Source organism: Benincasa hispida, chromosome 11 (genome assembly GCF_027475165.1).
Source record: "Benincasa hispida cultivar pf3 chromosome 11, pf3_genome.v1.1, whole genome shotgun sequence".
In the NCBI taxonomy this organism is placed as follows: Eukaryota; Viridiplantae; Streptophyta; class Magnoliopsida; order Cucurbitales; family Cucurbitaceae; genus Benincasa; species Benincasa hispida.
The window spans coordinates 18,341,591-18,403,334 of record NC_143488.1 but is presented as its reverse complement, the minus strand read 5'-3'; the positions used below and the strand labels follow the sequence as shown (position 1 = coordinate 18,403,334).

General features: G+C 34.1%; 1 protein-coding gene and 2 long non-coding RNA genes across 4 annotated transcripts; 1 reads left to right on the top strand and 2 right to left on the bottom strand.

The window, feature by feature from the left end:
• Positions 1-23,650: 23,650 nt before the first annotated feature.
• On the bottom strand, positions 23,651-28,391 carry LOC120090488 (RNA-directed DNA polymerase (reverse transcriptase)). Its single transcript, XM_039048194.2, has 4 exons — positions 28,028-28,391; positions 24,783-27,908; positions 24,489-24,589; positions 23,651-24,037 (listed from the first exon to the last, which is right to left on the bottom strand). The coding sequence occupies exons 1-2, from the start codon at positions 28,241-28,243 to the stop codon at positions 25,605-25,607; spliced, it is 2,520 nt and encodes an 839-aa protein (XP_038904122.2). The 5' UTR covers positions 28,244-28,391; the 3' UTR covers positions 23,651-24,037; positions 24,489-24,589; positions 24,783-25,604.
• Positions 28,392-29,782: 1,391 nt separating this feature from the next.
• On the bottom strand, positions 29,783-33,014 carry LOC150032456 (uncharacterized). Of its 2 annotated transcripts, XR_016524411.1 has the most exons (5): positions 32,551-33,014; positions 32,261-32,418; positions 32,010-32,113; positions 30,079-30,170; positions 29,783-29,962 (listed from the first exon to the last, which is right to left on the bottom strand). It is a non-coding gene; the product is annotated as an uncharacterized LOC150032456 (long non-coding RNA). The 2 variants fall into 2 exon arrangements; XR_016524410.1 differs by having other exon boundaries at positions 32,010-32,418.
• Positions 33,015-42,294: 9,280 nt separating this feature from the next.
• LOC150032455 (uncharacterized) lies at positions 42,295-50,098 on the top strand. Its single transcript, XR_016524215.1, has 3 exons — positions 42,295-42,514; positions 47,570-47,710; positions 49,900-50,098. It is a non-coding gene; the product is annotated as an uncharacterized LOC150032455 (long non-coding RNA).
• The last annotated feature ends 11,646 nt before the right edge of the window (positions 50,099-61,744 follow it).

The window sequence follows — 61,744 nt, the reverse complement described above, 5'->3', positions numbered from 1 at the left end:
ATGGATCTCTCTAGTTGATTCATATAGATGGTATCTTCAAGATTACCATTCAAAAAGGTAGTCATGATGTCTATTTGCCACATCTCATAGTCATAATATGTGGCTATGGACGAGAGAATTTATATAGACTTTAACATGACAACATGTGAGAAAGTTTCTTCATAGTCCACTCCTTCAACCTGGGTATAACCCTTTACTACTAGTTTAGCTTTAAATGTGTGTACCTTTCCATTTACACCTCTTTTTCTCTTGTAGATCCATTTACAACCTATAGGTTATACCTCATTAAGTTGATCTACTAGCTCCCAGATAGAATTGAAGTACATAGACTCTATTTATTGATTCATGGCTTTAATCCATTCATTCTTGTCAACATCTTCCATTTATTGCTTATATAACAATGGATCCTAAACTCCATCATCAAATATGATATATTGGGCTTCTGTTAAACCCATGTAGCAAACAGATGGGTTCATAAACCCTTGCACTACTTCGAGACAATCTTAACTCTTTAGAAGGATATGCTTGACTAGACGACATCAACAACTCTTGTTGATGTATTAGCCTCTTTTTGAAGTCCCAGTAGTTTCATGAGAAATTTCGCTTAATATTATTTTGCTTCATGGTTTGTGGTCCTTCATGTGATATTTTCTAAAAAGGTAGCATTTTTCGATACAAACACTTTATTCTTATTAGGATCAAAGAAGTACCCACCCCCCTTTTCCTTGGGGTAGCCTACAAATAGGCATACTCTCGAGTGAGGTTACAACTTCTTGGGATTTATCATTAGCACATGTGTCGGACACCTTTTAAGCTTTGAAGAGGTCATAAAAGTAGTTTAAGCCATTTCAGGATTTTACGACCTCTCCAAAGCTTAAAAGGTGTTTAACAAACACTTTTATCATAGACTGAACCATGTTCAACAGGTATCTATTTCTCCTTTCCGACACACCATTCTGCTGAGGTGTACTAGGGGTTGAGAAGTGGGACATTATTATGTGTTCTATCATATAGTTCTGGAATCTTAAGTCCATATACTCTCCATCAAGATCATATATAAGTGTTTTTATCTTTTTACCTAACAAGTTTTCAAACTCGGTCTTATACTCTTTAAACTTTTCAAGAGCTTCAGACTTATGTTGCGTTAGATGAAGATACTCATATCTTGAATACTCATCTATGAAAGAGATGAAATATTCATACCTCCTCTTGCTTTTACATTCATCGGACCACAAAAATCTAAATGTATAAGCTCTAAGGTCTATTTGGCTTTATAACCTTTTTCAGTAAAAGATCGTTTTGTCATTTTTCCTTCAAGGCATGATTCACATACAAGTAAAGAGTTTTCTTCTAAACCATTTAGAAGTCCACTTTTAACCAATTTCTCAATCCTATTGAGATTAATGTGACCTAACCTTAGATGCCAAAGGTGGGCATTTTCTTTAAGAGAAAATTTCTGTCTCTTAGTAGTTGTTGTCGTTCTAAATATTTTAGTATTTAGGAAATCCATAGTATCTAATGGTCTTAGTACATACAAGTTACTTTCCATTGAAGCAAAGCCTATCTCCATTCCATTCTTTAAAATAAACACTTTATTATCAAAGAAGAAAAGAGAATACTTTTGTTCAATCAAATAAGAAACAAAAATTAAATTCCTTTTAATGTTAGGAACAACATATACGTTATCTAATAACATATATTGTTTCTTATTCAAAATTAACTTGAGCCTACCTACTACAACAACTAAAATGACCTCTCCAGTACCAACTCAAAGAGTCATCTCTTCAGTTTCCAATTGTCTCCAAGAATTAAATCCCTGAAAGAAATAATAGACATGGTCAATGACCCTTGAATCAATTATCAAGGCAAAATCATCATTCTCCACAAGTCTGTTTCCAAGACAAGCAAGTCAAATTTACTGTTTATGGATTTCTTCATTTTCTGGAGAGTAGTGGGATCAGCTTCAAATCCCTTTCCATAAACTCCATGTTTTATCTTAGAGGTCGAACCTATTTGATAAACTTCACTACAATTGGCAACATTTGCTTCCCCTATTAGTCCATTGACATTCAATATGGGTTGGAGTTCATTTAGAGAGCTGACATTATTGGTTTCATCAAAATCAACTCGATCCTATTTGAATTGTGAGAAGTCTCTCTCAAACAATTCTTGCATTAATTGCATGATCTGAAGTGTAGTGATCATGCTCTCAAAACTTTTGGCCAAGATATCAGGTATGTTCACCAAAATGTAAACTCGGGCCTTATCATTGGTCTTCGTCCATCTTTCATATGCATAAAAAATATTTCGTTTTGCAACAGGGGTTAGGACTAGAGGCATTCCTCAGTCAAGCTGAATTTAAGGTCGTCAATCACGAAAATAGTTACAAGTAAATTGCATGTTGTATAATTAGTTTTGGTCAAATTTATAGAGGTTAACACTGAAATAATAGTAATTGACATATTGTTGAAATGAAACAAATTGATCTACATTAGATTTTCGCATAACTCTAGTAAATCCAATCAAATTTAACAAAATTTTAATAGACCTCACTTTACATCTAATTTTTCAATGATGCTTCAGTGATTTAGGACAAAAGCCATCGAAGGGTGGTCAATCACTCCTTCACTGAACTGAGACACTCTCAACTAATCATTACACCAAAATAACTCTTATTCCTATAATAATTAGTTACCATTAATTTGGTCAAGTAATCATTAACAAGCTTAACAATTTCTTTAGTTAATGATATAAGTGTTATATTATATAATGAAAATGGAAATGCATGAAGCATGACATTACTTTAGAAAATATAATTATTATATTTTAAGTGTGTTATTAGATGCATGTTTAAGTTTTAATTGTTTCATTAAGTTTTATAAGTGTTATAAGATTAATGAAATTAGAATTAAAATCTGTAATAAAGAATTGCATGCAGACATAGGTTAAAACTATTTTTAAATGTTTTAAAATTGATTTCACCTAGACCTATGTTAAAAATATTTCTAATGTGATTAAAAACAGGTTAATCTTTTATCTTATTTTTAATAGGATTAAATTGAATTAATAAAAGATTAAAATTATAAATAATTGTCTATAAGGGATCTTTGTCTAAGAAATGTTCTGTCTAAGGCTGGAGTATTTAAGCTGACGGAAATGGAACACCCCTACCTAGAATCGACCTGGAAAGTGAACTAGACAACTATGTTATAAGCATGCAATACATTTTTAGGTTTATTAAAGTGTTTAATGAACAAGAATTGTATATTGTTAAACTATCCAATATAAAATTTATATTGGACTAATTTAACAATTCACTTAGATAAATTTATTAACCGAATTTGCCTAAGTAATAAACCCTAAGTCTTAAAATACTTAGTGGGAGAAAAAAAATGTATATGATATGTCAATTTTCCACTCAAATTCTCCTTAAAGTTCACACTGTGAGACTCATGCTTGGCCTTGAGGCACCTTGGGAGCATTTCCCTTCGAATGGTGTTTACATGGGTCAATATCAAGGTGAATGGAGAGAGTATTTATAGTAAGTGAGAAAGGGATGCATGGCAACATGTCCTACGATCTCCTTTATTAGTTTGCATCGTAAGATTTTCATGCACAACCTCGAGACGCCCTGGAGCATCTCCATTTAGATGGTTTGTGCATTAGGTCAATATCAGAACGAACTCCAGAAATAGATAGGATCACTTTAGTTTTTTCCCTAATCGGTTTTTCCCTTCGGTTGGTTCATTGGGGTAGAACTCTAAGGTCTAACATGAAACTTATATCATATATCATACAATATAACTCTTATATTAAAATATGATGCATGGACATGTTACTATAAAATATGATGCATGAATATGCTTAATTAAATCATGCAACCATATAATATAACACTTATATTAAAAATGACGCATGATTTTATGTTTATCATAGGGTGGGATTTTAATTTATGTGGCATACAATATGCTATATAAATAATTAAATCATACATCACATGTATAAAATAATAAATAACAACAATGGACAAAAAATTCGCATAATAAACAATTAATTAAATTAATATAATAATTATATTAATTTAATTAATGAAAATATAATTAAATTAATAATATTATAAAAATTCAAAATAAATTCGAAAAAACATAAACTACTCTAAAATAACCGACTGTTGGCCTTAAATACGCGATCACGAACCGCCAGGCATGTAAACCAACCTTAGAGTGTAATGACGCTCTCTGACAGCACGCTGGCTTTTATGTTGCTGCAGTGTAACGTTACGCTGCCGGGAGCGTAGTTACATTGGGCAAAAACTTGCCATTACGTTGAAGCTTCTGTGTTCCAGCGTAAAGGGTAGCGTAATTACATTGCCCATTATGCTCTAACACATAAGCATTTTTCTGCTTCGATCATTCATCCATTTTGCTATGTTCTTGCTTCAAATTTCTCTAAATTGAAGTTGATTCTTCGTAAACACTTCACCACAAGCAACACGAACTTACAGAGTCAATTGCAAGAAAATAAATGCCCAAAAACACCGGGCCCTTACAAATCGAATTGAATTAAAGCAGTAAACTATGCTAATATTTGAAACATCCATATGCAAGTCAACATACATTCACAATGCAGTACTACAAATCCCACCAAAACTCTGATATTATGTTAAAAACGATATTCGAAGATATAACTCTCATACTAATTGAAGGGATTGAATTCCCATAGTGGAAGTGTTTGAATATCTTGTGTCTTAGGAATTCGTTTATGAAACTCAATTAAAATAGAGAGACGGAAACGATCGATAAATATATGCCCTTAGCATGCTTCTATTGTAATTTCAGAGAGGAAAGGGATAAGAATAATATACCCTTGAAGAAAAACTTTCTACATATTTCCTCTCCACAACAAGTGATCATGAACATGACTCCTCCTTGTTGATCCTGGACACCATGAATACAACAACGACACAGATTTGGCAAGGACGCCACCACAACGTTTTATTCTCAAGGTAAGAATCATAGAGAGTGCGTAGGCTTCTATGTTAATTTTGGTGTAAGGGAATGAATGTAATATTTTAGAGAAAAATACAGAGGAAGAAGGAGATTAAAGTTGAGAGATATCTGTGAAAAAAAATCACGTTTTTTGTGGGGAAAAAAAACACCCCCTCTGTCCAAAATCCCTTTTTTTTTAATAGAAAATATAAGTGAGGGAAATGACTCCACTTGGTTACAAAAATAACTCCATAAGGAGTTATTATTGTTAATTCAGAATTCAAAACCCAAATTTAATTTAATTATATTAACCAATTAATGTAACTAAATTATATATTGTATCTCATATAATATATAATATGTAGTTTATTATATCACATGTAATATAACATATAGTTTATTATTCTCTCATAAAACTATATAGATTTAATATGAATCATATCACATTAATTTAACTTATAGTTTTTATGTGAATCTCATTCATATAATAAATACTTGAATCATATTCAAATACTTATCTCTCATTAAACTTTATATTATAATGTATCAACATACATTATATTAATTGTATCTTATACAATTAAGTTTCTTTAGTTAATTTGAACAATTCAAATTAAACCCAAAATTAATTTGATTTTCATTAACCATATTGAGCTAACAAAGGGACCTTATAGACCTATAGATTGAAGCTCCAATGATACGAGATAATTAATTAAACTCTTTAATCAAATTAATCAACATTCATTAAATGTTGGACACTCCACTAAAGATTGACAACTGCACTCTTCATACTGTAGATATATTTCTATGTCTATTGGATATAGCCAATCAATAGTGCATCGACCCTTCATAAATTACTTGTAAGTACAGCTGGGTCGAAATTATCGTTTTACCCATGTAGTTACATTTAACTCCTTAAGCACCACTGATTCCTCTAATAAACAATTAACCCCTCTCTGGACAGTGAGAGGGTGAAGGCTCTCATTGTTCAAGATCCAAAATTAATCATTAAGGGAGCAATTCATCTACTTATCCTAATAAAGGGAAGGAGTGAACTTCATCTTGTGTAGTTGAGTTCCTAGCTCCCCACTTAGATGAATCCCTAAAATGGTAGGCATATTGAATCGACGAATCTGGCCACTCGCACCCATGCAAATCAAAAGACTGTCCTTATATGTAGGAGTTCACAACTCACTCAGGATTAAGGTCAAGTCATCTATGGTCATCCTAGTGAAATGTAAGTCTTTTCATGTAATGGCGTTATAAAGAGAGATTAATCATTTCATGGATTGGTCTTATACAAACTCTTTGTATAGGGTACCCCACTCATATGTCTCCACATGAATGATCAAGATCAGATCATTTGTAACACTTTACAATAATTGTAACATTTACAAAGTGGGTCGTATCCGTAGTGTCACCAAGATAAGGTACCAAATCTTATTAATATACTATAGACCATTTAGGTTATTAATTAAACATGATCCACTTGTATGTCTCCACAGGCATGTTTAAGCTACATAAAATAACCTAGGATCTTAGTTTATTGGATTGAGTTAATGCACATATAAAATAACGATGATTTTATTAATAACAATTTGTTTATACAAGTTTACAAACTACGGGAATATAACAAATTTAGACACCAATCCCAATAATTATTTATCCACATCCCATGCAACCGTGATCCAAAAGTGAAATTTTCAAACCCAAAATCTATAATTATCTCTCTTATCATGTAAACGATCTTGAAGTTCAGAAGCCTAGATAAGTAAATGAAGCTCTATAGTTAGCTGAAATGGCAATACTTAAATATAATAAAACTTGGAGTCTAGTTCCTCACACAACTAACACTAACCTTGTTGGATGCATATGGTTTTCAAAATCAAGAGGAATACATATGGGACAATTCATAAACACAAAGCAAGGCTAGTAGAGAAAGGTTTCCACCAAAATTCAGGTATTGATTTTAAAGAAACTTTTAGTTCAATTGTAAAGTCATGTACCACCCAAATTATGTTAACTTTGCCTACTAACTATGACTGGAAAGTGAGGCAATTAGATGCTAAAAATGGCTTACTGATGGAGAAATAAAAGAATTTGTGTACATGTCACAACCCAACGTTTTCTCAGTAAAGAAAAACCTCATTTTGTGTGTAAATTAAATCATGCCTTGTATGGTTTAGAATAAGCTCCTAGAGCTTGGTTTCAAAGATTGAAACAAGTATTGGTTAATTGGGGATTCAAGAACTCAAAGGCAAATATTTCATTATTTTACTTCATTAAAGGAGAAGTTCAAGTTATGTAATGTTGCGTTGAATTTGATCAACATATGTATTACAAGTTTTCCTAAATTAAGTCCAAATATAAAATTAATGAAGGTGTCTTGGTGAGAACCAAGGTTGAACACAGAGACTTTGTATTGAAAATAAATGTTAAGCTTAAAGACTAAAATAGACGCAGACACATGTTGATCAAATAAATGCATTGATAAGTGCTTGTACCACTAAATTGATGAATTAATTACAAGTGACGGTGAGAATGGATGAAGATGAACGGTGAAAGTAGTGGTAGATATATGATACGTTGAATGTGAGTGTGTTAGGGTGATGCATTGAGTAATGGAAATGGTGGTGATGGTGACAGAAATACAATACAAATGAAGTACTGCATATTAAAAGGGGTTGGAAATCAGTTGATGAAGTAGGGTTGAGAAGGTTTACTAACATTCTCCTAAGTGATGCATAAGTATCTGTTCATATCTTTAACTTATAAAATGACGAACTCACCTCTCAGTGTTTCAAGCCATATTTACCCTATATCTAGGATGCATGTTTTAGTTAGTTTTGACAAAAGAGAGTTAACTTTATCTCTAAAACTATTTCTTTTCTTGTTTAATGAGTTCCACAACCATTTGCTCTTTTAAGTAGTTAGCTATTTCTACTTAAATCAATTTTTCATATGGATTCAAACAATAGATTAAGCACACATCAAACAACATGACTTCAACTTATACAAAACTCATGAGAACGCTAGTTCATTCTTCCTATAACATGGATGGATGAGAAATGAAGGAAATCATGCTTATATTGAGAACAAAGAGTTTCTCAATCTCAAGATCTCAATATAGGTTCAAAATAAAAATGAAATAGAGTAGAATGTAGAAATGGAAGTATCAAGTTACTGGTTGCAACGTCTTGCTCCCTTTGGTTTTGATGGTGGTTGTTTCACTGTGGTGATCATGGAAGTTGTGGTGCTCTCTTCCTTATCAAAGAAGAAGACTGAGCTCTCACTCAGAATTTCTCAAAGAGAAGCTCGAGAGTTGAAGATATGGAGAAATAATTAGGCAGAGTGCCCTACTGCATCGACTTCATTGCGTCACTGATTCATTGATTCTTCCGCGACTGTCTCGAAGCATCTACCAACTTACACTTTGATTAGATGGCTACTGCCCCTATGTTTATCCCAAATCATGTACTAATTAATGTTGATGACATATTAGTCACAGAAAATGAGCCAAAGGTGATTGATAGATTTGCGATTAATCTAAATGTTGAGTTTTCTCTTAAAGAAATTGGTGAATCCCAGTGGAAGCGTGTGATCGCATTCTTTGATTTCTTGAAAGAATTAAAAATACAAATAACTAAAAGAAGGTTAAGCATCATACTGTTGTCGACACGTAATTATAGCAAAATCTTTTTTTTTTCCACGAGAACTTCCTTGCTATGACTCTAGTAAGGATCCGACTTATGTGAAACACTCTAGAAAGATGAGAGGAAATGAGGAAGGAGAATTTTCAGAGAACCTTTCTCTAAAAATTGGAAGAATATTCTTGGAGAAAATCTCTACATAATGGTCGTAGAGATTATATTGTAGTGTAGTCCCATGAGGGTTCCCTAGAGCCCTATTTATAAAACTTTACAGAGTTACTCCTAATTCTATTAGGATAATCATTCTACAGAGATTTAATTATAATTATCTACTAATATCTCATAAAGATAATTATCCATTTAATATCTCATGTTAAAAGGATTTATATGTTTAAATCATATTTAAATATTCATTCTCTGTCTTTTCTCTTCAATTTGAATCTACAAATTAAATAATTAATTATTTATTTGAATCATATTCAAATAAATTAATTCTACCATTATCCATTTAACTTGACTTTTATTCAAATCAAATAATTATTTATTTGAATTTCATTCAAATAAATTAATTCTCCATATTATACAGTTATAATTTGAATCTCATTCAATAAACTTTATAATAAAACATGTATTTAATTGTATCAAATACAATCGATATTTTCCCTCATAAAATTTGAATGTTTCAAAATTTCTTTCAATATATTTGATCCTTGTTGTTTCGTGGTGAGCTAGCATGAGACTTTATGAACCTACAAATTATAAGCTCCAATGATCCAAGTAATTAACTAGACTCTTTAATTTGAATAACCTTCATTCATTAACTACAAGGCAAACTACTATACACCCATAATTGAACTCTAATGTTATGTAGGACAAGTTATGTCAATGGATATAGTCGATATAAGTAAGTCGATCTTTCATGAGTTGTTCGTAATTATAGCTGGGTCAAATGTTCGATTTACCCTTGTAAATACCCATTTTCTTAAGTACCACTGATTCCTCTAGTGAATAATTTGTTTATGGTCCAACCATAAGTCCCTCTAAAACTAGTGAGAGGGTGAACTCTTTGTTCAAGCCCCAGAGTTAGCACTTAAGGGAACTACTTATCTACTTACCCTGTACAGGAAGAAGTAAATTCCATCTTATGAAGTTATGTTTCTAGTACCCTATTCGGTCAGGTCCCCAAAATGGTAAGCTTATTGAGTCGGTGACTTGGGCCACTTTCACTATGCAAATCAAAGGAAAAGATCTCACAGACAGGAGTTCATAGCTCGTTCAAGAATAAGATCAAGTCATGCATCAATTAATGGATTTACAAAGAGAAATTAATTATTTCATGGTCTAATCTTATATAAACTTTTTGTATAAGATACCACAACTCACATGTCTCTATATGAATAGTTTGGATCAAACTATTTATAACGATTACAAAGTGGATTTTTAATAATTTAATATTTTATATTTAATAACTAAATTAATTGTCTAATTAATTATAAGACTTTAGGACATAAATCCTAACACGAAATGCATCAAGATAACACGTTTGAGTCAAAAGAAATATATACATGATATGATGGACAGGTTCGAAATGATGTGCATTAACCCTTGCCCTACACCAGCTGTAATAAGTAAACATTTATCAATAAATGTAGGAGACCCCTTATCGAATCCAACAACATACTGCAGTGCAATAGGTGATATACAATACCTTACCAATACAAGACCAACCACATCTTACACAAGTAATAAGTTGAGTCGGTTTCTTCTATTTTTGACAACTATTAATTGGCAAGGGTTATTTAGATTTGTAGGGGGATTTTGAAACTAATTTTGTCTTCTTCTGCCTCCTTCTACCATAAAAAGTCGTCTTCCCTTCGATTCTTCCACTGAATTCATTTTCTCCTTCACCGAATTCATCTTTCCCTTCAACGAAGCCCTCATTTCATCTTCACCCAAAAGAAAATTCCCTTAATTTCTTCCACCTTCTTCATTTATTTTCAAATACCAATCATGTTCTACCTTCATTTCCACCTTTATATTATTAATTTGTTTCAGTGTAGTATTTTATTTAGTAAGTTGATATATTTTTGTTATTTAACTTTGAATTAAGTTTTTGATAATTTTTACTGATATTTTTAATGTTTATTTTGTTTACAGTGGATATTATTCAAAGTTTTTTTTGGTAAGGTGCAATATTTTTCTTTTAATAAGTTGTTATATTTTTTTTATAGTGAGCTATCATAAGGGAGAATTACATGTGATTAACATTGTGTTATATATGTTGGGATTAAGTATTAAAAGTAACTCTAATAAATATAATAAACTTTAATGTAGTCCGCTTTACTACTAGTTGGTATGTCTTCTTTGGTTTTTATCTACTTCTTTAAAAATAATTATCTTGCAATTTTGATATTTTTTGTTAGGATGAAAAATTTTATTGAGGTTATTTTAAATGAAATCAAACAAAAATAGTTACCAAATCAACAACGAAAATGTCAAAATTAATTTATGTGGAAAGAAACTTTGAAGATAAAATACAACATCTAAAATGACATGGAAAATCTTCCTAATATGTGTATGTCCACCCTAAATTATTTAAAACATGCATACAAATGTAGATCACTTCTCATATTTTGCAAGAAGCAAATCAAAATAAACCCAATCTATTATTCTTGGGAAAAATTTGTAAACAACTCACACTTTGTTCTAAAAGAAGTATAAATTTTCTAACCTATTTCTTATGCATATTTCTAAACAACTCACACTTTGTACTAAATAAACCCAACCTATTTCTTATGCATATCAAATTATGATAATTATTTAAAAATATAGTTTAGAATGTTCAATTATGATTTTTAAAATATTACATCATAGTCTCAAATTATTTATGTTTAAACATATAAAAAAGTCATTAATAAAAAAATATTACATAGTAAAAACAAATAATCTACAAATTTTTAAAATTAAAAATTATCTTTAATTCACGTTCAAAGAAAATTTTAACGAAATCTAAAAATAAGTATTTAAATATGTTCTTAATGGAAAAAAAAAATCTTTTTAACTGTAAAATTTATATTTAAATCTTTTTTCATTTTGCCAAAGTTTTAAAATTTATTAGTAGTTTTAATGTAAAATTAAGAATATGTTCCTAATGGAATAAAATAGTGATATTATTTTATTTTGTTGAGAAAAGAAAAAAAACTAAAACGAATTAAAGAAAGAATTTAAATTTAATAATGGTATTGGATTTAAACTAAAACGTTTTATTTTATAATGGATTAATTGGAGAATTTATTTTATAATGCATTAATTGGAGACTTAATTTTATAATGAATTAATTGGAGAATTTATTTTATAGTCGGTTAATTGGACGTTCAATTTTTGAAATGAAATAAAAATGAAAAATATCCATAATTTTGTATTGATTTTTTTTTTGGTGGTTTACAGTGGCTATTATTTCTGACAAAACTCTACAAGTCATTCAAAGGGTATGTATGTAGTTATTTACTATTATTTGGAATGATGTATTGATTATTGATTATTGATTATTGAATATTGAATGTTTGAATGTTAATGCTAATGTTATTGTTAGTAATATTGTGTTGTTGTTGTTATGTTTACTGTTTATCTAGTCAATTTATTTTGGATTATTCACCTTAATATTGTAAATTTTTATGATGATTAAAGAACAAAGATTCATGTCAATATAAAAGAATATTTATCATTGATTTATGATCAAATTATGATGCATGTCTTTAGTAACAATATTTATCATGATTTTGTACTACTTTTTATTATTATTTTGTTTTAAGTTAGATATTATTTTTTTAAAAAAAGATTCCTTTATTTTTACATATTTTTAAAAAATAGTAATAACACATTAATATAGTTGGCCTAATATATACTTACAAATATTATGATAAATATCAAATTGCATTTGTCAAACTACGATGGATGTTGTGGAATTTTTATGTTATATGCATAGAAACATTGTTAATGGGCCAAACGGGATAGAATATGATAGACAACCATCTCTTCATATAAACATGCATCGTCAAGTTGACTTCAACACATTAATCGATGGATTATGTGATGCATTATCCATAAATAGAGATGATGAGGTAGAGGTAATATTTAGATATGGTAGTTATGTAGCGGGATCTACTTTTTATATCCCCATCTTATTACAAAGTGAGACTGATGTATGGTTCATGATGAGCAACGCTCTATACCTTTCAAATAGAGTTGAACTGTATATATCCCAACCCAGTGTCCCAAGTCCAGCCTCAACGAGAGAAGAAGTTGAAACTACTGTTGAGTTGGAAAGTTATGATGTAGAGGATGAGCATTGTGATCCAACTATTGCCACAAATGACGAAGAAATTGAAATAGACAATGATGATATCGATCTAGATCAACTACCTGGTCAATTTTATGGCGTACATGAAGTCCTCAAAACATTTATTGAGAGAGGCCTGAATGAGATGACCATTGAACCCGATTCGACAACAGGGGAAGATAGTAATATGGGGTCTGATTCACTGCTTAAGGGGATGATATTCAATTCCAAATTGGATTTAAAAAATGCAGAGAAAAACTATTCAATCATTCGACATAAAAATTTTAAAGTCATTGAGTCGAAGAAAACAACATGGGATATCAGGTGTAAAAGATATGATAATGGGTGCACGTGGAGACTTCGTGCTGTTTGCCGTAAAAAACACGGTAAATTTGAAATTACCCAGTACAATGGTCCGGGTTCTTGTGTGTATGCAAGATTGAGTTAGGATCACAATCAATTGGACTCAGATCTAATTGCATCTGAGTAAGCAGCATAGTGAAAAACATCCGTCAGTCGACATCAAAACATTACAAGATATTATCTTGAAAAAGTATGGTTATTCCGTTAGTTACTAAAAAGTGTGAGACAGAAGAAAAAAGACAATTGCAAAGATATTTGGAGATTGGATCAAATCGTACAATTTGTTGCCTAAATGGACGAATATCTTACAAATCACAAACCCCGGTACAGTCATCCATTGGAGGCTAAATGAGGTAGATTGTGATGAAAGGATTGTAATGTTCAGTAGTGTGTTTTGGTCGTTTGAACCTGTTATTGAGGGTTTCAATCATTGCAGGCCACTACTTCAAAATGATGAAACCCATTTATATGGGAAGTATGAAGGAACATTGTTAATAGCTGCCTTAGTTGATGCAAATGATCACGTCTATCCAGTTGCATACGCCATTGTACTGGAGGAAAGTGTTGACTCATGGGGCTAGTTTTTGAGAAATTTATGGGATCACGTGGTGCATAGAAGAGAGGGAATGTGTCTTCAGATAGACACAAAGGCATTATATCTATCTTCAGAAATCCTAACAATTGTTGGGTTGGAGTACACCACAGATTCTGCTTGCGACATGTGGCGAATAATTTTAACGACAAGTATAAAAATAGTCTATTGAAGAGTTTGGTGTATAATGCAGGATCAAAATTGCAAGTTCGGAAGTTTAATGACTGTATGGCCGAACTTCAAACAGCAAACCCTAATTGCTTACGATATTTTGCTTCCGTAGATCACATGATGGTGGTCATCATTATGGATGGCTAACCACGAATGTGGCTGAAAGTACAAATGTTGTTCTGAAAGGAGCCAAAAAGCTACCCATCACTGCACTAGTCCAAGCAACATTCTATCGAACTATTGCTTATTTCGCTGCTCGTCATATAGAAATAGAGACTACGCTTGAATCGGGAGAGTGTTTCACAAGGTAAATTATTCACATCTTAGTTACCCACGTTTTTATATTGACTGTAGAGGTATTCTAAGTAATTGTTGTATTTTTCATAGGTATGTGGTAAAGAAAATAATTCGTTGGGAACAACGTGCAACTAAACATTCCGTCAACATAATTGACCATCAAACAGGGTTGTGTGACGTCACTACCTCAATCAACCCAATAACACTAAAGGGTGGAAACACACCGAATAAAATTAAGTGAAAGAACATGCACATGCAATAAGTGACAGAGTTTTGGAATCCCCTGTTCTCATGCTATGGCTGCGTGTAAGACCATTGGGATAGACTACTTTTACTATATTGAAGACAATTACAAAATTCTCACTTATTTGGCATGTTATTCACCCCAGTTTGAGCCAATCCTCGATAAAAAATGTTGGTCTGATCCTAACTTCCCCACTATTTATCCAGATGAATCACGAGTTAGGAAGGTTGGCAGACTGTGTACTTCTCGCATACAAAACGAGATGGATTGGAGGGAACGTTACAAGACATGGTGCACAATTTGCAGACAAGAAAGGCATAATAGACAGAATTGTCCCAATCGAACTCGTGATGTGACTTAGTTATTTATTTTTAATTGTCATTGTATTTAATTGATTGTAACTTTTACTTATTTATTTTTTATTAGTTGTCATTATATTTATACAATGAAGGGTGTATTCTTTATTAATTGTCATTGTATTTATTGATTGTAATCACATTGATTTTTACTAAATATTTAAGTTAAATTTAATATTTTTCTTATGGGATCAGATGGATGGGGATGTTACCACAGGGCCATACGACGACTCAGTTTTGTACTTACAGCACAACTATAGATCCGAGGTTGTTTGGGAAGACGAACATATTGATGCAATGCATTGTCGATGAAGAGAGGCTGTTATTTGAAGGCATGAGAACCCAGACCCCCGTATATTAAACTATCTACGAGCTGCAGGATTCACGAAGTCTCTTGTATAAAATTTATACAACTAGACTGGTATCTGATAACGACATTAATGGAACGATGTCGGCAAGAGACACACACTTTACACATGTTGCATGGAGAGTGTACAATTACACTTCAAGATGTAGCCATCCAATTTGGACTCCTGATTAATGGAAGACCATTGATCGGGTCTCTAAATTATGACTGGGAACAACTTTGTGCTCTTCTTTTAGGCGTAACCACGAATGACGCTGTTCTTTAGGGAGGTCGTCTAAGCCTGCCATGGTTAGGTGATCAATTTAACAACTTCGCCCATATACCAGACCATGCAGATGAAGAGGACCTGCAACGATATGCTCGAACATATATTTTCACGTTGATTGGAGGATTGATATTTCCCGACAAATCCAACAGCAGAGTGCACCTGATGTATCTTCCTCTCTTGGTGGATTTTGATGTTGCCTGGACTTACAGTTAGGTCGTTAGATGTCTTGCATGGTTGTATAGGCAACTATGCAAGGGTGCAGTTATAGATAAAAAAGACATTGCAGGCCCACTTTTATTGCTATAAATTTGGGCATGGGATCGATTTCCTCTTCTAGCGCCTCGAAGAATCCATAGATACGAGAACAATTTAGGTGACATACCACTTACAGTAAGGTAATCTCATTATTATTGTGTTCATTATGAAATACCAATAGGTAAAATTCAACTTCTGATGTAGATAGAATGACAACTATTCTGTAATTAGAGCACCGACGCATGTTCTAGTATAGTATAAGCACATACTCGATACACATATGCCTAACCAGGTAATATTTTATTCATTCATATATCATATATTCATAATGTTTCAATCTTCTGGTTAATTCATTTTCTGACACATATGCATGCAAATTATTTGGGAGCAATATAATCATCTTATCCAACTATTTCCGCCATACTGTCTCGATGGTAATGAGATATGGACATCCAGATGTCCACTCATATGTTTCTTTGTTGTGGAGTGGCATCACCCACATCGTGTGATGCGTCAATTTGAGATGTTGCAACAAATTTCTCAACCTTGCAACACAGACGCCCGACTTCATTCACACGATTTAAAAGGCAGGCATGAGCGAGACTGGATTGCATATTTGGCTCCTCAAATTTCAATCTAGGAAAATCGACAGAGTTTAGTCGTTAATGGACCTCCTATTAACAACAGTGTAGGAACCGAGCCTGGATATATTGAATGGTATTCCATTATGAGCAGGCGGTACATAACTAAAGCAGGAGCATCTTATCACTTGTTGGTAAGAGTTTATTGTTTACTAGGATTGTTTGATTTTATTTCTTTATTGCACACTAAAATAAATTTTAAAGTCATTAACTTGTTATTCAATTTTTTTTTCAGGCCGAGCTTCCAAATTTGCCATTATCTGCTCAAAGAGCCTTGCATAGACTCACCTTGATATATCGAGTGCGATTTTTCGATGGTGATGTTCCAATGGAAGAACAAGATGATCCAGCAAGACATGAAGATGTTCCTATTCGACCTAATGTTCGAAATGAATATCCAATAATGCCACTCGATCATTTTACACATACTTCCATGATGTCATCTCCCTCAACATTTGAATTTTTTCCAACAACCCTTAGTACACTAAGCATGGAAGTAGGACAAACTTCAAATGTTCATCCAAATGTCCATGACCAGTATGTGACATATTGACAACGTAGTGGGGGTATACACTTTGCAGAGGAAAGTCAACCATCAAGTATAAGAGGGTGTGGTGATCGTGGACACTATCTCACTCAACATGATCGATCTAGGCGTAATAGAGGATTTTCTTCCAGTCATGAATAAAGAACATTGTACATATGATTAAATTTATTAATGAAATTTAATTACGGAAATGCATTTGCAGTATACAACACATCCTAAAGAACCTTGAATATTATTTACAATAGTCGAAAGTTAATATCTATATTTTTGCCTAAGTTTCTAACAACTTCAAACAAAAACAATAATTTGAAATTAAAAATTAATATTGAGTATATCAAATCAACCATAGAAATTTCTTAATCTCAAAATAACATTATTGTTTATACGGTTAAAAAACTAGTAATATTACTATCAAAATAAAAAACGAGATTAGTGAGATAGTTGATTTTAGGTAACAATGATCTAGAATTAAACAAATGAAATATTATTAACTGTAAAAAAACATAAGTAATGAAAGAGTTGGATTTCGGGTTGCTAAAAGAATGAAAAAAATAAAAACAAAAATATTTTATTAGTTTTTTTTAAGCGCGTCTCTTTTTATTTTTTTTAATGAATACGTCTCTTGAAGAGACACATTCAGCACGGGAAAAAAATAATAAAATATTGTCAAATGCATCTCTTGAAGAGACATATTCGAACATGGACAAAAAAAGACCCTTTTTCCCTAAATAAATTTAAAACTCTCACTTTTCCCTAATTAAGTTTTAAAACTCCCCACAAATCTAAATAACCCATCGGCAAGCTGTCAATTGGGTGATTCAGTATTTAAAAGACACTTTTGTCTCATGGGCCGAATATTTCCCAATCAATTCTCTTCAAATTGTTGTTTTTTCTAATGCTGATTGGACTTGTTGTGTAGATGACAAGAAATCCGTTGCAGCTTTATTATGTTTTCATTGCAACTCTTTAGTTTCTTGGTCATCCAAGAAACGACACATGGTTGCAAGGTCTAGTACCGAATGAGAGTATCATTCTCTTACTCATTCTACAGCCGAATATAGTTGGATTCAATCACTTCTTTCTTAAAATTGGGCAATATAGTTAGTCAACTCCCATTGCTTAGTGTGATAACATGAATATGCATTATTATTGGCTACCAATTCAGAAGTGCAACTTGCAGATGAGCACAAACTCAGCAGCCTGCATCACAAACTCTATATGATAGCGTCACCCTCTCGTTTGAAAGAGGATGTTAAACTAACCCATCAAATGACATCATCTTATTTTACTATTTCTTACTTAAGTTAGATGACTTGGCTTAAAGTTTTTGCCTATTATCAGAGTCAACATTTGCTCCTTAACTTTTTTCTGTAATCGTGGTGAACTTTCTCACTTTTAGGGGTGGTCATTGGTTGGGCAGTGTCGATTATGGAAGAAAACCGTCGCCGACCACCGATATGTCAGTTTCTATCGGTTGGTTTTTGGTGGTTTTGGAGCAGGTGGGGACGTCAACCCGCCAACCACTCGAACGAATGGTCGATTTTGATCAATTTTTGTGACACCGTCAAACTGGAAAAAAGAAAAAAAGGAAAATGAGAAGATATAAGAAAGAAAAATGAATGTGGAAAGAGAGGAGTAAGTAGAAGAGGAAGGGAAAAGAAGAGAGAAAAATGGATAAAAGAGAATAAAAGAAGGTATGGGAAAGAGAGAAGAATAACTGAAAACTGGAAAGAGGTGGAGAAAATGAATGAGAAAAGAACGGCGGAAGAAGATGAAGTACACAAAAATGAGAGAGCGAAGAAAGGATGGAAAATGATGGAGAGAGAATAAAAGAGAAAAGGTTTTAATTTTGAAAAGATAAGAGAGATGGAAAATGATTATTTGGTTTTTTTTAATAAATAGTAAGTTCATGAATTTCAAAGTGTAATGAAAACTGAAAAGAGATTATTATTATTATTATGATTATTATTTTTGTTGATTCACTCTCATCAAGACTAATAACGTGATGAAGAAGACTTTTCAGGCTAACTTTTACATGACATTCAAAGTATTTTTATGCAGAAAATGTATATATTTATTGGGTAGGTCAAGAAAACAGATTTCAAACCATCTGACCGACCAAAATTCGATTTTTCACATTAAAAAACTCACACTAACCGAAAATATTATAAAACCGCTCGTCCGACATCGGTTTGGCCGATTTCAGTTGGTTGGATCGTTTTTTTTTTTTGTTTGATTTGCTCACCCCTACCTGTTATTACATATTTTGTGAGAAGATTAAATGTTGTTCGTCGTTTATTAAGATAGGTATAATAGATTGTTGTTTGTATTTTAATAATTTTCTGCCATATTAGAATTGTAGTATATGCAAACTGGACAACATAGCAACGAAGTAAGCTTTACTAGTGGATATGTGTTCTTATTGGGTAGAGGAGCTATTTCATGGAAACTAGCAAAGCAGGCTTATATAGCAAAGTCCACTATGAAGTCTGGGTTTATTGCTGTATAATAAGTAGGTCAAGAGATTGAGTGGCTTAGAAGACTATTGTGAAATGTACCATTGTGAAGAGTATCAGTACCAGTAACTTAGCAACGAAGAGTATCAGTACCAGTCTCTTTGCACTGTGATTCACAGGTTTCCATAGAAATTGCTAATAGTATATATAATGGAAAAAGGAGGCATATACGCCTTATACATGGAGCTGTGAAACAGCTATTGAAAGGAGAGATTATCTCTTTAGAGTTTTTGTGGTCTGAGAGGAACTTAATGAATCCTCTGACCAAAGGCCTAATAAGGAGAGTGTTTCTAGAATTTTCAACAAGTATAGGACTCAAACCCTTATAGTGGTCCATAGCCTTTATCTGAGTGGTCTATTGCAATAAATTTGATGGTCTATAGCCCTTTATTTGGGTGATCCTAGTACGAACTTGATGGACAAAATTCCATAGCCCTTTATGTAGGTGGTCTATTGCGATAGATTTGATGGTCCATTGCCTTCTATTTGGGTGGTCTTTACGAACTTGATGGACAAAATTTCATAGCCCTTTCTTTGAGTGGTCTTGATATGGACTTGATGGATAGATCTAAATCTTCATAGCTTAGTTTTTCAGTGGTTTGTCTTTGATAGACTTGATGAAGTTAGTTTTAGTATGGAGTAGATATGAAGTTTCATATCTCAGTTTTTTTAGTGGTCTATTGTGATAGACTTGATGAAGCAATAAACGTGAATGTGAAGACCGTCTTCTATGAAAAAGTTTAAGGATTTTTTTTCTCGAGCTTTCACGTTGACCCGAGGTTCTATGTGCATGGCCTTAAATAACACACTTTTATCGTGGAATCAATGGAGATTTAAGGAGTAAAACGTATTGTAAGGGTCTCAACAATAGTTACTAAAAGTTCAAGAGGTAACTCACCCTCTCTAATAAAGTTGTTGTCCCATTTCACTATGCATCAATTCAAATCGTCAAGATATTGATGTTTAGGTTTTGTTTCCTAACTTTGCTCAGAAAACAAGTTTTATAAAATGTCTTTTGTTCTGTTTATTATACCAGCCATTCGTGGGGGATTGTTGGGAATGACTAACATAGGCAAAAAAAAAAAAAAAAAAAAAAAAAAAAAAAAAGAAAAAGAAAAAGAAAAAGAAAAAATAGTTTTATTACCGTGTGATGAATTCTAAGAATTAATCTCGATTGATTCCAAACTAGTTTTTAAATTAATTTCAAAATGGTTTTCTTTTTTTTTTTTTGTTTTAAAAACCGATCTTATCTTTCCTTTAAAAGGTTTTTAGTTATTGGAAAAAGATATATGCAAAAATTGATCCCCTCTCTTCTCTGTTTTCTCTTTGTGGTCTGAGCATATAGGTTCTAACAATTTCATTCCTTTCTCCGACAAGTGCATGCTTGAGTTTGGAAGTTGTGTTAACCTTAGAGAGCAACCGACATACATGATTTAGCACCAAGGTCGCGCCAAATTTTACTTTCAAGACAGTAGATTTTTCATTGCACAACAAGAATTTGACACTTGATTCCAACAAATACTTCCTATTATTATTTGTTATCAATGTGCACTTGTCCTAAGGACAAGGTCTATTTATTCTTTACGGGAATCCTGTCCAAATTTAATACTCTTCTTGCGGAGAAGCCATGTCAACCACGTCTGCCTAGTTGTTCTTGTTCTCATTCAATTCAATTCCACCAAATACGTCTCTCAAGAAAAGATACATCTTTTGCTCCCCTTTCCCTTATTAAAAATTGTTCTCGATTAAATGATTATGCTTCCACTCTTCTGCACCAACCTGAAACCAACTGCAGTAAAAACAACCACCCCAACAACATCGTCTCCTACCAGAGCTGAAATCGGAGGCTCCTACTCCTCGATCTCGTTCCCGCTTCTCGATTCACACTCTCCTCACTTAACATTCTCATCAACCATCGAACAAACATATTAAAGAACCTTATGTATTTTACTCCTAATTTATCTCTTCGTTTGTGATTTCAAATCGTGAGGCCCCATAAACTTTGCTCAATGTCGTTGATTTCTGTTTACGATTTAGAGCCTTAGTTAAATTAAACACAAGAAATCACCAAATAGCATACCGAGCATTTGATCTTCATCCTTCCGTTTTATTCACTATTTTCTCTCTTTGCTTATATTACATGTTCAATCCTCTCTTTGAAGTCAAAGATTCTAAATTTTGTGATGCTCAATAATTTAGAGATACGTGTGATTTCGATTCTTTATAGTTTAAGAAGTTTATTGGTTATGACACTTTGTTCAACTCCCTATTGTATTATTGGATGATAATGTAGAGTAAATTTTTTTGGAGCGAGATCGAGGAGCGAAACCCATCACTCGTACATCTTTGGTTATTTTTGTAAAGATGGAGGAAGAAGGTTAAAAAACTTAGTTTCTCAATAGCGGGATCAAATCTCATTTTCACCTCAGGAAAAGGTTATAGAGCTTGGATCTAAAGATACAATGAGCTACTCAAGTTCCCATGTTCAATTCAACCAAGATCATTGCAAATTTCGAAATTCTTAAAATTTGTTTTTCTTTTAAAACTGTTGACCCCTTCCACCAAATAAAAGAAATAAAAATATTTTTTTAACATATATACACAAGTGTCCAAACTAACTTGCACACATTGTTATCTCAAGCGACAACTCGCAAAAAACTAAAACAATTTAAATTACAAGCTCGATTCTCAAGCAAAGTCTAATAGTCATTTAGACTTCATTTGATAACAATTTTGTTATTATTTTTTAATTTTTAAAATTTGTGCTTGTTCCTCACAATACTCCAATTATGATTTTCATATTCGTTAAAGAAATACTTTAGCCATTAATTTAATTCTAACAACAAAAGCTATGTAAAATTAGTGTTTATAAACTTAATTATAAACGGAGCCTAAGATATAATTTTTTTTTGCATCTGTGAGGAAACCAATATAAAATGTAAAGAATTTATGTTGGTTAATCCCTTGCATTTTCAATGCTGCATCAAATGGATCATTGATTAATATAATTTTATTTTAATTCACAAATCTAGTAAACACCTACAACAAATGATGCAAATTGAAACTTTAAATACTTATGAGATACTTTTAAAAGTGATGCATGCATCAACAGCCAAAACGAACAAAAGAGGCAGATTAAATCATTCAAGCTGAGACTGATAAGATTATTACAATGAATTCCTACCAATCTGGAGATAAAAATTTTTGCTAATAAAATCTTAACCAACAAGAATGATATCTATCCCACAGTGAATCTTCCAAGGCAATGCCACTATGGACAATTACTTTTCTCAGCCCCTCGAGAAGATGGGGGCGGTCAAAACCGTCACAGTATTCTCTAGGGATACTCATTTACCAAACTACACCAAATTTAAATTATAGCTGCTTTCATGAGACCAATACTACATATGAACATTTGAAAACCAAGGCAATGCAGAATACAGGCACTCAGAAAAGGTTGAACGCAAGTCATCGAAAGCATACCAAATTGTTGGACATAGAAGTCACAAACGGCTAGCTTTAGTGTTGGAGAGTTCTCTTTGAAGGGCCATCATCATTCGTGTTGGTGGCAACTACTTTCATTGAAAAAAAATGAAAGAACACAAGGGCATACAAAAAAAAACCAAGCCCACAAAAAAACCCCACTAGAGAAAGGATTTCCAACTAAGTAAGATATTGTCCAAGTGAATAATTACCAAAAGTCTTCGAAACCAAAGCCCAAAGAGAAGCATGGAACCTCACTAAGGACAAACCTCACAAAGGTCCCTATTGACACCTCGAAACACCATTGTTCTTCTCCCCCAAAGATCCCACAAAAGCACACCTCCCACGAATTTTTCAATGGTTTAACCATTATGAGATTGCAAGAGTTAAAACTTCTTCTTGGTGTTCACTTTTCAAGAATTTTTTGGATTATTCTATTCAAGATAATCTTAATTGGAATGCTTTCATTCCTTCCATGTAATGGTATTTTTAAACACATGGTTTTCTATTTTATTCGAAATGTTCGTTTTGGGGTATGATGAAGATTCTATGGGTGTATCAACCTAGTTGAGATAGTCAAGTGCATTTGTTGATCTCTATTCTTTCTTTTAGTAGTTTCATGTAATTCGAGTATTAGTCTCTTTTCATTTGATCAATAAAAAGTGGTGTTTTCTTTTCCAAAAAAAAAAAAAACACACACACACACCTCTCGTGAACCACAAAAAACAGCCTCTTTGAAAGGCGGATGGGGAAGGAACTCCCCGATCATCAAACGAATATCCCTCTGGCGAGCAAACACAATCAAACTCATGAAAGAAACAATTCCACACCGATCTTGTAAACTGAACCTCCCAGAGAAGAGTTGAGTAAAAAGCTCTTGATTGTCGAGTATACTGGCAGAAAGAAAAATCAACTCTAGAATTGGTTTCTCTTTTAACTTCCTCCTTTTCGTTTGAGTTCCTGGTGGTTGAAGCAAAGGTAAATCCATATTACATGAGGAACAGTTCTTTAAACATAAGCACATTGCGCCAGAAACTTTTAGATGTTTTTAATTGCAAACAAATGCTAAGACGATCATAATATTCATTAACTAGCAAACTCACAAGGAATAACAATCAATGTAATTCGGCAATATAGGCTTGCTCTCAAGTCTTGGTCCTTTGAATCATTTAAACTATTAACTCAAACTCCTAGCACACTGGACCAATGTGAGCAGTATTGAGAAGAAAATAAATAGGGAAATGGCAGGCGGAGAACTAAATAAAAAAGTACATTTTAATATTGCTGCCCATGGAATGTCCATAACATTGAGAAAACATTTACAAGAAACAAAACAAAAAATTAACTAATCTTTATGTCACCCTCAGCAATAAAGAAAATAGCAGTATAAAATTCAAAGTTAATGACCAACCTAAGGCTATCCCTTGTAATCAATCCTTCCAAAGAGTATCCCTTGTAGTCAATCCTTACAAAGGCTATCCCTTGTAGTCAATCCTTCCGCATATTAGGCACCTTCATAAAAGAAATACCAAAATGAATGAACTGAGTATAAGCATCCAATCAGTAAAATATTCTAGGATCCAAATGGAATGAACTATCAAATTGGGAAAGAGGTATACGTGACCAGAAGAAATACATGAAAGTAATCAACCAACGAGCGAAAAAAAATAGATCATTCTAAATGATTATTTAAAATTAAATGGACCTCTTAAATTTCAACCACGCGACAGCAACATTATGAAGGCAGTGTGTCTTGTTGCCCGAAGATTACAAGGTGAATGAAGAAGAGAGGGAGAAGAAGTGGAATGCCAACTTATAAAAATGCCACATCAATCGATCCTGTACTGCCACACCATCTTCTCTAACAATCAACTCTAGGACCATTTTGAACATTTTTCTGAACTTCAAAGACAAAATCATCTTCTGAAACTTCAAGATCCATAAAGACACTGACTCTAAACCTCAAGGACCAAAGGATATAGCTCAACTGCAAAGCAATCACTTGTGCCAAATGTATTAACCTCTGCATCTCCTAGTACACTGATTTATACTGCACACACTAATAAATTTGAATCTACAGCAGAATGAAGAAAAGGCCGCAGAGAAAGATTATAGGGAATACAATATAAGAAAGATCTTCCCGGAGCTATGCTTCCTGAAACTAACAAATTTTCCATGAGATGAGCTTGTACACCCTGTCTCTGTCAAGTGGCTTCCAGAAGAGTGAACCATGTTATCTTGTCATGTTCATTCTTTTAATGGGCCAACTTCCTACAAATAAGGGAGAATAATGCAGGCTCATGTAGGAACTTTTTCTCTCAAAACCTCTCTATCACCTACTTTCTCTTTAAGAGTCTGTTCACACCCCCTTTTGCTTCCTTGATTTGGGCATCGGCTCACCAACATTCATAGAATTGAATGATTTGTATACAACCCGGATACACAAAGGAGGGGTGGCTAAGACGTATTAGTACCATCTTCTCAACATGGAGGATGAAAGGAATTTCAGAAGTAAAATGAATTACATTCAGTCCATATCCAATGATAAGGTGCAGTCCAAGTCTTGAAGGTTGATTTTCCCCATGTATAAATCACTAATGTGATCAGCACAGAGAGGGAGGCATCTCTGATTTAAACTTTCATGAATCACTCCCAACCCTTTAACCCATTCCACTCCATTCAATGGATTGACATTCAGAGTCCTTTGCAGTAATCGGACACGATATAAAATAGAGTCTGTTCTATTGCAAAAATGAGCAATACAAGGATATGAAGCTTCATCAGTGGCTAACCTAATCAGAAGCAAAGATAAAGCCCCATCCACAGGGTATGGGTCTACAAGATTTCTTTCTCCCAACATCTTAACTTCTCTTTCTGTTGGGAAGTGCATTTCTTCATTGCCATTCAGATCATAGACTTTCAAATCCTTACTGTAATGTTTCATGGCTTCCCGTTTGGTTGATTCATGCTTTTCTGCCAATGTCAAAATACAAGAAAACCTTAAGTGGTAAGTTACAACAGTTTTGACCATCTTATAGTTATGACAACAGCTAAAGAAGTCTAACCACCGTCTTCCTACACCGGAATACCACTTGATAATATCAGTGTCTTCAAGAGCAATGAGTGAGCTGATTGGCCGAGGACGACCCATTTTATTTGTAAACCCAACCATCTTGACTGCCTTCCTAACAAGCTCTATAGGAGCATCGACTTTGATGCATAGCCTTGTTAAGTCCTCAACTGTTCTTTTAGCATATAGTTCTTCTTCCTCCACTCTTTTCTCTTCATCCTCCTGAGCCTTTTCCTTTTTAACCTTTACAGGATTCAAGTGCTTGTCTATCTGATCTTGAAACCTATCATAAGCATTCACTAGATCTTCTGGCAATTGATTTCTTATGTGTTTTAAAGAGAGGAAATCACCTGCTGACAGCTCACGGTGCCACTCCGCATGATCTTCAAAGGACTGAAAGAAATCTTGCACCACTTCATCGGCCCACTTTCTGAAGATATCTCTAACTTCCTTCTCGATTCGGAATTCAGATTTAAACCCACTAGTTTGCTTCAATTTCTTGAACACGTGACTCAATATCTTTAATCCCAATTTTTTCCTGTTTCTCTCACGGGCATTTCTCAATTCTATTGCTCTAACTTCCTTCTGTCTAAGGTACTTCTTCCTTGCCCTAATTGCCTTCTCCGACATCGGTGGATGCAGAACTGAAGGTGCTACTGCCTGTAGTTCCATTCCTAAGAAACTAATTTTCTCTGAGACAGCACTATGAATTGCAGTATTCATTCGATCCACTTCTAATTCTAAATTCCCTTCTAAATACTTTAGCACTTGACTTTTCAACTCCATTGTTAGCATCTTCGATCCTGATGTTATAACTAATATCTCATCAAGATATCTAACAGCATATATTTTCACCGGATTATGAAAAGAAACAATCTCGTCCAGACTGAACTTAGGATTTTCTTCATTTTTTTGGAGACGTATTTGTTGAATTTCTTTGTCAAAGCCATTGAAGTATATATTAAACAAGATAGAACACAAACTACTTTCCTGAGGTAAACCCCTTCCTAAATAACAAGCACCTAATTCAATTTGAATTGCTTCCAATTCAAACAGTTTCCTTAACATATTAATCAAAATATCATCCTTAATTTTCTCTTCCATCAATAAGCACAACGTATTTACATGTACAGATTCAAACTTTTTGTGACGAAATGCAACTGTAAACCACCAGCTAGGGTTTTGCACCGAGTTTTTCAGGTATCTAATCGCAGTGTGTCGCCCCATACCGACACGCCCACCATAAGAGAACGTTACAAATCGTTCATCATAAACAATTTCAAACACCATCCTAATCGCCTCGATTAAGACCTTCAATTTCAAATTCGGTAAGACAAGAGACTCACCTTTCCCTTCCAATGATACCATCCGAACACAGCAAGCTCCAACATCGAAACGATTTTCGGAGAGCTCCCGAGCCATGACCTCGACCGAAAAGCAATTGGAGACCAAATCGAAAAGGGGTAAGGAATCGGGGGCATTACTGAGTGGCGGAGTGATGAGGTTTTGGGAGGCAGTGAGAAGAACAGAAGGAGAGGCAACAACATTTTGAAAAAGGTCGAAGAACTTGCCCTGGGAGAAACGGCTGAGAACTAGAGCCTTGAGTTGGGACCTTGTGAGGGTTTCTGGAGAATGTTGAGACGGAAGGTTGAGCAGAGGCGAATGCTTCAATTTCAATGGCAGATGGGAGTAAAGCTTGGTGAGGGAATTTGAGAGCTTGGGTTTCAATGGAGTCACTACTTTTCTAAAGTGGATGAACATCTGAAGTTAAGGGTACAACGAGCTGTTCAGTACACAAGAAAATTATACAGCTTTCTGATCCATGAAGAAAACAGAACAGAAAGATTAGTAATTAATCAAGAAGAATTCAATTCACATACCAGGTCAGCGAAATTTCTGAAAACAAGAGAGAAAGAAATCGAATGCAAACAATGGAAGGGTAGCGAAGGAAAGAGGTTGAAAGCAAAAGAGGCAGAGAGAAAGTCGCAGAATTGGTTGAGTGACTGAGAAAGCGAAACTGGCGAGGACCAGGGAAGACGAATGTAAACAACCCAGAGGCATGCAATTTTCTGCCGCCGTTCATCGGAAACGGTCATCAAGCCGCTGGAATCGCGTTTTGCCGGCCGCCAGTAGTTGTCGTCGGCGAGTGGGTATGGACGGAAGAGAGAGGGAGGAGTGACGGGGCAGTGGAATAATAGTATAGAGGCGGGGCCGAAATGAAATTGGAAGAAGGGGTTTCCCTGAAAATAAGGGCTATGTTACAATGAACATTTCATTAAATAGAAAAGCAACTTTGTTTTTCCACTGTTAATGTTAATGGCTAGGGTTGTACATTGGTTGAATTCGATCGGATTGAGGGTATTTTTTGGACCAGCCTAAAAATTCAGATTGATTGGATTGGCTATCCAAGTAAGTCAAATAGGGTACCCAACCCAACCTAGCCCTAGGTTGGGTTGAGTTATCGAGTTGTGTGTTTTCTTTCCCCTATTTTTGGTAGATCAAGAAATCTTACAACAACCCAATCATTATAAAAACCTCCAAGATAAATATAAACTAAAATAGTCTTTAAACATTAATTGGCATATCCACAATCCACAGTCACAAAAATATTCGTGAATCAAACTTCTAAAACATAAAGTACAATATATCCATATATGTGAAATCACATATCTTGAATCCATAGTTAGCTACAAACATAAAGTACAACATTAATAGAATACAATACATAACCACATAAGTTCTTAATCCTATAGAATTATATAACGACAGTCAATGACTAAACTATGAACCAAACCTCTAAATCTACAATTATTAGCATCCCGAGGATTCAGCTTAGTCCTGAAAATTTAAAAATATTACAAGTTAGTTTAAATAAAATAAATCAACAATAAAAAATAAAAATATATATCATATAAGTATTCAACTTACCATAAAAATTGTCAACCCACTGAATTTCATTTTTGTGTTGTGATGAAGGGCTGTAGGGTTGTACATCGGTCGATGTCGATTCTTAGAGGAAATCGGTACCAAAAATTGACCAGTCTTTTTGTATGTTTCTAGAACCAAATTGTAGGAATTTTGCTTTGAAAACTGGCCGACGACCGGTCGGGTTGGTCAGTTGGTTTGGTCGGGTTTTTTTCCCTCCCTCTTCTTCTTTTTTTCCTTCCTTTCTTTTTCCCCTCCTCCTCCTCCTTCCTCCCCTCCAACCCAAATTATAATGACTTCGTTCTGTTCAAAATTTGTTGAAAATTGACAAGCATACTTGGTGTTGGTCATTTGATTAGGAACTTCAAATTTGGACCCAATCTTCCTTATTTTGTTAGATGTGGATCACAACTAGGGCTGTACATCTAATCTAGGGTTGCCAAGTGCCATTGGAAGTTATTTTAAAATTAGTGCTTTAAACAAAAACATTGAAAAAGTATCATACATATTACATATTACATAAGTACAAAATAATTCATAGACTTATACAAATACATATTAAGTCATGTTCTCAATTTCTTTTTCTCATACATATTGCATAAGTCAAATTTTGAAAGACATAACATCTAGCCATCAAACAAGATAGGAAATACATATTACATACTACATATTAGATATTACATAACATAAGTCCAAAATAACATAAGAAATACACACTATGACACCACATAACATAAGTCCAAATGAAAAAAAGGAAATACATAACAAGTCCAAACTAAAAAAGAAAAATACATAACAAGTCCAAATTAAAATTCAATCTAAGAAGTCAAAGTCTTCAAAGTCTTCAAAGTCTTCAATGTCTTTTTCTTCATCCATGATCATTCTGAATCCTACAAAATTAGCAAATGTACAAAAATAATAATAATAAGTCAATATTGTTTATGATTTCTTAATTCTTATCTTAATAATTGTTAAAAAAAAAAAAAAAGTAAAACCAATACAATACCTTTTTCAACCGTTCAGTCTTCCTCGCATTGCTTGTAAAGATCAATATCTATCTATTTAGAACTGAGCCATGAGTACATATAAGAGCCTCGACTGTTCTAGGAGCCAATAAAAAACGTAATGAGTCAACTATACGTCCTCCAATACTAAAAGTGGACTCAGATGCAACCGTCGATACTGGGATTGACAATATATCTTTATTTAATGCACTAAGAATCTCAAACCGATGACTATTATGCTTCCACCAATTAAGTATGTCAAAGGCTGGATCATTCTTAACAAGAGTTTCAAGCAAATACACATCAAGTTCATTTGCCTTATCAAATTGGGTTGCATCAACACTTGAGAATCTTGAAGAAAATCCATACTTTTCCTCTATACCCATTGTTTGAACCGGAACCCTATCCCTAGCCATATTAGCAAACACACTATCATTCTCATCCCCACAAAAAGAAGACGAACTATATGCATTGAAGAGCCTTCTCAAAACATCCTCCACTTTATTTGTCATATTTTTAGCTTCAGTAACAACTTGTTGAAACAATATGATAAAAACCTCAACTTTTATTGCAAATATAACACAAAAGCAACATATAATAGCAAATTAGTGTTCTCATTATTTCCCAAATATTTATCAAACTTAGCCTCCATGCTCTTAGTCACATTCACAAGAATTGGATTTTTATTATCCATAAAATTTTCTTGTATGCAATCATGAATGGTGCTAATTTGGTGGAAAATCACATTGGAAGTACTATACAAAAAGCCTAAAAGTTTTAAAGTGACATTGTAAAACACTTCCGAAAACCTAACCAACATCAGAGCATTCTCTCAATCATCTTTGGTAGGCTGGCATTCACTTGCAAAAGTGGGTTTGTCATCCTCCAATCTATCAAATGTTTTTTCAAATTTAGTAGCTGTATCAAGCATCATACACGCAGAGTTCCATCTAGTGCTAATGTCAAGGCATACTAAACTCTTTCAATTTTTTCAATTTCAATACACTTCTTAAATTTTATACCTCGTGTAGAAGAAGACCTTACAAATCTAATGGCATTGCGAATTCTACTAATGCACTCATAATGCTCCTTAAATGCATTACAAACAATAAGCTTCAGTATATGGGCACAACATCTAATATGTAAAAATTCACTTTTCAAGAACAACCCACTACTAAATCTCTAAACAAGATAAGCCACAACTGTATTATTTGAGCTTGCATTTTCAACAGTCAAAGTCATAACTTTATCAATACCCCAACTCTTTAAATTCTTTTCAATGGTCCTACCTATGGTTTCACCTCTATGATTTTCAATGGTAGTAAAACTAAGAATCCTCTTATGTAAATTCCACTTAGAATCAATGAAATGGACAATTAACATAATATAATTCATGTTTTGTCCAGAAGTCCAACATTCAGTAATGAGAGAAACCCTATATTGTTGTATCTTAAACATGTCTCTTTCAACCATTTTTTCTCACTAACATAAATCTTAAGTAGATCCCTAGCCATGGTTACTCGTGATGGAATAAGAAACTTAGGCTCATACAATGCAATCGATTTGTTTATGAATCTTTGAAAACCAATGCCCTCCACAAACCTAAAAGGCAATTCATCTAAAATCACCATCTCAGCAAGGGCTTTCTGACAACTCTCCAAACTAAAGAATTCACAAAAAAGTTTCGAATCAAACTCACCAATAGCTTCTTTGGGTTTGAATACCAATTGTGCTTGTCCCAGTTCTCTCTTTCTCTGATATGTATATTTCTTACAACTTGATAAATGGTTTTTTAAGGTTCCAGTCTCATTTCGTTTAGAATGACAAACATACTTTATCCCACAATATTTACATTTAGCGTAAAGGTCATCAGGATTACAATCATTAATTTTCTCAAAATGGTCCTAGACAATAGAGGTTTTAGTATTCTTACGCTTATTTATTGGACTGCTTGTTGTTGCTTTGATTGTGTCTGGAACCTCTATTAGATCCTGATCCTGAACTGTTGCTGAATTTTCTGGTGTATCCATATCTACCCTATAAAACAAACATTTTCAGATTTTCTTAGAAAAATACAACATTAAAATTGCAACATTAAAACTAAAATAGTAAGCTCCAAAATAGAGACTAGAGAGAATGAAATGAAACGTGCTCTTTGAAAGAATCTTAAAGTTGCAAACAAACACTGTTGGTGGTCGCAGAACACTGGAAGCACACTGTTAAAAATAGTTCGGACACTCGACAGTGGACAGTGGAAGCATGAACGTTGGAACTGGAAGCACGAACATCAGAAGCAGTCACACGAACTTCAAGGGTGGTGGTTGTCGGTTGGTTATGAAACACTGAAATGAAGAAATTGTTGGAAGGTACCAATGCACAACAGAAGAAACCAGGATCCATAAGCACTTTAATTCATTAATTTTGGCAGAAAAGAAAACATGCTTCAACAGAAATAAATGGGTTTCATGATATACCTTTGAATAACTTTCTCTAAGCTTTGAACCAGCTGTAAATCTCCACTGAATCTTGTAGTAGACCACTCCAAGATCTTCCTTACTATCCTCTTGGTATGCAAGAATGAGTAGTGGGACTCAAAATAAGCTGGAATTAAGGGAATTTGGAGAAACTCACAATAGCAACCTAAAGAAGAACAACTTCTTCTCTCACGAATTTTTCTAAAAAATTTGTTCGGTTACCTTACCTTCAAAACACTCAAATCTCTTCAATATATTGCATACGTTCATGCAAAAAGATTTGCTACATGACATGCAGCTCATGCTTGGAGTTAATGAAAAGTTAAAGTGGGTTGTTTGTGAGCTAGTAGGAAGAAGACAATAGAAAATCCCATTTTTCCAACTTTGTATTTTTCTTTTCTTTTTCAATTTTATCAAAATTGATTTTGTAAATCAATTTTATTTAATAAAACTGAAAATATTATTAATTTTACAAAATTAATTTTATAAATTAATTTTCTTTAATAAAATTAATAAATAATTATTTAAACAATTTAAATAATTACAATTAATTTAATATCAAATATTAAATTAATTTTTACACAATTTCATCTTTAGATATTTAAATCATATTTAAATATTATTTTTCCAATTTCATTTAATTCTAATTTGAACACTTCAAATTAACTTATCACGCTATTCTAGAGCTAATCCATTTACGAGCTAGTAGGGGGACCTCGCGGACCTACAGATCATGGGCTCCAACGATCTGAGATTAATCGGCTAAACTCATTAGACCAATCTAACCCCCATTCGTTAACTAATGGGTGATTCCACTAAAGCCCATAGCTGAACTTCCCTAACTGTAGATATATTATGTTCACTCGATATAACCATGATTAGTAAGTTAACCCTTCACAGGTTGCTCGTACTAACGGCTAGGTCAAATCTCTGTTTTACCCCTGAAATTACCTCTTGTTCCTTAAGTTCCACTGATCCCCTAATGAACACTTGATTTGTGATCCAATCAACAAATCGAATCCCTCTCGAGCTAATGAGAGGGTGAGATCTCTTGTTCAAGACCCAGAATCAGCACTTAAAGGGATCAACCTCTCTACTAACCTTGAATCGGGTAGGAGTGAATTCCCTCTTACACCCTATGTTCCTAGCTATTCATCCGGTCTTATCCCCAAAATGGTAAGCTTATTGAGCAGACGCAGTTGGTCTACTCTTACCGTTTGCAGATCAAAGGATAATCCCGAACAAACAGGAGTTCATAGTTAGCTCAGGATTAAGGTCAAGTTACCTAGGTCATCACTTTGAAATAGTCAGTCTTAAATAGTAAACAGCCTTATAAAGTAAAAGTGACTGGTTTCGTGGTTCGATCTTGCACAAAACTCATTTGCACAGGACACCCCCACTCCTCATGTCTCAACATGAACGAATTAGGATCACTTCATTTATAGCATTTTACAACTCTTTGTAACAACTACAGAGTAGGCCGCATCCAATAGTGTTACCAGAATAAGGTACCCAGCCTTATTCATATACTATAGATCATTTTGACTATTTACTCGAACCTGATCCACTTGTATGTCTCCACATAAAGTTCAAGTACTCATGTAATAGTCAAGGGACTTTGGTTTATTGGATTTCTAAAAAACAATATATTCAATAACAACTTTATTGAATTTTTAGAATAAGTTCTACTATTTACAAACCACGAGTTTTAGGACATAAAACCCAACAGAAATTAAAATGGAGATTGAAGGAGAAGAAATGAAAAGTTAGGGTCTATTTTCCTTTATATGTAAGTGGAAAAATTAAGGGTTTCTTTTGGGTTGGGTTTGCGAAAAGGGGATGGGTTGTTTTTAATAATAATGATAATAAAGCAGAATTTAAAGCTATATGTCGGTCGATTGGTCAGCTTTGTTAGATTTTACGAAATCGACCGACCGACTGATGAAAAATTACTACAAGAAACCGACAACCGATCGACTACATTAAAATTTCGGTCGAACACCCTCAAAATGGTCGGTTTCGATTGATCGGATCGATTTTTGGTGACTTTGTGTACACCTCTAGAGGGCTGTATATTATCTAGAAAAAAAACAATATAAAGGTATTTATGTCATATAAAAATGCATAGTAAATTTCAAAAAATGAATAACAATTAAGTTAGAGGCACCACTTACCACTCTCAGTTTTTTCACAAATCTCCATTTCTTCAAGCTGTGGAGGAAGATCTAATAAGGATATTTTACCATAGATCCAATTTTGTGTACAAATTAAAGCTTCCACTATTTTAGGTGATAATGAACTTCTAAAAGAATCAAAATCCTCCCTCCTATACTAAATACTAATTCAGAAGCCACAGTTGACATAGGAACGACAAAAACATCTTGAACAATTTTGGATAAAATTCGGTATTTGTAGCCATTTAGTTTCCCCTAACCCAGAACATCAAAATGTCACTTAGCTCTTCACAAGGGTCAGACAAATATCGATCCACATCACTTCTCAATTCTAAAGTATGCTTTTCTTGTTTTCTTCTTTTGTATCATAATAATACAAGACCACTCGGTTCAGTTTCAAAAATAATTCCTGAACTCAATAGTCTTGAACTATCACTTGATTCAACTTGTTCATAAACACAAATTTGGACACTCAAATCATCACCAAAGCCATCAACTTGTGATTTGTAAAAATTATACAAATGCATCAAATAAGCTTCAATCCCATCAGCAAGAGCTTTAATCATAGCATCATAAACACTTTTAAAGAAAAAGCATCATAATCCAATTTGTAACGATGGTCAAGCACCAGTTAGAAATACACGCTTATTTATCTTTTCAAATGAAACCCAATATTTGTCATACTTTACCTCCATATTTACAACCATAGTATGCAAAATAGAGTTATGTTCTTTGCTCCAACGAGTTCAAAGCTCATTAATACCTCACATCTCATGAAAGTAAAAATTTGCAGTCATAAATTTTTTCAAAAACATGACAAACACTTTTAACATTTTTTCAATCAGAATTACTCGGTGGCCCTACCCTCTTCTTTCCATGATCATCTTCAGCAAAATAGTCCTGATAATCTAGCTCTTCTTCCTCTAATATTTGAAAAGCTTTATCAAATTTGAGTGCATGCTCAAGCATAAGATAAGTAGAATTCCATCTTGTTGCCACGTCCAAACAAACAAGAGCTTTGCATTCTATTTTCTCTTGCTCCACACAAGCTTTAAACTTTGTCAATCTCTTAGGAGAGGATCTTACATACCTTACAACATTATGAACACTAGCGATGGAACCAAGCATTTCTTTCAATCCATCATTCACAATCAAGTTAATTATGTGAGACATCTCATGTGTAACGATTCACCTTCCAAGACTAAGGTTTTCCAAGTTCTAAGTCTTTTCTTAACATATGAAATAGCACCATCGTTTGAACTTGCATTATCAACAGTTATGGAAAATACTTTATCAACCCCCTATTCCAACAAACAAAACTCAATGACCTTGTCAATTGTCTCACCCTTATGGTTAGTAACTTGACAAAAGTTCAAATTTTTTTTTATGCAAAATCCATTATGAATCAATGAAGTGTGCAATGAGTACCATGTAGTTAACATTTTGCAATAAAGTCCATTTGTTAGTTGTAAGACATACCCTTTGAGAATTGCTAACTAAAAATTATTTCAACTTCTTTTTTTCCTCAAGATAAAGTTATAGATGTCTCTAGCAATTGTTACTCTTGAAGCAGGGTCAAACTTAGAACAAGACACACTGCAAAAATGTCAAACCCTCATTCTCTATATTTGAATGGCAATTCATCAACAATTAATATCTTAGCACAAGCTTCTCTACATACTTGTTGACTAAAAAAATGTAGTCACAAAATTACTACCACATTTTCCATCATTTGAAGGTTGAAGAGTCAAAATAGTTTGTTATTAAGAGTCAAAATAGTTTGTTATTTTTCTTTCTCCTTATATGGATACTTCTTACACTGATTTTTTAAGTATTTCCATAATGTGCTAGTGCCACAAGAAGTAGTATCACAACAATACTATTTACCACAATAATTGCACATGCACCTAGTACTATTTTTTTCCAACTTTATGAAGTTATCTCATACAGTGGAGGTTGTCTTAGTAGATCTAGGCCTCTTCTTAGTAGGTAGTGGTGGTTTACTTGAATTCCCAATTTCAATTGTGTTAGCAACGACATGAGGAAGAGTAGGACTAGAGCTAGAACTAGGACTAGTTTGGCTAAGATGTCCACTATTGCTATCCATAATCTACAAAAATTGAGAAACTATAGTAAAAAACTCAAAAAAGAACCATCACCAAGCAAAGAAAAAAAATTCTAAGAGTATTTATAATTATTTAGTGTATACATTCAATAAACAAAGCAAGACAAATCTAAAACAACCACCAACACAAGTACTAAAAAAATCCACCAAGAGTCCAACAAAAATCCTAAAACAAACATAAATAAAGCACATAAATACATTTTTACAAACCTTGAAACCTATCACTGGAAATCTGAAATTTGGGAAGAAAGAAGTGGAGATCTAAAATTTTTTTAAAAAAGGCAAAGCTTAGAGATGAATCAGAGAAAAAAAAAAATCAGAGTACTAAAATCAGAAAAACAAATGAAGAAACAAGAGAAACAAGCAGAAGCAACATTTGGAAGAATTGGATTGGTTTCACTAAAATTCAATGATGGGTCAGCAAAATTGCTTCAAAACGTGAGGCATGTGCCTAAACTAGAGAGAAATATGATACCACGTTAGACTCAATTGAATGTGAATTACCAAGGCTGTGGTGGCACTTTTAAGGTCATTAAAGAAGAAAAAATCTAGTTGGAGAAAAAATGAATGGTCTCTACGCGATAAAAGATGTGGAGATGGTTCAATTGACCTTACATGTCTGAGATGGTTCAATTGACCTTACATGTCTCTATGCTCAAGGTCAAGTTTAGAGAGTGGAAGACATTGGTTGAAAAGAAAATGAATAAACAAGTTAAGTGTCTAAGAAGATATGATGGATTTGAATGATTAAAAGCTTTTATTTTTATTTATTTATTTTTAATGATTTTGAAAAGCGCAACTAGTCTTAAGGCCAAGATTCGAAAGATAACTCACTAAAATTGAAATTCAACAAGGGCTAGTTGCATAAATAGATCTTAAGTCTAAAATAATAGAATATGTAGTACAAGAATAAAATAATTGTATATATAGATAAAAAAATGATAAAAGACTAAAAAACCCATGTCTAGTCACCATTTTTTTCGCTCATTCCTGGTTTTCTCAAATTAAAAGCTATCACTGATAGCAGTTATCATTGATGATCACTGATAGGTTCTATCAGCTGTTATCGTTGATAGCTTCTATCAATTGCTATCGATGATAGTTGCTATTAGCGATAGCTTTCAATTTTAGAAAAATTAATACAATCTTGAAATATTAACTTTTAATTTACTATCAATTATTATTAGCTATCATTGATTCACTTTCATCAATTGGAATCAACGTTGAAATATTTATACTTAAGACTATCAGTGGCTATCAATGATAGATTTATAAATAGTGATCAACTTTGAAAGAAGACCAACAACTTTCATCAATTAGAATCAACCTTGAAATATTAACACTTAAGGCTATTAATGATAGATTTCTATAACTGGTTATCACCTTTGAAAGAAACTCGATATATAGATATCACTTGAATTTTATCATAGATATCACTAACATCACTCATATTGTGGTTATTAGTGATAGCTTCTTTCATTGATAACATCATTAAGAAGATGCTATCAACGATCTCACTGATACCATGTTATCAGTGATAGTTCTCTATCACTGATAGTACGCTATCACTGATAACGTGCTATCAGTGGTAGCTTCTATCACCGATAACGTGTTATCAGATAACTACTATCATCAGTATTAGCTCCTATCACTGGTAACATGCTATTAGTAGTAGCTTCTATCAATCATAACTACTGAACACCTTTTTGCCCCTTTCTTGTCCTTCCCAAACATTTATAAGTCTCTTTTCTTTTCGATGATAACTTCTATCACTGATAAACATTCTATTAGTGATAACTTCTAGGCATTCCACTTATATTTTAGTTCGAGATTCAACTTTATTAATTAAATTCACTAAGTTAGCTATCAATGATAGATTTCTACAAGTGACTATTAACTACGAAAATATAATCAAAGATTAAGCTATCAATGATAGAAAATATTAGTGGCTATCACTTATGGACTTTCATTTGCTATTTATACTTATAATTTGTTATAATAATCAAACTTGATGATTGGCTTGTTGGTGTTAAGTCACTTATGAATTGAATATTTTCAAGTCATGCTTATGGAACTCAGCCTCAAAATTCTTGTGAAAAAAATGGGAAGAAAAAAAAATTCAAATAAAAGAAAGAAAAATTTTAAAAGTAAGAGAAAGAGAAGAAGCAAAAACTAAAGAAAATGAAAGAAAATTAAATAGAAAAAAGGAAGCAAAAACTGGAAAAATGAAAGAAAAACTAAAAAAGAAAAAGAAAAAGAAAGAGAAGAAGCAAAAAATCGGAGAAATGAAAGAAAATAAAAATTAAAAAAAGGAATAAGTAAGAGCTGAAGAAAGAAAATAAAAAAAAGAATTATCAAAAACTGAAGAAAGAAAAGAAAATGAAAAAAATGAAAAATAAAGAAAGAAAAAAGAAGGAAATGAAAGAAAATAAAAAAATAAAGGAAAGAATAAAAAAAAAAAAAGAGAAAAATCAAAAACTAAGAAAGAAAATAAAATGAAAAAATGAAAATAGGGAGGGAAGAAGCAAAAATCAAAGAAGAGAAAAAAAATAAAAAGACTAAAAAAAAGTTGTACAACAAAATAAGACAAGGGAGGGCGAAATTGGAAATTAAAAAAAAAAATCAAAGATTAACTAGTTAACTCATCCATATTTGCAAATATTTTAAAAATGTAATATATTTTTAGATTTTTTCTCTTATTCTACTATGCATTACAAATATCCATTCAACAAAGAAAGTGGTGAAGACTAGAGAGTCTTGGATAAATCTTGGAAGAATCTTGGAGCTGAAGTTTTATTTGATTTAAGAAGAGTGATAAGTTCCCTTTAAATAGGCCCAAAGGAAAAGTGCTTATACACACCTAATTAACTAACTAACCTAACCTCCTTTAAATAGACCCAAAGGAGAAGGGTTTTGTCACACCTATTCTAAAATTAAAACTGAATTTAAAAAGAGAATACAATCTGTCATTTTTCAAGAAATACCCAAAATACCCTTTTTACAAGAAATACTTAAAATACCCTTAATATCCTTACATCATCTCAACCCCCTTAAAATTAAACTCGTCCTCAAGTTTTAAGTTGAAAACTTGAACTCATCCAAAGCTTGATAAGAGAAGATGTTTGCAATATTGAAAGTATTGCTTATGTTGAATGAAGTTCAGAGGTTGATCTTGTAAGCATTATCATTGAGTTTCTCAAGGATAGCAAATGGTCCGAATTTTTTGTCATTAAGTTTGTTGTAGGTTCCTTTTGGAAAGTGGTACTTTCAAAGATATATCATTAAAAAATTACCCGATTTGAATGAAACATGCCTTTTATGAATATCCATTTGAGCTTTGTATGTAGAGGTTGCTTTCTCTAGGTAGCCAATGACTTTCGAGTGTAGCTCTTGAATATGTTTAGCATGTTGTTTAGCTTCTTCACTAATATCTACATTAGAAGGAAGAGTTGTGAGATCAAAAGTCAAACGAGGGGGTCTAGTGTATACAATCTCAAATGGACACTTTCCTATTGATCTATTCTGCATATTATTGTAAGCAAACTTCACTTGTGCAAGGTTAGTGTCCCACTGTTTTGGTTGATTTACACTTAGACATCGAAACATATTACCCAATGTTTGGTTTGTAACTTCTATTTGACCGTATGTTTGTGGGTGGCTTGAAGAGCTAAATTTGAGGTTAGTGCCAAAACATTTTCACAAACATTTTCAAAAAAAAAAAAACACGCATAAACTTGACGTTTCTATCAGATACAATTATCTTTGGAATTCCATGAAGCTTGAAAATGTCTCGAAAGAAAAGATTGGTAATGTTCAAAACATCATATGTTTTTTACAAGGTACGAGAGGAACTATTTTGCTAAACCTATCCACAACAACAAATATAGAATCAAACCCCCTTTGCGTCCTGGGTGTTGGGAAGGTCCTAAACTCGTAGTTTGTAAACATTAAACATATTCTATTCACAATAAAGTTATTATTGAAGATGTTGTTGAAATGCATTCATTACTAAATCCAATAAATTAACCCATGGCTATAACACGAATACTTAAACTTTATGTAGAGACATAAAAGAGGGTCAAGTTTTAGTATATAAAAAGGTCTGTAAGTATATGGATAAAGTTAGGTACCTTATCCTGGGGACACTATAGATGTGACCCACTTTGTATATTGATACAAGTGATGTGATCCCAAAGTCGTTCATATGGAGACATGCGAGTGGGGGCATTCTACGCAAAAAGACATTTGCATAAAGACCAGACCACGAAATAGTCACTTTTCTTTATAACGACCATTTACTGTTAAAACTGATTATTTCAATTCGATGACCTAAGGTAACTTGATCTTAATCCTAAACTAACTATGAACTCCTGTTTATTTGGGATTATCCTTTAATCTGCATAGGTGAAAGTAGTTCAACATCATCTCTCAATAAGCCTCCCATTTGAGGGGTAAGACCGGATAGATAACTCGGAACATAGTCTTGCAATATGAAATTCACTCCTATCCATCTTAGAGTCAACATATAGGTTGTTCCCTTAGAGTACTGACTCCTGGTCTTGAACAAAGGGGTCCCGCCCTCTCGTGGCAGAGAGGAACTCGGTTTATTAGTTGGACTATAAACCAATTGCTCAATAGAGAATTAGTGGAGACTTAAGAAGCAAGATGTATTACATGGGTAAAACGATAATTTTGACCTAGCTGTAAATATGAAGACCTGTGAAGGATCGACTTATTAATTATGGTTAAAACAAGTGGACAGAAATATATCTATAGTGAGGAGAATGCAACTACTAAGCTATAGTGGTATGTCCCGGTAGTTAACGAATATTGATTAATTTGGTTTAAAGAGTTTAGCCAATTAGTCTCAAATCGTTAGAGCTCATGCTCTGTAGGTTCATTAGGTCCCTCTACTAAGGATTAAACCTTAGAATAGCGTATTGAGAGATTTGAGATGTTCAAACTCGGCTTAGGGTTTGGAATATTATATTTGATATAAATGTTTAATTAATGAATTAAACATTGTGGCTTTAAAGAGTTAATAATATTTAAATATGATTTAAATATTTGATAAAATGTTTTATTAATTTAATATTTGATATTAAATGTAATTAATTAAATTAGTTTAATTAATATTTCAATTAAAATTATTAAATTTTGAATTTATGAAATTTAAAATTAAGAAATTAATTAATTAAAATTTTGAATTTGTGAAATTAAAAAATTATTAAATTTATTTAAAATTGAAATTGATTTAAATTTCAGTTTTTAAACATATTTTATATTAATTAATTTTAATAATAATATAAATCAAATGGGTAGTGGGAAAATCCCATAAAAATCCATTTGATTACCACCTCATGCACTCAACCTTTAATGGAAGATTGAGTGGTTGATCTTCCTTCATTTCTAGCAACATGATAGTTCACCATATATTGAGTTTCTATCTTCAATTATGAGTTCATGCAAACTAAAAATCGGAAGGAAAAATTCTCTGGTTTTTCCTTTCTTTCCAACTCATAAAATCACACCAAATTCATCTCAATTTGAGCTCTACAACTCAATCTAAGGCTGAGAATAGTAGAGAAGACTTAGGTGGTGGTCTAGCATAAAAAAGAAGAAGATTTATGTGGAGAATTCAAGTAATTTGGTGGTAACTACAAAGGTTGTATGCTAAAACCCTATTTCTTTTTTCTCTTAAACATGCATGTTTTTCCCTTAAAATTGATGTAATTAGAATGTTTAGATCCACAATTGCTTATTGTTAACTTCATCACTGGGCAACCTTAATATAAAATCAATTGATAAGTCCTCCTAAATGTTAGTCGAGATTAGAAGAGGAGTATACAAACTGATGTTTTGGGTGTGACCTTTGAATGTTTGGCAAGTGAAGCATCTTTTGACTACATTGTTTACATCTTTTCGAAGTTGAGGCCAGAAAAAACGTGTGACAAGGGTTTCATAGGTTTTGTCACGAATCAAATGAGCTACTAGGTCGCCCGAATGGGCTTCTAGGATGATAGCCTCTTGTAAATATCCTTGTGAGATGCATAACCTATTACCATAAAATAAAAAACCATCCAAAAGGTGGTAGTTCTTAGTAGGAGAATTAGAGAAATATTTGTGCCAAATATCATGGAAATCAGAGAGTCATTCTTATAACAATTCAGTAGGTAGTCAAAGGCAATAATGTTACTTTAAAGCATGGTAAGGAGGGATGACTTTCTACTCAAGGCATCAACCACTTTGTTAGTAATTCTGGAGGTATGCTTGTTGATAAATCGATTTTTTTGTATAAAAGAAATCAATCTACCATGCACTCGGTTTATGCATTTTTGACAATGAAGGAATTTCAAGGAATAGTGATCGATTATTAAAACAAATTTTTTGCCTATAAGATAATGTTCCCATTGAAGGAACCCGTGAATGTCTTTGAGCAGAAGCATGGAGATTGATCCAAGTTTTATTTTCACATAATAAAAAATACAGAATACAAACATTATGCATAGTCACAAATTTACAACATGCAATCATAATTGAAGAAGAGAGAATTAGGGTGAGAAAAAACTTACCCTTGAAGAACCTTTCTTCTTAAAAACCAATTATTTTCTTCAGTTTGTCACGAACAATTATGAATGGAAAAGTGATCCAAATGAACACCACCACAATAAGAATATCCTGTATTCTCTTTTGGGATGAGAATCCTTGTTGTCACTTAGATTTTTGGAAGAGAGGAAGAGATTGAGTGGAAAATTGTGTTTTTCCAAAGAAAAACTTTGTCTTTTTGGAATTGGGAAAGCACTCATTCCACACCACCACATACACACATTAATAGAGAGAAATAGGGGGAGAAAGTTACAACTTCCTACAAAAATTATTTTCAAAATAAATTAAAAATTATTTAAAAAACCATTTAATATATATTTACATGATAACTACATTATCATATAATATATATTAAACTATATTTTATATCAAATATAACACATAACCTATAGTTTAATATTGTATCAAATACAATATAACCTATAGTTTTCATTCTCTCAAACAATGCATGATATTTAATATAATTCTTATTTATACTAAACTTAATTATATGAATCCAATTCACATAATTAATATTTAAATCAAATTCAAATATTTATTTTCTCTCAAATAATGTATCAAATATATTATATATAATTAAGTAAAAAATTAATTATATCACATGTAATTAATTCCCTCAATTAATTGGAACAGTTCAAATTAATCCAAAATTGATCCTCATTAAATTCCCATATAGCTATAGAGGGGACCTCATGAACCTATAGATTGAAGCTCCAATGATACTTGAATAATTAATTAAACTCTTTTAATTAAATTATTCAACATCCATTAACTATCAAGCACTTCACTAAAGACCGACAGTTGCACTCTTCGCATTACAAATATATTTATGTGTCCATTGGAATATAACCAATCAACAGTACGATGACCCTTCACAAATTGCCTGTAAGTATAACTGGGCCAAAATAGGTACATCTAAACCCTTAAGTACCACTGATTCCTTTAATGAATAATAAGTCATAGTTCAACTATGACCAAACCCCTCTCGAGTCAGGAGATGGTGTGGCACCACATTGGTCAAACCCCGGAATCGGCCCTTAAGGGAGCAATTTATCTACTTTCCCCAACATTGGAAAAGGAGCGTATTCCGTCTTGTGTATTTATGTTCCTAGCTCCCCAATCAGACGAATCTTCAAAATGGTAGGCTTATTGAGTTGGCGATCTGATCACTCTCACTTATACAAATCAAAAGACTGCCTTTATAGGCAGAAGTTCACAGCTCACTTAGGATCCAATTCATGTCTTCTATGGTCATTCTGGTGAAATGTAAGTCTCTATTATAAACGGTGTTATATAATGAGACTAGTCATTTCGTGGTCTAGTCTTATACAAACTCCTTTGTATAGAAAACCCCCGCTCACATGTCTTCACATGAATGATTAGCGTCAGATAATTTATAGCACTTTACAATAATTGTAATATTTACAAAGCGGTCCGTTTTCGTAGTGTAACCAGGATAAGGTATCCAACCTTATCCATCTACTACATGTTTAACTACAGATGATAAGCTTTGATGTTTATTGGTTTGTGGGTTTAATGCTACTAATTGTCAAATAAAAAATCTCATATTTTATTAAATAAATAAATCCTTTGTACAATACAATTACAAACTACAGGACCTTATGAGATTTCGGGAATCAACTCTAACACCCATTGATGGAGGGCTCTTACCAGTGCATAAAGTTTCTGTTCATAGGCGGACCACTTTTGTCTAGCCTCGCTTAAATTTTCACTAAAAAACTCTAAAGATGTGATTCTTAGGAGAGGACAACCCCTATGCCAATAAAACTTGCATCCATAGCTACTTCAAATATTTTAGTAAAATCCAGGAGGGCTAAAATCGGTGGGTTGGCTAGCTTGTCTTTTAAAGCATTAAAAACTATCCAAAGTCTCTTTAGACAATGCAAATTTATCTTTATTTAGATAATGAATTAAAAGGGTGGCTATGGAGCTAAAATTCTTAATAAATTTGCAGTAAAATGATGCTAAACCAAGGAAAGATTGCACCTCTTTAATCGATATAGGGAATGACCATTCTTTGACTTATGCAATTTTTTGAGAATCCGCTTGGACATCTTCTTATCCAATTATGAAGCCATGAAATTTGATGTTGCTGCATAAGAAGACACATTTCTTAGGATTGATGTATAGAGTATTAGATTCAAGGATAGATAATACTTCTTGGAGGTGTGTAAGGTGGTCATTGATAGTTTTATTATAAATTAGGATGTCATCAAAGTAAATGACCACAAATTTGTTGAGGCAAGGTAAAAATATTTGATTCATAAGTCTTATAAAGGTGCTAGGTGCATTTGATAGCCCGAAGGGCATTACAAGCCACTTAAATAATCCTTAGTTAGTTTTGAATGTTGTTTTCTACTTATCCCCTAGTCTAATTCGTATTTGGTAGTATCTACTATGTAAATCTCGCTTTGGCTAATTGGTCAAGTAGGTCTAAATTTCTTGGGATTGAAAATCTATATTTGATTGTTATCCTATTGACCGCACGATTATCTATGCATAAGCACCAACTACCATCTTTTTTAGGAGCTAAAAGAGTTGGACAACACAAGGGCTAAGATTAAGTTAAATATGTTTCTTTTGTAAAAGATTTTGGATAATGGTGTGGAGGGCTTGATACTCACTAGGCTCATTCGGTAATGGGGCAAGTGAGGTAAAGAAGATCCGAAAATGAAATCTATGTTATGTTAAATGTCTCGGAGTGGAGGTAAGTCACTTGGGACCTTAGTAATGGAAGGAAACTTGTCTAAAAGGTTTTGGACTTTGCTGTCCATAGGGGTTGGTAATAAGACTTTGGGTTTGACATGGACAAACAAAGCTAGTTTAAATGTATTTGCATTTGTCCAAGCTTGTTTATAAGGTAGGATAGAAAATAAATTTGCCTTGTGCTTCTCCTTGATGGTTTGTTTGCTTATAGGAGTTTTTAAATCGATAGGTACAAGGATCACTTTTTTACTCATCCATTTGAAATCATATGTTTTGGCATTGCCATTGTGTTTGATATGATTATCATATTGCCAAGATCTTCCAAGTAGAATGTGACAAGCGTCCATATCTAGGACATCGCATATGGTTTGATCTTTGTAATGTGTTCCAATTGACAATGGAACCGTACAAAGTTCATTAACAACAACCTCTCCACCCTTTTTAATCCATCTTACTTTATAGGAGGATATGGGTCAACTTTTAACTTGAGATGTTGCACAAGCTTCTTAGACACCATGTTCTCCGAGCTACCACACTATCAATAATAACGTTGCACACCTTCCCATTGATGGTAGAATGGGTTGTAAACAATTTGTGTCTTTGTCGGTTCATTTCGGTTACCAAAGTCAAGAGGACCTTTTGGATTACACAAGAAATATTACCTCCCTCATACGGTTGGGCCACATTGATGTCTTCTTCGAAGTAGTCCTCATCTTCTTCATCCTCATGTTCCTCTTGAATTGTTAGGTTCTTCCTTTGAGGACAATAGTTAGAAAGGTGCCCTGTTTGACCACACCTAAAGAATTTTCAATATGACACATTCTGCAGCAAGGAATGTTATAGGACATTGTTTTGGTCTTCTAAAGATGCATTGGGCAATCATTAGGAGTCCTTGCTTTTACATCATAGCCACACAATGTAGGATCATCACAGCATGTTGTATGCTCCATAATTTTATTTAGAGAGAGATGTCTAGTGATCCATTGGAAGACACCGACTTTCGGGATGAGGACGTCGTTGGTGATGAGGATACTGATGGATCTTCCATTAATTTAATTGAGACTTCATATGAGTGGACTATGTGGAGACAAGATCTTGCACATGAAATGTTCAACAACTAGCGACATGATAATAGTTAGCTTATGATGTTTGATAGCACATTGTATTGTACGCTTATAGATATATTTGTATTTTTTGTAGACTGTATTTGAGTATTTCTGAATTTGTGCAATCGGTTGGCTGGTTTATATTGGATACTGTTCATGGTTTAAATTACATATGTTACTTCATATACTGTTTTGGATGTATATATTGTATGGCTTCATATTTTTGTTTTGTTTTTGTCTTTGTTTTATTTTTATTTATTTATTTATTTTTGCACATATAGGATGACTTCAAGTGCAACATCATCCGAACAAAGGCGAAGTATAATGCATTGACTGAATTACTACGTGTGAGTGGGTTCAGCTGGAATGATGAGACAATGACGTTAAACTGTGAGAAGGCTGTGTTTGACGAATGGGTTAAGGTAAGACTCTATTTTGTATCACATGAATTTGTTCATGCATATAATGTTCATGTATGTTATATTATATATTCATAAGGATGCTAGTTGACTGTATAGAAGACCACTACCACATTACCATGAGGTCACTTAATTTTTTAAAACTATTGGTCTATATAAATTCAAATTTGAGTTCGGGACTCATTTGTGTGTAGGAAAGGTGTTAACATCCTACAATCCCCATAAAAACGGTTACCAATTCATCTTTTATTATTCAACTAAAAAAATTAAAAAGATCCATAAAATGTTATTTTGCTTTGTTTTTAAAATGTTCCATGCCTATTAGCTCACATTTTAGAAATAAAATATGAACTAATAATAATAAGTGGCATCAGAGCTATGAAGAAGATTGAAAACTTATTTTGAATTTCCTACACCTCAAAAATATTATAACATCAAACTTTGATATTTCTAATTACCGTCGTCGATGTTTGATGGCAAAATTTCATGTATCTAAAGAACTTAATAAAGTCCAAAAAGAGAACATTACTCAACCCCACTTTTAAGTAGAATTTTAAATAATGGAAAATTTCATATATTTATGGATCTTTAATAACAAAAATCCATAAAGGAACAGTACTTTCCTTTTTTTAAAAAAAATATTTACTCCAATTTTATTTTAGCAAAGAAAATAGTGAACCATTTAAAATTTATTTTGTTTCTTTTTTTAAAGTTTGTAGACTTATGAGACTAAAGTAGATTTCGATAAATCTCTCATTTAGAAAGAGAGGGTTCTCCTCATTTTAATGAAGTGTGTACAAGGTAGAAGTTTGGAAAAAAAAAAAAAAGTGCAATCGAGTATCAGTGTGAGGCTTTGTAAACAAGTCTACCAACCGATTTTCAGTAAAAATATACTGCAAATCAATGTCTCAACGAACAACACGCTCTCGAATAAAATAGAAATCTATCTCAATATGTTTCGTACAACCATAAAAATAGGATTTCGAGACAGTTGTATAGCAGAAACATTGTCAAAAAGTAGTAAAGGTGCTTGAGAACTAAAAACACAAAGATTCTTAAGAACTTATCGGAGCCAACTTAATTTAGCAACTGTAGATGCTAAAGCCCGATATTCGACTTCAATAGAGCTCCCAGACACTGTAAACTGTTTCTTAGCTCCCCATGAAATTGGATTTGATCCTAGAAAAATAACAAAGCTAGAGGTAGATCTTCTATCCACAGGATCACCAGCCCAATTAGAGTCTGTGTAAGCACATAGACAGAAAATTTTTGTCTGACTTCTTGAAAAATATCCCAAGACTGGGTGCCAGTAAGATATCTAAGCATTCTTTTTGTAGCAATTAAGTGAGAATCATGAGGAGTATGCACATATTGAGAAATTTGCTGACAACATAACTAATATCAGGTCTACTAAACGTTAGATATTGAAGAGCACCAATTAAGGCCCAACAACTTCAAGCATCATCAATAGAACAAGATTGACTAGTATCTGAGGAATGAGTTAATGCCAATGGAGCGATACTGTGTTTTACTTTTATCATACCATAACGTTGCAACAAATTTCTAATATATTTGGCTTGACGGACAAATATTCCTCTATCAGTTTGTGATAATTCTAGTCCTAGGAAATAACATAAAAGACCCAAATCAGTCATTTTAAGCTGATGCTTCAACTGTGAGATAAGACAATCAATATAATTTGGAGCATTTCCAGTAACAATTATGTCGTCGACGTATAAAAGCAGATAAATAAGAGAGTTGCCATCACTTTGAACAAAGAGAGATGAATCTATCATAGATGCTACAAAACCAAGTGTCAATAGATGGGAAGTGAAACAATCAAACCAAGCGCGGATGCCAATTTTAGACCATACAATGATTTGTATAACTTGCAAACAACAGTTGGTTGAGAAGGGTCAACAAAACCTGGTGGTTTCTTGACATCAAGTTGGCGGAGTTGCCATTTATTTTGAGCTGCTAAGGAGAATATGATACAAACAGTTGATTTCTTAATCACGAGATTGAAGGTTTCATCATAATCGACACCTTCTTGTATGTGTATCTTTCGTACTGTTGGATGCTTTTTGTACATGAGTTTTTTTAAAATTAATTATTATATATATTTTTCCATTAGTTACAAGTATACATGTTTGGGTACATAGCAAGATGCATTAATTTATTTTTTTATATAGAAAACATAAGATGACTTTTACAACAACCACATCCCGACGAGTTTGAGGGGTATACAAACATTTTCTAGTGCTCGAAGAGGATGTTGTTTTGGTCGTTGCACTTCAAGAAGTGGCTGCAACCTGCAAGTCTTTATTGGAGAGCTGAAAATGGTTTCAAGAACATCAACCGTTGAAACTTGACTACGACACGCAATAATTATATCCAACAGTTGATGTTAGAAAAATTGTTGTAGTGAACGTTATCACTACATAAACAATCTTGTCTGCATACATTGAAGATCAAATATAATGCATTTTCTAAGTTACTATGGGATAAAATTGGGTTCAACTAGAGTGATGATCGAATGAAAGTGCTTTGCCTGAATTGTAGATGACACCTAGTGTTGAACCACTACCTCTGGGGATTGCCAAAATCTAATTACCAATAGGAATTCTTCTTTGGAGAATGTGATGATCATACCACCCACGTCAAATCTCAAGATCACATCCTCTTTCTCATCAACGACCTCCCTTATCAACTGTTGATGTAGTAATGGACTGTTGAACACTAAATCCATGTCAAGAAACCATGTGAAGACAGTTCTCCTAAACATACCAAGTTGGGTGGGTGTAAGCTTTTTCGCAATACTAACATGTGATTGACTGTTGACTTGTCCAGGAAAGTGACTAATGATAGGTAGCTTTAGAACATGCTCCATTTTAACACTATACACGTAAGACGGTAAGGTTAAATTTATAAATTTAAAGATATATATATATATATAAAAGATATGAATATGTTCCCTAAACCATTCACCCAAACATGGAACATGCCAAAAAAATACGATATTGTCATAGTCACTCTTGCTCCCGTAAAAAACATGAATTCCTGCTCTCATTTGGTATGCAAACTCTCGATCTCATGATAATGTCTCAGTTGGGCTGAAGATCCTCCACAAGTCTCAAATACTCAAGATCACCGTTGAAGAGATGAAGAAATGGTTCAAATTGATTATGCCAAATCCTCGATACTCGGAATTCGACGCTCGACTCCTTGCTACTTGATTTTTGATCAGAATTCTCTTCTCGTCTGACTAGTCTCTGTTAAATTTTCGATGCAACTCGATGACAACAGAGTTAATACTCGATCGTGTTCGATGATTCTTGAACGATACTAGGTGCAACTCGAAGGTGAAAATGATGTACTCGGACCTATTTGATAGCGATGAATCGATGCACGATTGACTTGATAACTTGATTACTCGATGCGATTTGTAATGTAAATGATTGGTGCGCAATTTGCAGTAAAGAAATACTTAATTGAAACAATAAAGATAAGGGAAGAAGAAAAAGACACAGTGTTTACGTGGTTCGAAAGGCTGCCTACGTCCACGTGAAGATCTGAAATCTTTTACTTAATGAAGATTGCTTACAGATTTGTTGTTTACAAGAAAACTAAGAAATGATGATAACTCTCTATTTTTGAATTCAAAATAAGTGGTATTTATAAGTATTGAAAAACTAAAGGGTAGAAAAAAAAACATCAAAGTTACGTAGAAAACCCTAGGCTAGGGAGAAAAAATCAAGATAAGAGTTTTTTTTATTAATTTTTTGATACACACTACATAGTACAGGTATAGATATAAATAGCCATAGGTTAAAAACCCTAGACTGTAGACACCACGTAAAAAGACTAAAATCCCCTTAGGGCTAAACAACATTTTTCAACACTCCCCCTAAAGTTGGGGCGTAGATATCAATAAGACCCAACTTGCTAACACAGGTGTCAAATGTCTGCCTCAATAACCCTTTGGTGAGGACATCTGCAATCTGTTGACTGGACAGAGCATAGGGAATGCAGATACTACCATTATCCAGTTTCTCTTTGATGAAGTGTCGGTCAATCTCAACATGTTTGGTGTTGTCGTGTTGGACAAGATTGTTAGCAATATTAATAGCAACCTTATTGTCGCAATAAAGTCTCATCGGGTCATGACTTTCCTGATGAAGATCTACTAGAACCTTTTTCAACTAAATTTCTTTACAAATTCCCAGGCTCATAGCTCTGTATTAAGCTTCGGCACTGCTTCTAGCCAGACACCTTGTTCTTACTCTGCCAGGTAACTAGATTTCCCCACACAAATATACAATATCCCGAGGTAGACTTTCTATCAATAATAGAACCAACCTAGTCTGAATCTGTGTAAGCCTCAATGCATCTTTTGTCATGTTTTCTGAATGCCAAGCCTTTTCCGGGCGTAGACTTCATATATCTCAGAATCCGTGTAATTGCCTCCATATGTCTTTCATAAGGAGCCTGCATAAACTGACTGACTAAACTAACCGCATACGATATATTAGGCCTGGTATGAGAAAGATAGATCAGCTTTCCCACAAGACGTCGATATCTTTCCTCAACAAGTCTACCAGATTGTTATTGACTTTTACTGATTCTACTAATTTTACTAGATTGTTATTGACTTTTCCTAGCGAATCTGCAAGTTTGCACCCAGTAATCCCAATTTCTCTCAACAAGTCTAGCGTATATTCCTCTGAGACACAGAGATCCCATTCCAAGGAAATATCTCAAGTCATCAAGATCTTTGATCTTGAACTCATCTACCATCCTTTGTTTCAACCTACCAATCTCTGCTGAATCATCCCCTGACAGGATAATATCGTCAACATAGACAATCAAAACAGCTACTTTTCCTAGTGTCGACCTCTTAGTGAACAAGGTATGATCAAAACGCCCTTGAACAAACTCTTGGGACTTAACAAAGGTAGTGAACCTATTGAACCAGGCTCTAGGAGACTGCTTTAGGCCATACAGAGACTTCTTTAATTTGCAAACCTGGTTACCAAACCGTGCTTCAAAACCTTAAGGTGGGTTCATATAGACCTCTTCTTTCAAATCACCATTCATAAATGCATTTTTCACATCCAATTGATGTAAGGGCCAATCTTGATTAACAGCAACTGAGAGAAGAACACGAGTGGTGTTAAGTTTTGCCACAGGTGTATCTACCCCATATGTCTGAGTGAACCCTTTAGCAACCAACCTAGCCTTATATCTATCGAGAGTCACATCAGACTCGATGCAACTCGATGACAACAAAGTTAATACTCGATCGTACTCGACGGTTCTTAAACAATACTAGGTGCAACTCAAAGGTGAAAACGATGTACTCAGACCTACTCGATAGCGATGAATCGATGCACGATTGACTTGATAACTTTATTACTCGATGCGATTTGTAATGTAAACGATTGGCACGCAATTTGCAGTCAAGAAATACTCGATTGAAACAAGAAAGAAAAGGGAAGAAGAAAGAGACAAGATGTTTATGTGGTTCGGCAAGGTTGTCTACGTCCACAGGAAGATTTGAAATCTTTTACTTAATGAAGATTGCTTACACATTTGTTGTTTGCAAGAAAACTAAGAAATGATGATAACTCTCTACTTTGGATTCAAAATCAGTGGTATTTATAAGGTTATACCAGCTGTCCGTTATACAAGTTAGTTATAAACAAATAAAAAATCTGATGGTATTTGAGTCAAAGCTTCTTTAATCTCGCTCTAGGTTCTAATACTGTGTGCCCACACTATCCATTGTGTTCTCATCCTCGATGTCTCTAGTTTGGCTACATAAAATTAAGTAACTCAAATTACAAGTTTGATTCCCAAAAAGAATCCACATCCTATATCAGACATGCAACAACCCTCAAAGCCTAGAAAATCAACAGAATAGTCGATGTAACATGACTTAAATTTGAAGACATTATGCTAAACACACATTTTTTTTATTAACCACTCCAGATGTTAATAAACAAAAGCAATTAGTTTTCTTTTAACATGGAGCTCAATTCTATCACATGTTAATGAACATCATCAAAGGTCATTGAAGTATCATTCTAGCCCATTCTTTTTACAACTTAATCCAATTACAATTCCACCCTAAATTCCAAATGGTAAATGTACTCTTGATTCAATTGATCACTCTGAATATTAATAATTTTAAGATTTGTGTTTACTTTGAACTTTTAATGCCTTCCACCAAATAAAAGAAATAAAAATAGTTACAATAACTTCATTTGTTGTGCGTTACATCAACATACTTTTAAAAGTAGAGTGGGACCCAATGACATTGATGTACGGTCGCTAATATTTATGAAGACAAATATATAGTATGAAAAAAAGGAGTATAATACTCGTACTATAAAATTTTCCCAAACTAGCTTGCGTGCACCTCGACATCTCATGAGACAACTTGCAAAAAACTGAAATAGGTTAAATTACAAGCTCGGTTATCAAGTAGAGTTTGACAACTATTTAGGGTCCGTCTGATAACAATTATGTTTTTACTTTTTAGCTTTGGAAATTTATGCTTGTTTCCTTCTAATATTATAATTTGGTTTTTTACTTTTGTTGAAGAAATACTTAAATTCCTAGCCAAATTTTATAAATAAAAACTACTTTTTTTTATTAGTTTTCAAAACTTCAATTGGTTTTCTAAAACAGTAGTCGAGAGTGTATAACAAAGCACAAATTTTATAGGTGAAAATAGTGATTATAAGCTTCCAAAACAAAAAATCAAACTGCCAACGAGGCCTAACATACTTTTCTACCTTTGTGAGGAAACTGATATAAAATTTCTAGTAGTAGGAGATCTTAGAAGATGTCATGTTTGTTAACCCCTTGAATGATCAATATTGCATATAATATATCATTAACCTATTTAACATTTTTTTTAAATTAAAAAATGTAAACTCTAAGCCCTGTTTTTCCTACTTAAGTATGATTAGTTTGTGTTAGGTAACTTATGATAGTATTTAATTGTAGGGAAGAGGCTTGAGAATGTTAAAGGAAGAAGAAAACAATCTAAGCATTGATACATAAAGCTCTCGGGTATAAAGCATATTTGTGCTTGGTTGAAATAAGGAAATTTGGCTAATTGTTGGAAACCAAGTGTTGATGCCAAGATGCGTTGAAGGCTGAAGCCTAGGTGTGCGACAGCCGTATACGTCCAAGGAGGTTAGGTAAGGTGTTAGTCATGCGCTAACGAAAGGTAAGGCTATGGTATGGGCTTACTAAGCGATGACTGAGGGGACGATATGTGATGAGCGTTGGCCTATGCGATAGCTTGAGTATGCTCTAAGGCGTTGAGATGGAGAGACTAGTCGACCGTGTGCAGCAATATAAGGCTTGCAAGACGTGATTCATGGGCGAAGGTAGATGATGAGCATGCGTTAGCCGAGTGGAGGTTATGCGTGCGTGAGCTAAGTGATGGGTAAGAGCCTTGCGTTGGTGAAGAGTAAAGGTTTTCAGCTTAAGCATCGACCTTAATGGGCCAGCTGTCATGATTAGAAGATTTAATTCCACTTAGTGGGCTAGATGACATCATAAGCTGAGTTAAGAGGCATGCTTCTCCAAGTATAAAAAGGTTGAGGCTGAAAGGAGTCTTTGGTTTACCCATTTCACTCGTGCCAAGAGGGAAATTCTTTAGCTGAGTTTAAGGCTGAAGAGTGTAGATGATGATTTAGGGTTATCAGATAAAATCTCTCACGTTTTCAAGTTGGAATTTGAAGTTTTTCCCAAGTAATTCAAGCTCTCGGGTGATCGTGAGCAACGTGGGAAGATTAAAAGTTTCTGGGCTAATTAGGAGGAATCTGAAGCTCGAATTTTAAGGTAAGAAAGTTGATAATTGTAAACAAGTTTTTAAAAGAAATTTTTCCAAAATGATGTCTGGAAAATGAGTTATTCAAGCTTAAAGTTGAATTTATAAATTTGGTTAAATAAGCAGGCAGCTGCAACGATTGAGTTAGCAGGTAGCTTACTTGGTCGGACGGAGGCACTGGCAGGCATGCATATAAGGGCAGTTGGGCGCAGGCATTGAGTGCAAGGGAAGTGTTGTATGGCGCGAACATTGTTTTGATGTGCGAAATAGTGAGCATGCAGTGGTATTGGGGTTGTGTGCGTTGACGCATAGGTTAGGCACGAAACTCATTGGCATTGAGAGCGTGTTATAACGCAAGGAGCAGGCGCTAGTGGCCACAAAGCATAGCAACTTGGTTCAAGGTATTTCCTAAGTGTAGCATGCGTTAGGAGTATGCATTGAGAATGGGGCTAGTGCTCTAAGTTAAATGGTAAGCTTGTTTAAGTAAGTTAGTCTTACAAAAGAATTAATAGCATTGACAAAAAAGTTTTTGTCATTTCATAGGACAAATGCCAATAGGGAAGGCCTACCAACCATAAGAAGGACACCTAAGACTGTGAGTGACAAATTCAAGCGTTTTCCAAATGCTTTGATGAATGCATGATTTCCTTTAAGCTAGTTTGACACTTGTTTTTATTTCTAGTATAAAGAGGAAGGTTTCCAAGCAAACTATTTATAAAATTTCTCTTTAACTCATGCTTAAGTATAAAGATGATTTTATGAAAGCATTGTTGGGGTTGATGCCCTAAAGTCTCGTGTTCTGTAGTTTGTAAACAGTTTGTACGAACGCTTGTGTTGTTAATATATGATATTTACTTCACATCTTGTATTTTGCACAGTTGGTTGTTATATTTGCTTTACCACAAACCAATAAACATAAAATCCCTGGATATATATATATGGCTCAAACATCTATGTGGTGACATACAAGTGGATCATGTCTTGAGTGATAACCAAAATGGTCTGTAGTATATGAATATAGGAGGGAAACCTTATCCTGGTAATGCTACGGATGTGGCCCACTTTGTGGAATGTTCATAAGTGTTGTGACTTGTCACAGATGGTCTGATCCTGATCATTCGTGTTGGGGACATACGAGCAGTGGCGTCCTATACAAAGAGTTTGTATAAGACCTGACCACAAAATGTTAACATCTCGTTATATAACACCATTCATGACAGAGACTTCACTTCACTAGGATGACCATAGGTAACATGACCTCAATCCTGAGTGAGTTGGGAACTCTTACCACTGAGGGCGGTCCTTTGATTTTTGTGGGTGCGAGTGTCCAGGTCCCCGATTCAAACATACCATTTTGGGGATTCGTCTGATTTAGGAGCTGGGAACTTAGTTACACAAGATGGAATTTACTCCTTCCCCGAGGCAGGGGTAAAAAGATAGATAGCTCCCTTAAGAGCTGATTCCGGGGCTTGAACGATGTGGCCCACACACCTTCTCTTGGCCCGAGAGGTATTCACACATAGTTGGACTATGTTGTATTGTTCATTAGAGGAATCAGTGGTACTTAAGGAGTGAGATGTAACTACAGGAGCATAACGATAATTTGGCCCAGCTGTACTTACGAGCATCTGTGAAGGGTCATCGTACTCATGATTGGTTATATCCAATGGACACAAAAATATATCTGTGGTAAGAAGAGTTCAGTTGTTGGTCTTTAGTGGAATGCCTGACAGTTAACGGATGGTGGATCTCGTGGCTAAAGAGTTTAGTCAACTATTCACGTACCATTGGAGCTTTGAGCCACAGGTTCATTAGGTCCCCTGGGTAGCTTGGATAAAGTCGAGAACTAGTATTTGGGTTAATTTGAAATGTTCAAATTGACAAGACGAAGTTCGATTATATATGATATAATTGGACTGGTTAATTATATATGATATAATTGGCTAAATGTATGAGATACATTATTTTGGAGGAAATGAGATATAAATATGATTTATATCAAGAAGAGGAGAAAATACTATAGTAGATATGTGATATCAAACTAGAGGATAAAAATATAATATGATTATATTTATTAATTAATTAATTGGTTAATTATATGATAATTAAGCCAATTTTCACGTTCGGATGTGGGTTAGTGGGAGCGTCGGTTAATGTAACCGATGAATTAAAATGAAAAATTGATTGTCTGTCGTTAGATCGCTAGAAGAGAATTCAGAAGCGCGCGTTGGTGAAAGTAAACGATCATTCGAGAGCCTATACGATAGTCACTCTTTGTCTACACGATCGTCTACCTCGCGCTAAACGATCGCACACTCTCACTTACACGATCGGATAGCTTCTCTAAAAGATTGTATAGTGTGTCGATTTAACTAAACGATCATATACCTTTTTCTAAACGATCGTTCAATAAATCCTACATGGTCGTGTAGCTCCTCCTATGCGATAAGCAATTCTGCTGTGCGATAGCGTTTTTTTCTCTCCCACTTGCTTATCGCCTACACGATTCGTATTTCCTCCGTCTTCTACCAAATTCACCAAAGCCCACCCTTTGGGTTTTCACTCCAAGAATACCTGGGGCTCATTAGTTGTGGTGTTGTCCCCGTTGCGGTTGTGAGTTCATGTTTTTCGTGCTGTTGCAGTTGACGTTTTCCGCCGGGCATTGGTAGAACACTTGGAGCATTCCGCTGCATTGAAGTTCTGGAGTGTGAAGATTGTCTTCAACTGGTGTGGAACTCTGTCCCTTTGTTATTTTGCTGTTTATAGCATGCCGTTAATTAGAGTTTGTTTGCATAACTATATGTATTGAATGTATAATATGTATTTCGGTCATGGTGAGATCGGAGCGATCCGAATGCACTCATGGAACTCTACATTATGAGATCCTTCAATTGGTATTAGAGCCAGGTTCTGATACTCTGATTTCATCTGTTGCAACGAAATAAGATTTACATTCATGGTGGGTGCATTTTTACGCTGTTTAATTGTTAAATTTGTTGTGGATGTGCCAGATTAATGGATGTTTTCGGGATGTTTAGCCTTGGTTTGATTTAGATCCTTTTACATTTTCGGTTATTTGTAAAGGCCCCTGTGTTTTTGGGCATTAATAATCGTTATCGAGTCTGTATTCAAAGTTTGTTTGAAGTTTTTGAGTTGTTCGTTGAAGTTCTGGGAAAGCGTTGTAGCTCTTCGAGGAAGGAGGCGATCTAAGTTGATCGCATCGTGCAGAAGATGTTTTACGCGATCGTCGTTGATCACATCGTAAAGATGAAGGAGTACACAATCGCTGATGAACGCATCGATTAAACGATGGGAATGGGATCAAGAGTTGGTTGCATTGTGTTGACGATCAAGTACGCGATCACTGAGTATCGCGTCGTGTAGACGATGAGATGCTCGCTGATCGCTTAACGCGCGGGCACGCTAGATGATCGTTTAGGTCAGCAAGCTTCATCTCTTAGTAACTAACTAAACGATCGCTTAGTAACGCAAGGTAAATCATTTACCTGTTGTCTCGTTACACGATCGCATGGACGATCAGGCTTCGTAGCCTCGTCGTCGTCTACGCGATCGTTTACTTATACTTCTATCGTCTAGTGCGTGCTGAACGGTCGTCTACCTACTGGAGTTTGCTACACGATGAGGACCTCCTGGCAGTTCAAGACCCGGTTCGCCTGTGAACCGGTTTGCTCGATGAAAAATGTAATAGATAGGGTTTTTTCATTCCGATTTTTGTAAAGGCTCATCCCGGTCCATTAATCTTTTGTTTATTACATGCGATGTATGTTTATTATATGTCATATGGTATGCACATATAGTAAATCCCACCTTAGGTTATGTAATGGTCATGCATCATCTCTTTATTGTAATTGTTATAATTTAGAGAAGCATGATTTTAATTATGTAAGAGTATGCACATGCATCATATAATATAAAAGTTATATTTATGCATGCATAAAAAGCATTGATATGCATTATCTTTATATTATAATTGTTATAGTATAAGGGTGAATGATAGCATGTTTGCTTGGTTGTTACTCGTTATATAAAAGTTATATATATAGTAATGACCGGACATTGCATGAAGCATGACACATCGGTTATTTTATAAATGTTATAAATGCCTCGTTGTGCGTAATGTTTTAGATGTTTCTTTTTAAAAGTTAAAGAGAAATTAGAACTAAAAGAAATAAGAAAGACGTGCATGCTCACTTATGTTTAATTCATGATTTTAAAGTGTTTAAACCTTGAATCACATAGACTTAAGATCACGGTTCTAATACGATTAGCAACCCTAAGGCTTTAATCTTTTAATCTGTTTAATAGGATTAAATTGGCTAATAAAAGGTTAAAGTGTAGTAAATCTATCTATAAGGGACCTTTTATCTAAGGTGGGTTTTGTCTAGGTTGGGGTATTTAAGTTGACGGAAACGTAACACCCCTACTTGGGAACTTACCTGGAAAGGTAAATTAGATAGATTTGATGCATGCATGCAAGTTAAGGATAGTCCATTAAAGTGTTTAAATATGACTACCTGAACTTGTTCATATTTCATAGACAAACGTTGTTTATAAGCAGAGTTTAAAGCCGGATTGTCTAGGTTAATGAATCCTTAGGTAGAACATTGAATGAGAGGTACTTGAGGCATAAGATGCTTCACTTAAACCTTTCACGTTTCTCCTAAATAGTCCACACCGTGAGATCTACCCTCGACCTCGTGGCACCTTTGGCGTGTCCCCTCAACGGATGGTGTTTGGGTAGGTCAATATCAAGGTGGATGGAGAGGGTGTTCATAGTAAGTGGGAGCGGGAAGTGTGACAGCATGTCCCTTGGTTTCCCTCGTTAGGTTGAATAACGTTACTGCGCATCACCTCGAGGCACCCTGGGAGTGTCCCCCTAAAGGATGATAGTTTTGCACGTTTCTTTATTTGATCTCCTATAAGAGGATAAGGTAACTTAATCTCTTGTCCTAATCTGCTTCTTCCCTACGGTGGGCTCATTAGGGCGAGACTCTGACACTGAAAACGAGGGGTTACACTTACGCGGAATAGTTAAAGGTTAATGATTCTGGACCGAAAAATGGTGGCTGTTAGTTCCAAGAGTTGGTTCTGCCTAATGGTTGAGAATGTCTCATCCCAGCGAAGGGGCAACTGATCACCCCACCGGTGGCATTTGTCCTGCCTCATTGGGGCATCATTGCAAAATAGAAGTCTATAACTTAGGGTACTTGAAACTGTTTTGCAAAACTGATTGGTTTAAAAGTGGTTTAGCAAAATCTAATAAAGTTTTGTTCGTATTTTCAGCAACATTTTCAAAATGGCTACAGCCACGTTAGCATTTCTAAGCACTGAAAAACTTACTGGTGATAATTTCACAACATGAAAACACATGATCACGATGATCCTAATCATCGAGGATCTCATGCTCGCTCTCACGGAGGCTTGTCCTCCTATTCCAGCTCTTAATGCCACTTGAAATGTTCGGGAGGCATAAGAGCGATGGACAAGGGCGAATGAGAAGGCCCGAGCCTACATCTTGGCAAGTCTTTCTGAAGTCTTGGCCAAGAAACATGAGCCTATGGCCTCAGCGTGTGAAATCATGGAGTCCCTACGGGGGATGTTTGGACAACCGTCTGAACAACTTATGCATGAGGCTCTTAAATACATATTCAACTCCAAAATGAAAGACAGCACCTCTGTTCATGAACATGTGCTAAACATGATGGTCCACTTTAATGTGGCGGAATTGAATGGGTCTACTATCGATGAGGGCAGCCAAGTTAGCATAATCCCTGCATTCTTTGTCGGAGAGTTTCCTGCACTTTGTTAGTAATGTGATTCTTAACAAAGTGAAGTATAATCTTACAACTCTCCTCAACAAGTTGGAGACATATCAATCTTTACTGAAAAATAAGGAGAGGCAGAAGGGTGAGGAAAATGTTTCTTCATCCTCCAGAACGTTCCATTGAGGTTCGACCTTAGGAACGAAGTCTGCATCTTCTGCTTCTCACTCTGCAAAGGGGAAGAAGAAGAAGGGTGGTAAGGGTAAAGGGAAGGCACCTGCTAACCCACTGCCTGTTGCTCTAAGGAGGCGTCCACAAGTTGCTAAGGGAAAGTGTTTCCATTGCAACCAAGATGAACACTAGAAGAGGAATTGTCCTTGATATTTGAAAGAGAAGAAAGCAACC

Bases quoted from the DNA above. Each gene is read 5' to 3' on its own strand.
- LOC120090488 (XM_039048194.2), bottom strand. From the start codon at position 28,243: ATGACCGTTTCCGATGAACGGCGGCAGAAAATTGCATGCCTCTGGGTT. The intron at 27,909-28,027 runs GTATGTGAATTG...CCTTAACTTCAG, and splicing joins TCAGAAATTTCGCTGACCTG to ATGTTCATCCACTTTAGAAA.